The 72089-nt window shown below is 49.1% G+C and overlaps 1 long non-coding RNA gene across 2 annotated transcripts; it reads left to right on the top strand.

Moving 5' to 3' along the window:
- Positions 1-27364: 27364 nt before the first annotated feature.
- LOC140393503 (uncharacterized) lies at positions 27365-47491 on the top strand. Of its 2 annotated transcripts, XR_011935630.1 has the most exons (6): positions 27365-27531; positions 30677-31009; positions 37233-37359; positions 44426-44520; positions 46025-46067; positions 46949-47491. It is a non-coding gene; the product is annotated as an uncharacterized lncRNA (long non-coding RNA). The 2 variants fall into 2 exon arrangements; XR_011935631.1 differs by lacking the exon at positions 44426-44520.
- Positions 47492-72089: the final 24598 nt, after the last annotated feature.

Genomic DNA, 72089 nt, shown 5'->3' with positions numbered 1-72089 from the left:
GCTCCCTGAATTCCTGCCTTACATCCCTATCCCTTTTCCTACCTATGTCGTTGGTACCTATGTGGACCACGACTTGGGGCTGCTCCCCCTCCCCCTTAAGGATCCCAAAAACACGATCCGAGACATCACGCACCCTGGCACCTGGGAGGCAACACACCAACCGTGAGTCGCTCTCATTCCCACAGAATCTCCTATCTATCCCCCTAACTATGGAGTCTCCAATGACTAATGCTCTACTCCTCTCACCCCTTCCCTTCTGAGCAACAGGGACAGACTCTGTGCCAGAAACCTGTATCCCATGGCTTACCCCTGGTAAGCCCCCCCCCCAACAGTATCAAAAGATGGGGGGGGGGGGAGAGAGATGGGGAGGGGGAGAGAGATGGGGGGAGGGGGAGAGAGTGATGGGGGAGAGAGATATGGGGGGGGGGGAAAGATGGGGGGAGAGAGATGGGGGTTAGAGAGAGATGGGGGAGAGAGATGGGGGGAGAGAAAGATGGGGGAGAGAGGATGGGGGAGAGAGGATGGGGGAAGAGAGATGATGGAGAGAGAGAGATGGGGGGCTGGGAGAGAGATGGGGGAGAAATGGGGGAGACAGCGAGATGGGGGAGAGCGAGATGGGGAGGGAGAGCGAGATGGGGGAGAGATGGGGGTGGGGAGAGAGATGGGGGTGGGGAGAGAGAGATGGGGAGAGAGAGCGAGATGGGGGGAGAGAGCGAGATGGGGTGGAGAGAGATGGGGGGAAGAGATGGGGGGTGGGGAGAGAGTTGGGGGTGGGGAGAGAGAGATGGGGGGAGAGAGATGGGGGTGGGGAGAGAGAGATGGGGTGGGGCAAGAGAGATGGGGGAGAGAGTGAGATGGGGTCGGGAGAGCGAGATGGGGGGGAGAGAGAGATGGGGGGTGGGGGGAGGGAGATGAGGTGGGGCGGTGGAGATGAGGGGGTGGAGATGAGGTGGGGTGGAGATGAGGTGGGGGGTTGGAGATGGGGGGGTGAAGAAGGTGTGGCAGGAGGGAGATGGTTGGGGGGTGAGGGGTTGGGGTGGGAAGATTGTTGGGGTTGGGGTGTAGATGGGGGGTTGGCAGGAGGGAGATGGTTGGGGTGATGATAGTGGGGTGGGGGAGGGAGATGGTTGGGGTGGGTGTAGGTGGGCAGGGTTGGGGGGGTGAGGGGCTGGAGATGGTTGGGGGTGGGGAGATGATTGGGGGGTGAGGGATTGGGGTGGGAAGATTGTTGGGGGTGGGGTGTAGATGGGGGTGTGGGTGTGGCGGGAGGGAAATGGTTGGGGGTGGGTGTAGGGCGAGGTTGGGGGATGAGGGGTTGGAGATGGTTGGGGAGTGAGGGGTTGGAGATGGTTGGGGGTGAGGGGTTGGAGATGGTTGGGGGGTGAGGGGTTGGAGATGGTTGGGGGGTGAGGGGTTGGAGATGGTTGGGAGTGGGGAGATGATTGGGGGGTTGGAGATGGTTGGGGTGGGGAGATGGTTGGGGGGTTGGAGATGGTTGGGGGGTGGGGAGATGGTTGGGGGGTTGAAGATGGTTGGGGGGTGGGGAGATGGTTGGGGGGTTGGAGATGGTTGGGGTGGGGAGATGGTTGGAGGGTTGGAGATGGTTGGGGTGGGGAGATTGGGGGGTTGAAGATGGTTGGGGTGGGGAGATGGTTGGGGGTTGGAGATGGTTGGGGTGGGGAGATGGTTGGGGGGTTGGAGATGGTTGGGGTGGGGAGATGATTGGGGGGTTGGAGATGGTTGGGGTGGGGAGATGGTTGGAGGGTTGGAGATGGTTGGGGTGGGGAAATTGGGGGGTTGAAGATGGTTGGGGTGGGGAGATGGTTGGGGGGTTGGAGATGGTTGGGGTGGGGAGATGATTGGGGGGTTGGAGATGGTTGGGGTGGGGAGATGGTTGGAGGGTTGGAGATGGTTGGGGTGGGGAGATTGGGGGGTTGAAGATGGTTGGGGTGGGGAGATGGTTGGGGGGTTGGAGATGGTTGGGGTGGGGAGATGGTTGGAGGGTTGGAGATGGTTGGGGTGGGGAGATTGGGGGGTTGAAGATGGTTGGGATGGGGAGATGGTTGGGGGGGTTGGAGATGGTTGGGGTGGGGAGATGGTTGGGGGGTTGGAGATGGTTGGGGTGGGGAGATGGTTGGGGGGTTGGAGATGGTTGGGGTGGGGAGATGGTTGGGGGGTTGGAGATGGTTGGGGTGGGGAGATGGTTGGGGGGTTGAAGATAGTTGGGGTGGGGAGATAGTTGGGGGGTGAGGGGCTGGAGATGGTTGGGGTGTGAGTGGTTGGGGGGTTGGAAGATTATTATGGGTGGGGTGTGGATGGTGGGGGGGGGGGGGGTGGGGGGGTGGCGGGAGAGAGATGGTTGGGGGATGGAGTGACCCGGTGAACTTTGTGTAAAATCCACACATTGTGACACGCTGGGAACTGCTCTTTTTAGGAGCGATAGGAAGCAAAAGGATGCATTGTGCGCCGCTTGGTGTAATTTCTCAAGAATAGACAGAGGATTTTAAATTCATGAAGCGCTTGATCTTTTCTTTGTTCTTTGATGATCGCATGGCCATAGAGGAACTGTTTCAATTTATTGGTATGTCCAGAACAAAGGGACATAAATGTATCAGATCAAAAATATGTCAGGAGGAATTTATGTATCCCGACAGCGGTGATAGTTTGGGACTGTAAGAGTTCCCATTTATTTTATTGCTTTGGTCCGTGGATAAATAATTGGGATGTGCCTTTGAGTAGAGAGAGACAAAAGCAGAAGACTCAAAGTTCAAATCAGCCGGCTTGCCAGGATCCTGTATTCTCAGACTGTGTGTTTGGGAGAAGGAGAAGCCAGACTCTTTGGCACCAAGTAGATGGGAGCAACCTGTTTTGGAGGGAATCAGTTTCATTGGTTAGCCGGCAATCAATGGGTTGACTAGGGACAGTGTTCTGCCTGACAACAGTCAGTGATTGGTTCCTGTTGGGTGATGTTTCTGAAGGGAGTCGTTTTCTCTCTTTGCTGCCTGCTGTCTGCAGGTGGAAGCTGAAGATGTTTTAAGCGTATCAAAACCAGCAGCTTGTTGGGCTTTAGGGGCTAAACTAAAAGAACTGATCTATTGTTTTGAAAGCAGTTGAGTTTCTAGCATAACATTTGCTGTGAACCTGAAATGATGCTGAGTCTGCAGGGAAGGTAGACAACCTTGTCTGATAAGATCTCAAGCCTGGAAGAGAGGAAGCACCAAACTGAATGCCTGAACTTCAGAAAGACATTGGCTGGAAGTCATCCCTGTGAATCAAAGATCCCTATCCTTTTAGTTTATTAATATTTTCTTTCCCTTTCCAGCACCCTTTCCCCTTTATGTTGTTGTCTGTGTGTGTGTAAAGAATGGGGTGAGTTATTGGTGGTGGGGGGGGGGGGTGGGGGTGGGGGGGGGGGGGGGTAGTTAGGAAATGGGTAGTGGATTGCCAGCTGCATTTTATGTCTGAATTAAAGATGCTGTAATTGATAAAGGTTCCTTGTGTTTTGAAGTTACAAACTTGGTGACTGTAGTTTATTGGACTCAACCAAGGGCCTCGGGTATTTAAATAAATCTAATTTCACTGGCGTTGCGACTCATGATCAAGTGGGGCTGGAAATGACCGCTCACTTGCCCAGTGTGTGGTGACAGAACTCCATGATACATGGAGTGGTTGAAACAGAGAGGAGTGATGAATTTAAGAAGAAACATGATGCATACACGAGGAGAAGAAAAGAGAGGAAAATAGGGGCAAGAGGTAATTATGGTGGGAGGAGATTCAAACACCAGTGTGAAGCAGTTGGGTTGAATGGCCTGTGGGTGCGTCTTGAATTCTACATAATTGTATATGGGTGAGGTACTAATATCTTCAACCCACCAAAACAGGCAGTACAATCAGTTTTAGTATGTCTGAAAACATCTGGGAAAAACGAGAGTGGTCGGTGTGTCACAAAATCTCAACAAGGAAGGAAATCCTGTTAACTCTACCCACTGTAACCTCTCATATAATATTCTCATGTAGTTGACTGATAATGCTTTCTGAAGTGGCCTAGCAAGCCACTCTGTTGTCAGAGTAACTCTGGGCAATAAGTACAACCTTGCCAGCTTCACCAATGGCCTAGGAATATGTTATTTTTAAATTCCCACTGGGAGACAGTAAAAGGTTTATATGACCTTGACTACCACTGATATGAATAAACATATTTTTGGCTATTGTCCTTGTTTCTATTGTTGCCATCATGGAGTTCACCTGACATACAACTGTTTATCGATTTTGGTTACGATGAGCACAAGGGCCTGCCTTTCATGTGTGATTCAACAGAGGCCTTAAGCAAGCTTTATTCTACGAATTTAGTTAACATTTTTATAAACGCACACAGTAAGCATTTTTATCAACCACAAACATAAATACACATAAATAAACACAGGTACAGTAATCTATGTATCACCCTTTAATACATTCCCCCCTTTAACTGTTCCAATTTAATAATAAGATCCCATAAACCAGAAACCCCTTTTCAATGGCGTGGCACAACACACGGCACTCTTTCTATCTTTAAGACTTGGTATGGATATACCTTTTACCTTTCCAAAACAGCAGGTTTGAATTCCTTCCAGAAAACTGTTATCACTTTTAAGTTATCAACTAATCTGGAAACAGCTTTTAAACTGAAGATAGAGAGACAGGACAAGGTACTTCTCTTTCTGAGTACAGCAGCCAACTGTGAAAACAAAAGCAAAAACTCAGAGCCACAACCAGCCCCAAACCAAAGCGAAAGTAAAACCAACTCCCAGAGCCACAGCCCAGCTCCACCCACACAATGACATCATTGAAGCCATGTGATCAGACAGAAACATTTCTTAAAGGGACGCTCCCATGACAACGGTACGTGTTCTTTTTAATACTGTTAGATGGTCTTTGCCAATGTGATGCAGAGCTTGTCACGTTGCAATAAGTTAGCTAAGACTGATTCTCCGATTTGAACTATTGGAATTGAGTGCATACTATAGGAGCAACATCTTTGCCAACTACGGTTTGTGTTGGGGTTAGACCAGACATATATCTACGTCCTGATTTCCTCTCCTCTCTGTACTAATGTAGCATTGTAAGATGTTTGAAGAAGTCAGTAAGATATTAGCACAATGGTAATTTCACTGATCTAGTAATACAGAGGCCCAGGCTAATGCTAGTGAAATTTGAATTCAATCAATTAATGAAAACCTGAAACAAGACAGAGGATGCTGGAAAAATGCAACAGATCTGGAAGAATCTGTAGGGAGAGAAAATAGAGTTAATGTTTTGAGTCTATTTGACTCTTCATCAGAACTAAAGAGGGGAAATATGTTGAATATGTGACGAATGGAGGATTTTAGGAATATTGGTGTCTAAATATTGGGACAATGTAAGGGTTAAACATCTGGCGGTATAGTGTGTTTGATTGCAGTGGTCTTGTTTTGAAAATAATTTTGGTTTGTAAAGGCGTGGGAGCGTCTAGGAAATAGCAGATGAAATTGACCAGAGAAATGTGATTTGGCTGGGGAAATTCCTGGGGAGTTATTATGCTATTGCAGCCTGCAGAGATCATTTGTTTTTCAGCTTGGGGAGATGAGGCCATTGCTGGGTGGAGCCCAGGAATACAGAGAGGCAGTTAGGTTTTGGAAAAGCTTTGGGAGAGAGAAGAGATGAATTCTGATCTGCCTGAAACTGCGTCCGCAATTCTCTCACAGTAGGATAGTTCTAAAAGAGTAATAATCTAAAGCAGAGCAGTCTTGCCTGGGGACAAGGAAGAAGCTGAAACATGGTGTTATAACCTGCCTACTTACCATTGGCTGGGGACTAATGACTATCCCACAATCCTGTGGGAGTATGAGCTTCCCCAATGAGGGGGGTGGAGAAACCACTAGTACACTCCTAGTATAAATAAAGCTGGCCAGTTCAGGAACCAGCAGGAAGGAGTATGTAGCAAGGGAAGTTACTGCTACTGTTATGTATATATGTTATAAGTAAATAAATGTTATTACTTTGTATCCTTAAAACTCGTGCTGGATTCTTCGTGGCCCTTACAAAACTGGCGACGAAGGTTAAAGTGAATAGCTGTCTACACTGCTGAAGCCACCTCCCTGGATTTTTGTTGGATACAGGTTGGAAGTTGTTTTCTATTATACCATGCCTCTGTACGGATGTTTGGATGTTTTTGATGCTGCGCTGGAAAGCTGGAACCAGTACACACAACGGATGCGTTAACTATTTCTGGGCAAACAATATCACCGAAAACGAGCGCCAGGTGGTCATATTGCTCACCGCATGCGGCCCGCATACGTTTGGGGTGATTAGGAGCCTTACGTACCCAGCTGCGCCGGACACCAAAACGTTTGATGAACTTGTGAATATAGTGGGACAACATTTTAACCCAACCCCATCCACGATAGTCCAGCGTTACCAGTTTAATACCGCTGAGAGGACCCCTGGAGAATCCCTTGCCGATTTTCTATCCAGGCTACGCAGGATTGCGGAGTACTGTGACTATGGTGAGACCTTGTCAGAAATGTTACGCGACCGTTTGGTTTGCGGTATTAACAATGCGGCCACCCAGAGAAAGTTGTTAGCGGAGCCAACATTGACATTCAAATAGTATTGTCCCGAGAGAACGCAGAGCGAGGAGTACAGGAGCTACAGGGAATGGAAGTGCATGCCTTGGGGCGCAACCCCTTCCGTCCGAAAACGTCCCCCCGCACTCCTGCGGTACATTGGGCGAGGCAACGTCCGGACCGACGCCAGTGGCCGTCGGACATTCCTCCCCGAAGGGAGCCTTCTCCAGAGCCAATGGATGTGGAGCCATGTCCGTGTCAGACTTGTAGGCGCCGACCCCGTCGCGGACGGCGGTCCTGGGGGCGCCAGAGGCGCCGTCGTTCCGACCTAAACTGGGACCAGCCCAGGGGCCATAACTGGGACCAGCCCAGAGGCCGTACTTTCCATGTGGATGAACCTGCAGCGACTACTCCTGAGGACGTAGAGACGGAGGACGACTGCCTGCAGCTGCATTGTGTGGCAGCTCCCCGTGTGGCCCTCGTTAAGGTGACAGTACGGGTCAATGGCCACCCGCTTGAGATGGAGTTGGATACTGGCGCAGCGGTCTCCGTGACCGCCCAGAGGACATTCGACCGCATCAAGCAGGGTATACAGACCCTTACATTAACCGACTCACAGGCCAGGTTGGCCACCTGCACAGGGGAACCACTGGACATTGCAGGAACTACAATGACCCCTGTTGTCTATGGACGCCAGGAGGGGCGCTTCCCACTTATCGTGGTGCGCGGCCATGGGCCCAGCCTGTTGGGTCGGGACTGGTTGCGCCATTTGCAGTTGCAATGGCAGCACATCCTCCAGACAGTTTCTGAAGGGTTGACTGAGGTGCTAGGACGATACCCAGATGTATTCCAGCCTGGTTTGGGGAAAATAAAAGGGGCCGTAGCCCATATCCAAGTTGAACCAGGAGCCACGCCGCGCTATTTCCGGGCGCGCCCAGTCCCTTACGCCGTGCTCGAGAAGGTAGAAGGGGAGCTCACTCGGTTGGAGAGTTTGGGTATTATCAGGCCCGTCCGTTTAGCTGACTGGGCAGCACCAATTGTACCTGTAATGAAGCCAGATGCCACAGTTCGCTTGTGTGGCGACTATAAACATACAGTGAATACGGTTTCCCGACTCGACCGATATCCAATGCCTCGCATAGAGGATCTCTACGCGAAACTTGCAGGTGGACTCTCATTCACAAAATTAGATATGAGTCACGCCTACCTGCAGTTGGAGCTGGACCCTGCCTCCCGACCATATGTAATGATTAATACACACCGGGGCCTGTATACACACGGTTGCCCTTTGGAGTATCCTCTGCCTGCAATTTTTCAATGTGTTATGGAGGGCATTTTGAGAGGTTTACCATGTGTGGCTGTCTACCTAGATGACGTTTTGATTACAGGGACATCGGAGCAGGAACATTTGGAAAATCTGGAGGCTGTCCTTAGACGCCTTTCGGAGGGTGGAGTCCGTTTACGTCGCACAAAGTGCGTGTTTCAGGCAAAGGAAGTAGTCTACCTAGGTTATCGGGTGGATCGCGAAGGTCTGCACCCCGTCGCAGAGAAGGTGCGTGCAATTCAACATGCCCCCGCCCCGACTGACACTTCGCATCTTCGTTCTTTTCTCGGTCTCGTAAACTATTTACGGGAAGTTCCTCCTCAATCTGGCAACTACGCTGGCCCCTTTGCATCTTCTGCTCAAGAAAAATCACACCTGGGTTTGGGGTCAGCCGCAAGAAACCGCTTTCCGGCGGGTAAAGCAACAATTGTCGTCGTCTGGGTTACTAACCCACTATGATCCTGGAAAGCCTTTGCTCGTCACATGTGATGCATCCCCGTATGGTATTGGGGCCATCCTGTCCCACAAGATGGAGAACGGGGCCGAACGACCGATAGCGTTCGCCTCCCGCACATTGACTGCAGCGGAGAAAAAGTACGCGCAGATCGAGAAGGAGGGCCTGGCAGTGGTTTTTGCAGTGAAACGCTTCCACCAGTACGTGTACGGCCGCCATTTCACTATCGTGACTGATCATAAGCCCCTGCTGGGACTTTTCAGAGAGGATAAGCCAATACCGCCCATTGCTTCTGCACGGATCCAGCGCTGGGCTTTGTTGCTTGCTGCATACGAGTATTCTCTGGAGCACAAACCAGGTACGCAGATAGCAAATGCCGACGCACTGAGCCGATTGCCTTTATCGACCGGCCCCATGTCGACCCCCACGACCGGTGAGGTGGTTGCAACCCTAAATTTTATGGACACCTTGCCTGTCATGGCATCACAGATCCGCGAGTGGACCCAGACGGAGCCAGTCCTGTCAAAGGTTCGGCACATAGTCCTGTATGGTGGCCAGCATAGACAGCTCCCAGGCGAGTTGCGGGCATTTTCCTCCAAGCTGTCAGAATTCAGCGTGGAAGACGGCATCCTCTTGTGGGGGACGCGTGTGATTGTCCCGGAAAAAGGCCAGGAGCTGATACTATCAGACTTGCACAATGGGCATCCAGGCGTGACCAAAATGAAAATGTTGGCCCGGAGTTATGTCTGGTGGCCAGGCCTCGACACCGACATTGAGAAGGTGGCCCAAAACTGCTCCATTTGCCAGGAGCATCAGAAGCTTCCGCCGGCCGCGCCCCTACATCACTGGGAATGGCCAGGGCGGCCTTGGGCACGCTTGCATGCAGATTTCGCAGGCCCTTTTCAGGGATCCATGTTCCTTCTTCTAATTGACGCCCAGTCCAAATGGCTGGAGGTGCATAAGATGCAGGGGACAACGTCCTACGCAACAATTGAAAAGATGCGTTTATCATTTAGTACGCATGGCCTCCCCGAGGTGCTGGTCACGGATAATGGCACTCCATTTACGGGTGAGGAGTTTGCAAGGTTCACAAAGATGAACGGCATCCGCCATATCTGCACTGCCCCTTACCACCCGGCATCAAATGGGTTGGCAGAGCGCGTAGTGCAGACATTCAAAAGAGGCCTAAAGAAGCAGTCTTCCGGATCAATGGACACGAGACTGGCTCGCTTTTTGTTTACGTACCGGACCACCCCCCATGCAGTGACTGGGGTAGCTCCCGCAGAACTCCTAATGGGCCGGAGACTTCGCACCCGCCTTAGTATGGTTGTCCCGGACATTGGCGCAAAAGTACGCCCCACACAAGAACGGCAGGGACAGGGATTTTCTCGCCATCGGCCGATTCGGCAGTTTGCGCCCGGTGACCCAGTGTTCGTTCGGAATTTTGCTGGTGGTTACCAATGGGTTCCTGGTGTAATCATTCGCCAAACGGGCCCTATATCTTACCAAGTCCAAGCCCAGGGTCGTCTCCAGCAAAAACATGTAGACCACGTTCGGTCCAGAAGACCATCCTCTCAAAAGATTCCCCGCCCCCGGAGCTCATTTCAACAGCCGCAGAGACCAGAGACAAGGGAAGGTAGTCCTCACAATCTTCCACTGGTGCCTCACTCGAAGCCTGCGCAGGTCGTTACGGGACCGAATGGAGATAGAGACGCTGACATGACAGAGGCAGCAGACTCTGACTCCGAGATGGAGACACAGGATGCATCAGAGGGGGAATCCTCGGGTCCACGGGCCGTGGATGTACAACCGTTGCGCCGTTCATCACGGGAGCGCCGGTCTCCGTCTCGTTACACGCCGCATGATCCAGCGCCGCGTGCAAATGGTGTCCGGCCTGCGGCCAAACGAGTCCGACGCCCTCCTTCACCAGGGTCTTCGGTGGATTCCTTGGACTTTGGGAGGGAGGGATGTTATAACCTGCCTACTTACCATTGGCTGGGGACTAATGACTATCCCACAATCCTGTGGGAGTATGAGCGTCCCCAATGAGGGGGGCGGAGAAACCACTAGTAAACTCCTAGTATAAATAAAGCTGGCCAGTTCAGGAACCAGCAGGAAGGAGTATGTAGCAAGGGAAGTTACTGCTACTGTTATGTATATATGTTATAAGTAAATAAATGTTATTACTTTGTATCCTTAAAACTCGTGCTGGATTCTTCGTGTCCCTTACAAAACACGGCAAGTGAACTAGCTTTTTGAAGATATTCAGCCGGAGTCTGAAGGGATTCTAACAGCAGCCAAAGCTGATTTACAAAGCAAGTATTACTCTAGGCCTTGCTAATTAAAAAAAATAATTTAGTGTACCCAATTTTTTTTCCAATTAAGGGGCAATTTAGCGTGGCCAATCCACCTACCCTGCACATCTTTGGGTTGTGGGGGTGAAACCCACGCAGACACGGGGAGAATTTGCAAACTCCACAAGGACAGTGACCCAGGGCCAGGATTCAAACCCGGGTCCTCAGCGCCGCAGTCCCAGTGCTATCCACTGCGCCACCGTGCTGTCCTGGCCCGGTTAATTTTAAGATGGATTGAGAGCTGTATATTTATTTTCTTGTTGTTTAATGGGGAATTGAGTAGTAGTGTTAAAGGGTAAGTATAAGCAGTTCTTTTTGGATGTGACATTAAAAAGTTTGATATTGATTTCATATAGAAGTTTTATTTTAGAAATACAAACACCCTGGGCGGGATTCTCCACCCCCACGCCGAAGTGGCCGCGCCGTCGTGAATGCCGTCGAGGTTCACGACGGCGCGGAATGGCCCCGGTCCCGACCGATTCAGGCCCTGACAATGGGCCAGTATCGGGGCCGCGTCATCTACCCGCGCCAGGCTTTGTTGCCCGCGTAAAAGCGGCGCCGAATAGATAACGCGTCCGGCGCCGCATAACGGACGTCATCCGCGCATGCGTGGTTGCCGTCCTGTCCAAATCCGCCCCGCAAGAAGATGGGGGACGGATCTTGCGGGGCCGCGGAAGGAAGGAGGTCCTCCTTCAGAGAGGACGGCCCAACGATCGGTGGGCACCAATCGCGGGCCACCCCACATTCAAGGTGAAGCCCGGTACAGGATCCCCCCTCGCCCCCCCACAGGCCGCCCCCCCAGCGTTCACGCACCGCCCACGACTATAGCGACCAGGTGTGGACGGCGCTGGGGGGACCCTGCCGTTTTGGCCTGGCCGCTCGGCCCATCCTGGCCTCAGAATAGCGGGGGTGCCGGAGAATCGCCATTTTAGGTATCTCTGGCGATTCTCCGGTCTGCGGCCCGCGAAACTCGACCGGCCCGTTCCCGCCGCTTGGGAGAATCGCGGGAGGGCGTCGGACCGGCGTCCCCGGAAATTTTGGCGGCCCAGGCGATTCTCCCAACCGGCGTGGGAGTGGAGAATCGCGCCCCCTATCTTTTCATTCAATCACCCCTGGAGCGAATCAATCTTTCCGCACGGACTTACAAATAAACTGAAATATTGGAGGTCTCGGTCCAGTATCCTAGCCACTGTTGGGATCTGGTCTGGGACTGTAATACATATACTGCAGCTTATTTTAATGAAAATTGGAGCTGGACACTAATCTCAGTAATGGTGACACGGGACTATCATTTATTGTTGTAAATATCTAGCTGGTTCACTAATGTCCTTTAGGAAACCAAATCATGGTCACTTATGGCTCTATTGCACTGCCTGTGGAAGTAGTTGAGTCGGAAGCATTGGGGACCTTCAAGCGGCTATTGGATAGGTACATGGATTACGGTAGAATGATGGGGTGTAGATTAATTTGTTCTCAATCTAGGCCAAAGGTTCGGCACAACATCGTGGGCCGAAGGGCCTGTTCTGTGCTGTATTTTTCTATGTTCTATGTTCTAAACACATGGCAATGAAACTGCTCACCACTAACCGCAACTAGGGATGGGCAATAAATGCTGGCCTTGCGAGCAACTCCCATCTCGCATGAAAGAATAGAATAAAAATGGGCTGAGAAGCTCTTCCTCTTTTTTTATTAACCCCAGAACCTTGAACCAGAATGTCCAAGCGTGGATGGGATGCACCTGAGAACTGCTGGTCCTAACACACAAAAATGAATTGAGGATGGCTGGGTGCTATAAGTGTGGAGGAAAACCAAGGCAAGAGTAACCATAACACAACGACTGAAATGTGGTACTTACTTGCATAAAGGCAATGAAATAAGGCAGCCCGGTAGCACAGTGGTTAACAGTGTCGCTTCACAGTGCCAAGGTCCCAGGTTCGATTCCCAGCTTGGCTCACTGTCTGTGCGGAGTCTGCATGTTCTCCCCGTGTCTGCGTGGGTTTCCTCCCACAAGTCCCGAAAGACGTATTTGTTAGGTCAATTGGACACTCTGAATTCTCCCTCAGTGTACCCAAACAGGTGCTGGAATGTGGCGACTAGGGGATTTTCACAGGAGCTTCATTGCAGTGTTAATGCAAGCCTACGTGTGACAATAAAGATTATTATTATTATAAGAAAGGAGCGAGCCCAGATAAATTGGAAAAAATGGCAGACAAGATGCAGCATAAATATTCAGAATTTTTAAGGGAAAACTGGTAAGGGAAAACAAAGACAAAGAACAAAGAAAAGTACAGCACAGGAATAGGCCCTTCGGCCCTCCAAGCCAGTGCCGACCATGCTGCCCGACTAAACTAAAATCTTCTACACTTCCTGGGCCCGTATCCCTCTATTCCCATCCTATTCATGTATTTGTCAAAATGCCCCTTAAATGTCACTATCGTCCCTGCTTCCACCACCTCCTCTGGCAGCGAGTTCCAGGCACCCACTACCCTCTGTGTAAAAAACTTGCCTCGTACATCTACTCTAAACCTTGCCCCTCTCACCTTAAACCTATGCCCCCTAGTAATTGACCCCTCTACCCTGGGGAAAAGCCTCTGACTATCCACTCTGTCTATGCCCCTCATAATTTTGTAGACCTCTATCAGGTAGGCCCTCAACCTCCGTCGTTCCAGTGAGAACAAACCGAGTTTATTCAACCGCTCCTCATAGCTAATGCCCTCCATACCAGGCAACATCCTGGTAAAACTGTTCTGCACCCTCTCTAAAGCCTCTACATCCTTCTGGTAGTGTGGCGACCAGAATTGAACAGTATACTCCAAGTGTGGCCTAACTAAGGTTCTATACAGCTGCAACATGACTTGCCAATTCTTATACTCAATGCCCCGGCCAATGAAGGCAAGCATGCCGTATGCCTTCTTGACTACCTTCTCCACCTGTGTTGCCCCTTTCAGTGACCTGTGGACTTGTACAACTAGATCTCGCTGACTTTCAATACACTTGAGGGTTCTACCATTCACTGTATATTCCGTACCTGCATTAGACCTTCCAAAATGCATGTTGTAGGGAAAAAAGAACTAAATTTGACGAGTAGAGCTTTTCAAATTGAAAAGGTGTATTTGACATATTCAGTGCTAATCCAACAAAATAAAATCAAGTAAAATATCAAAAAATGACAAACGGGGAGCCAGCAGAGGAGACAAGACAGACTGCAAATAAATTTTAAAATAATTTCAAGCGGGGAACATAAAGGATGGCAGTTAGGGATTTAATGAACTCATAAAAAATAAAATAATTGTTAAAGAAAGGGCAGACTTATGAGAGATGAACAACAACATTTATTCGAGGAGTGAGAATGGCAAAGATATTAAATGAGTCAATTCTTTCAGTTTTCACAGAATGAGAGGTTACATGAGGTCAATTGGATAATTGTAGATAAAGGAGTTCGACTGAAAAGTGTTTGTTGGTAAAATGTTAGGGCCGAGGGGTGGCGTTTATGGTGAAAAGCATCTGAGACAGCGGATGGAATTCAGAGAAGATTTAGCAGAGAGTCTGAGTGGAGTTTTTAAAACATAATTGAAGATGGAATCTGCAGGCGAGTACTTCTCCCCAATAGGTTTCCAATGCAATATCAAAAGTGAGCAAAGGATAAAATGGGGTAACAATACATTAGTCAGCACAATATCAGAGGTAGGCAAGCTGCTGGAAGCTGTGATTATGTAATGACATTGACGTCCACTTAGAAAGATGAGTTAATTCAGCCAGAGGGGGGTAAATCTGTGGAACTCTTTGCCGGAGAAGGCTGTGGAGGCCAAATCACTGAGTGCCTTTCAGACAGAGATAGATAGGTTCTTGATTAATAAGGGGACCAGGGGTTATTTGGATTTGGATTTGTTTATTGTCATGTGTACCGAGGTAGAGTGAAAACTATTTTTCTGCGAGCAGCTCAACAGATCATTAAGTGCATGAAAAGAAAATACATAATAGGGCAACACAAGGTACACAATGTAACTATATAGACACCGGCATCAGTTGAAGCATACAGGGGTGTAGTGTTAATCAGGTCAGTCCATAAGAGGGTCATTTAGGAATCTGGTAACAGCGGGGAAGAAGCTGTTTTTGAGTCTGTTCGTGCATGTCCTCAGAATTTCGTATCTCCTTTTTAAAAATAAATTTAGAGTAGCCAATTATTTTAGTTTTCCAATTAAGGGGCAATTTAGCGTGGCCAATCCACCTAACCTGCACATTTTTGGGTTGTGGGGGTGAAACCCTTGCAGACATGGGGAGGATGTGCAAACTCCAAACGGACTGTGACCCAAGGCCGAGATTCGAACCCGGGTCCTCAGTGCCACAGACCCAGTGCTAATCACTGCTCCACATGCCGCCCAACTTTTGTATCTCCTGCCCAATGGAAGCAGTTGGAAGAGTGAGTAAGCCGGGTGGGAGGGGTCTTTGATTATGATGCCCGCTTTCCCCAGGCAGCCGGAGGTGTAGATGGAGTCCATGGATGGGAGGCAGGTTTGTGTGATGGACTGGGCTGTGTTCACAACTCTCTGAAGGGAGACTCTATGGGGAGGAGAGTGGGGATGAGAAAAATATCAGCCATTATTGAATGGCGGAGAAGACCCGATGGGCCGAGTGGCCTAATTCTGCTCCCATGTCTTATGGTCTTAATTATGGGCAGTTGACATTTTTTTATAAATGAAACAAGTATTGCCTGAAAATGTTAATATTCTTTTAGGAAATATTGGGATCCTCTGCTAAAGTGCCATGTAGATGGCTGTTAATAAAATTGTCTTTGTGGTATTCTAGCTTTGTGGGGCAGCATGGTAACGCAGTGGTTAGCACTGTTGCTTCACAGCTCCAGGCTCCTAGGGTCGATTCCCGGCTTGGGTCACTGTCTGTGCGGAGTCTGCATGTCCTCCCTCCGTCTGCGTGGGTTTCCTACTGGTGCTCCGGTTTCCTCCCACAAGTCCCGAAAGACATGCTTATTAGGTGAATTGGACATTCTGAATTCTCCCTCTGTGTATCCAAAGAGGCGCGGAGTGTGGCAACTGGGAAATTTTCACAGTAACTTCATTGCAGTGGTAATGTAAGCCTACTTGTGACAATAAAGGTTATTATTATAGTGATTATGAAATCGTGTGTCTCGTGATGCGCTAGTAATGCCTCTGTCTGCGAGTTGCGCTCCAAGACAAGATGGTTGTATAAGGTACATGTTGATTACCAAACTGCAAATCCTTCAAATAGGCCTATGGCAGATGGAATGAGCGGAAGAGTCTCCTAGCCAGCAACAATCTGCGGAAGGCAACAGCAAATCAGTGCAATACCTTGCCACGCATAAGCATAGACCAACACATGGAATTTCATGTTTGCCAACGCCTTCTTCGGACACGGTACCTGAAGAGAGAGTAAGTATGTGAAGTTGGCTAGAGACAAAAGACAGAACACTTATTATAGGTTATTGTTAAGAAAGCAAAGGTAGTTTCAAGTGATATATGGGTCTCGGCCAGCGCCTGCACAGACTTCCCCAGGCCGAGGACATGCTGCTCCATAGCTAAAACTGTCGCCCAATGCCTCCACTGCGGACGCCACCTGTGCGGTGCCGGCCTGGGTGGCATGCATTGCCGGCACCACCTTCTGCTGCTGCACAAGTTGGACTCCTCCACCTGCACCTGTAGGTACTGGATGCCCGCCGACAACCCCTCATGTAGCCTCTGGCTCTGCGACGGCATCTCCACGACTGATGGGACTGTCCATTCCAGAAGCCCAAAACCCATCTAGACGGCAGCTAGACCCTGGCTTCAGTCTCATCACCAGCAGGTCCTGTAAGACACAAGACAAGACACATGATTAGACTGCGGGCCAGGTGGGAGATTGGGGGTGGGCGTGTTGGTGGGTAGTGGAGGGGTGGGGGTGGAGTAGGATGAGGGTAGTGTGGGGGTGAGGGTGATGTGGCGGTGGTACGGGGTGAGCCCCTCAGCAGCAGCGGAAGCGGTCCAGGTGTGGCGCCAGTTTTGCTGCCGTTAAAAGTCCACGAATCCTGTCCCGGCGTCAACACTTAGTCTCAGAAACGGAGAATTCCACCAATGAATCTTAAAACAAGTTTTCAAAAAATAGATTGAGATATCTACTTCGCATTTTTTTTGAAGCATATGAAGAAAAAGAATTGGATCCTACAAAAGAACGCTTTACAGCAATGACTGCATGAGTCCAGCAATGCTTAGATTTCATTAACAAGTTATTTAATGGGGGCCCCGAGTGTGGTACAAGCATCTGTCATCCAGGAAGTCCTATCTGGCAGGGCGATTTGCCGACGCACGGACATGACTCAAAGAAACTAAGAAATAGGGCTTCTCAAATATCCAAACTTACTTGTCTTAGATTATTATGTTTGTCTCAAAGTTATCAGTCTTACTAAGAATGCTAGCATGATAATCTGAGGCGGGTGCGGGGAGGTTAAGAGTGGCTATTTAGTGGCTTGGTTGTATCCTCCCACATTGTTCTGCAGTCAGGACCCGCCATACATAATTGAAATAAAAACGGCTGCTTTGCTTTCAGATGCCAAACGGCGCTTGGCAACCTATCCAAAGTTTCCATCTTCACACAAAGCAAAATATTTATGCTGGCTCATGATTCACTCATTACAATTTGGTGCCTCATAAATTGATGATATTGGGAAACTTGATGCCTGAGTTTCAAAATGGTACGATTCGCTGCAGACGATGGAGCTAAAGCTGCCTGTATTCTTGCAGCGGCTCCTATTAAAAGTAAAGTGAATTTTAATAACATATTATTATCTGTGCACACAAACAGGTCTGGGAGGAGGAGGAGGCACTTGATGGCAGGCATTGCAGCTCACTGCCACCCTTCTCAATAGCAAGTACGGATGGGCAGCGTATGCTGGCCTCACTAATAAATAATACTCACATTCCAGGAACAAATACAAATAAGGAGGGGGAATGTTTGCAGATTTTCCCTTTTCCTAACGTAGATTAATGTCGAGACAAAATATTGTGCCATACCCTTTGTCAAGAGGTCTGCAAATTCCACATAGATCAAGGATTGAACCTGAGAATTTTGCAAGCTTGTATTGGTCCACACTACATACCAAGGCACATTTATACACTGATCCACTTGGTTGGGGGCTGTTTGGAGATCTAGAAACATTCGGCTGGATTTTATTGGGGTGAAGGTGGCCCCGGCGCCAGGTCTGACAGCCAAGGGCGACTTCCCTGCAGTTAGCACTGTTGCTTCACCAGGGATCCTGGTTCGGTTCCTGCTTGGGTCACTGTCTGTGAGGAGTCTGCACGTTCTCCCCGTGTCTGCAAGGGTTTCCTCCGGGTGCTCCGGTTTCCTCCCACAAATCCCGAAAGACATGCTTGTTAGGTGAATTTGACATCCTGAATTCTCCCTCAGTGTACCCGAACAGACGCTGGAGTGTGGCAACTAGGGGCTTTTCACAGTAACTTCATTGCAGTGTTAATGTAAGCCTAATCGTGACACTAATAAAGATTGTTATTAATATTTCATGACAAGTTTGTAGCTGATAAGCTGTTGTCAGGACGAAAGACAGCCCCAAGGATTGTCAGCAGTTCTTTAGACCTGTTGGTGCCACCGGGAGTTGTGGTCACTGCTGGTACTGCAACCTGCCAAGAGATGCAGCGATGGATGCTGGTCTCACAACATGGTAAGTGGGGCGGGGGTCACCAGGATCAGTCAAGCATGCCTTGACAAGGGAGGCATTAGACTGATAAAGGGAATGGAGTGGGTGGTTGTTGCCACAGGAACAGCCGCTCTTGACGGGGACTGTTCTGTGAATTTCAGAGGGCCCAATTAGGCGAGTCACCCCCCACTGAGCCCACGGGGAGTCCAACAGGGTTCACCTGGGGGTCCCTTCACTATGTGGAGGGGCCAACTGCTCTTGGCAAAATGTCAGCAGGAATGGGATAAGGGCCTTAATTGGCCAATTAAGAGACACAATTGACTTCTTGTCAAGAGGGCTGTCCTCCACCTTCTGCACCAGTAAATGACATGGTGGTGGACTTCCCCATCCTCACCTTCCATCCCCATTTTGAAAGCCCCCCTCGCACCTCCCAGCCTGCTCCTGCAGGCCCCATAAAATTCAGCCCACTTTTAAACAGATCCATTAAATACATAATTTATTTCACGTCAGGAGAAGGTTTATTACTTCATTGTGTTTCTTGTTATCTGCAAAAAGAGCATACAATTTGGAATGTCAGAGATGAGGACAAGACTGGAAGTGCACATGAATATTTGTAATCAATTTGCTTCTAAAGAATTTCAGAAGTGTCATCATCAGATAAAACTTTCTAATTGGTGAACACACTCACAAATCTCTTCAGAAACCAATTTCCCAGCAAGCTTACCTTTGTACTAGTCTTGCTATTTTACCAGGGAAACAGTTTTGGAATTTCCTTCCTACAATCGCTCATGGCACTTCCACGGATACTGCTTCTGCCCCAGTTGGATCATAGCTATTCCTGAACAAAGACATCCTGCTCTCTGGCTGGACCAGCATTTATTACCCATCCCTGGTTGCCCTTGAACTGAGTGACTTGCTAGGCCATTTCAGAGGGCATTTAAGAGACAATCACATATCTGCGGGCCTGAAATCTCATGTAGGGCAGGCCAGGTAAGGATGGCAGATTTCCTTCCCTCAAGGACAATCGTGAACCAGATGGGTTTTTATGATAATTGGCAATGGTTTCATGGTCATCGTTAGACTTTTAATTCCGGATGTTTAATGAGTTCAGATATGAAAAAAAATTAATGGTTAAAAGATCAATCCTCTTTGCCTAATAGGCTCCAAGGACTAAAGCAGCAAGGTGAAAAATGAGTATAGCTAACTCCTGTTAAGTGGATGCTTGATCAGGAGTATCCTTTTTATCTGAAATTCACAATGAACATTTTTGTGCGCTCCGTCCCTTGGATACAAATTGCAATAACATTTTTTCTGAATCATTAATGAGTTGTTGTACCAATGACACCCTGGACTAGTGCACGGTCAATTCCAGTCCCACAGACCCAGGAGTCCCAACACAAGTGAAATAACCAATAATTTGTGTAAAGTTTCTGAGATTTCTGACCCTTGACTGCTCCAATGATTTACAGGCACCAGATTTGTAAGGGAAACACAACAGCTGTTTATTTATAACAAAAAAATAGAGTTAAAACATGCAGTCATTTTAATAGAATAATGGGTAGCTAATCTATTATTCCCCCCATCTTTACCGTCCCATCTTCTACCCAAAACCGCTCAAGACAGACACACACAGCGAGGGGAAAAGGGTAATCATAAGAGAGATTATAATGAAATGGAAGATGTTGTTGCTTTAGATGTTGAAATCATTTCAGTGGCTGACCCCCCAGGATGCAGAGTAATTGAAACCATGGGTTGGATTGCTAACAAGGGGGTGGCATAGTGGCGTAGTGGTTAGCACTTCTGTCTCACTGCGCTGAGGACCTGGGTTCGATCCCGGCTCCTGGTCACTGTCCGTGTGGAGTTTGTACATCCTCTCCATGTCTGCGTGGGTCTCACCCCCACAACCTAAAGATGGGTAGGTTAGGTGGATTGGCCACAGCAAATTGTCCCTTAATTGGAAAAAAGTGGGTACTTTAAATTTTAAAAATGGATTGCTAACGAGGATCTTCTGGCAACAGCTTTCAGTCAGAACTCCCAGGCTGTAGAATTCCCTCCAGAGAGTTACTTTAACTTTTATGAACCTGGGGCTTCACTGAAAAGATCAGCCTCAGACCTTTTTAATTCCTACTGGTTTCCAACTTCACCAGAATGACTAACACCTTTACTGAGCTAAGGACAGAGTTCCCCAACAAGATTTTAAAAAGGGGTTTTACACAACTGACCCTGCTTTAAGCTGGTGGCTTGTCTGGATTTCCTTAAGGTTTTCTTTGTCTCCCCTCAAACCCAATTCTCAGCCTGAGTTTCACTCTTACTTGGTTTCCAGACTCACCAGAATGTCCTCCAGCTTTACAGAGGAGAAAACAGATTCTCCAACTGGGTGCTTGAGAGAGGTTTACCTTTTCAGGGGATGTAGCCACCGGGTTGGCCACTTCCCGACTTAAAATGAAGGTCCGCAAAGAATGAAGGGAAATTCAGCCAAGCCAGGAAAAACTAGCAAGTGCAAAGTCTCCTGTGTATTAGAACCTGCAGAAGCCCAGACAGCACTGAAACTCACAGCCATCTGCATACTAATGAGCGATCCCCGGGTACAATTGAAACATTTAAGGTGAATTAGGCCAAGCCAGACTCCTCGGCGCCAGCAGGAGCCAAGACAAAGGAAGGCCAACGGACATTTAGGAACCGCCCAGCGATCAGGGAACAGCTCCAGTATTGGAGAAATCGATCCAAGTGATCATAACGCAGTCCAATCACTCGGAATCAGATACGGGATCCGCCCCGAATGGCGGGAAGCCCCTGGGGACTATAAAATAGAGTCCCCAAGTTCAATTCGTCCTTCTTGGCAGGGTCACTCAGCAACGCGAACCAACCCTTGACAGTGAACTGCCTAGCTGCTGCATCAACCAAGTAAGTCTCCAGTCAACGCACGCTACGAGATAGGCGCTCCTAGCTACCAGTCCATACCAGCTTTGAATCTTACAGACTCAGAACCTGAACGAAAGGCCATTTGTTCCCCTGACCTGGTGGGCCAGTTCCAAGCTAAGTATAGGCCTATAGTGTTAGAGATAGTCCAGCAAGTAGAGTTTTATGCATGAGTAGTTATTGACTGTGTATAATAAATGTGCATTGATTTGAATCTTACTAACTGGTGTATTGAGTTATTGATCAGCACTTGAACTTGAACCTCGTGAGACTCTAGAGCAAAGGTTATTGAAACAGAGCAAATTAAGTAAAGACACAACGGGCAACGAATTAAGAGCCAACCAAAGTTAGCAACAGGGAAGAGAAACTCAAAATACCTCCTTCAACTCTGAGTTCAAAACAAAACTAAACTGGAAACACCATGTCACATAGGAAGGAACATTCTGGAGGAAAACCTGACCAATCAGCATGATCCATTGTTAAGGCCCGGCAATTCAAAATAGTCTGTCCGACAGCCAAGTCCATCAAGCCAACTCCCTTGAATCTGCTGCCTTCAAATGTAAATAGCTCCTGCGGCCCGCCTGTCCTAGAGGTCACAAGTCAGTCTTTAGTTTACCAGTTACCCAAATTAAAGGTGCAGTCTTTCTTAAAGGCACAGGCACATTAAATGGTCCATTTGCAACAATTATAAAAGCCAAAAGAAACAAAAATGAAGGAAATAAACAAGAAACAAACAAGGATTAATGTGAGGATCCTTACACTAACAAAAGTAACAGAGAACATGGGAAAGATTCCCTTTGTGCTATATGTACTGAAGTGTAACCCCATTTATAAAGATTGTATGTCTAATTCTGTTATACATAAGGCAGAGAATCGTTCATATAGGACTGGTCCATATAATTTTAGCTAAACGTTCACTTAGCAGAAGTGTAAGAGCTGGAATTAAATAGGCAATTTGAAAAAGTAAGTACAAGTACAGAATGGTTTGTGAATTTCAACTTCTATTCACTTCACACAAATATGCACTAATCTGCCACATGCTTCAATGAAGTTGACTAGTTCGGAAAATTCAGCTGTGTCATTCAGTGAGGCCACTCTGATTTGACGTTTATTTCGCATCAGCCACCGAGATATAAACATCCCTTCATCACATCTTCCATTTTCACAGCAGCAAGTCATGGCAGGATTTTCCACCGCATTGATTTTCCATTGCCACCACATTGTAGATATTTATTGGTTTCCAGCCAAACATAACTCCACTAAAACATTAAAATGGACTGCTTGTGCAGCCTGATGTTTTCTTGATTTGAATTTTGTGGCTCCCAAGTGATTCAATAGTTACAGATTCTTAAGGTCCCCCCCCCCCCCCCCCAACCCCATCCTTCAAATTATAAATGCGAATCAGTTGAGGTTACTTTCCATTAACAACATTCAAAGATCATTAAGAAAAAACATCAATCAAAGCTTAGATTTGTAATTAATACATTTAGCTAGGTACTACTAAATTATCATAAAGCTGAACACACAGGGGAAATGCAATAGTGAAAATTAAGAAAGTTCACATCACCTAGAGTTGGAGATTTACTAGAGCCCAAAGGACGAACTAAACTCTGCCGAGGTAGGCTTTACAATATTTAGCTAGACTAAGACAGATGAAGTTCAATGAAGACAAGGTAAATTATTTCACACTGAAATAAAGAATGGCGATGAATTGGATTGGATTGGATTTGTTTCTTGTCACGTGTACCGAGGTACAGTGAAAAGTATTTTTCTGCGAGCAGCTCAACAGATCGTTAAGTACATGAGAAGAAAAGGGAATAAAAGAAAATACATAATAGGGCAACACAAGGTACACAATGTAACTACATAAGCACTGGCATCGGATGAAGCATACAGGGTGTAGTGTTAATGAGGTCAGTCCATAAGAGGGTCATTTAGGAGTCTGCTAACAGTGGGGAAGAAGCTGTTTTTGAATCTGTTTGTGCGTGTTCTCAGACTTCTGTATCTCCTGCCCGATGGAAGAAGTTGGAAGAGTGAGTAAGCCGGGTGGGAGGGATCTTTGATTATGCTGCCCGCTTTCCCCAGGCAGCGGGAGGTGTAGATGGAGTCAATGGATGGGAGGCAGGTTCGTGTGATGGACTGGGCTGTGTTCACGATTCTCTGAAGTTTCTTGCGGTCTTGCTCCAAGCAGTTGCCATACCAGGCTGTGATGCAGCCCGATAGGATGCTTTCTCTGGTGCATCTGTAAAAGTTGGTAAGGGTTAATGTGGACATGCCGAATTTCCTTAGTTTCCTGAGGAAGTATAGGCGCTGTTGTGCTTTCTTCGTGGTAGCATCGACGTGGGTGGACCAGGACAGATTTTTGGAGATGTGCACTCCTAGGAATTTGAAACTGCTAACCATCTCCACCTCGGCCCCGTTGATGCTGACAGGGGTGTGTACAGTACTTTGCTTCCAGAAGTCAATGACCAGCTCTTTAGTTTTGCTTGCATTGAGGGAGAGATTGTTGTCACTGCACCACTCCACTAGGTTCTCTATCTCCCTCCTGTATTCTGACTCGTCGTTATTCGAGATCCGATCCACTATGGTCGTATCGTCAGCAAACCTGTAGATGGAGTTGGAACCAAAGTTTGCCACGCAGTCGTGTGTGTACAGGGAGTAGAGTAGGGGGCTAAGTATGCAGCCTTGTGGGGCGCCGGTGTTGAGGACTATTGTGGAGGAGGTGTTGTTGTTCATTCTTACTGATTGTGGTCTATTGGTCAGAAAATTGAGGATCCAGTTGCAGAGTGGGGAGCCAAGTCCTAGGTTTTGGTGCTTTGATATGAGCTTGGCTGGGACTATGGTGTTGAAGGCGGAGCTGTAGTCAATAAATAGGAGTCTGATGTAGGAGTCCTTGTTGTCGAGATGCTCTGGGGATGAGTGAAGGGCCAGGGAAATGGAGTCTGCTGTGGACCGGTTGCGACGGGATGTGAATTGCAGTGGATCAAGGTGTTCTGGGAGTATGGAGGTGATGCGCTTCATGATCAATTTCTCGAAGCACTTCATGACGACTGAATAATAGGGAAGAGCTGACTGAAAGAGCCCTGGGGATGATCGCAGACAAACACTGAGCATCTCCAAGCTGTGTAGGACAGCAATCAATAAAGCCAACTAATTCTGAGCCACACTGTCACCCAACAGCGGGCATGTTAACCCTGATCGTAACTGGTTTTGCAGGATGTTACATTGAAACTGAGTAGGACTTTGTTCAAGCCACATCTTGAGGTTCCGACCCTTGGAAACATTAATGCAGGAGCAAGCGTAAAGAAAGGGCCCACAGTTAACCCTGAAGGCTGTTTCTTTTCAGGACTGGGAAAAAACTCCACCGCGCTTTAAAAATGTCCGGCTGTGTCCAGATGTGGAAGCTCCGCCCACGTCTTTCTTCCAGGGGGAAGGAGGCAGGGCTTTACTCACACAAGTCGGCAGAGTCAGTTCAACTTATGACTGAGTTCAAAAATACCCCATTTAGACCATAAGACCATAAGACATAAGAGCGGAAGTAAGGCCATTCGGCCCATCGAGTCCACTCCACCATTCAATCATGGCTGATTTCAACTCCATTTACCCGCTCTTCCTCCATAGCCCTTAATTCCTTGAGAAATCAAGAATTTATCAACTTCTGTCTTAAAGACACTCAATGTCACGGCCTCCACCGCCCTCTGTGGCAATGAATTCCACAGACCCACCACTCTCTGGCTGAAGAACGTTCTCCTCATCTCTGTTCTAAAGTGACTCCCTTTTATTCTAAGGCTGTGCCCCCGGGTCCTAGTCTCCCCTGCTAATTTGTCTGCTCTAAGGGCCTAACCTGCAGTGTGAGAGTCACAAATTGATGAAGTAGACATAAACACTCTTTAAGGATGGATCAGTCTGTTTACGTGTCACGATATGAAGGTTTTTCAAAATCCTGCCCCTTAAACTTGAGAAAAACAGGCTTAAGTTGTTAGTGAGAGTTTAAAAAAAAGTACCATTTTCTGGACTGCTTTGATAAGCCAACGAGTGCAGGTTAGAAAAACATATGGCCATCTATTCCAGAGCTCTTTGTTGGCATTTCCCAAGGGATGTTCTTACTTAAATACAAATGCTTGGCTGAACTTCAAGAGATACGATGATGTCAGCAGAATGCTCAGAGTTCACAGTTTGATGGGCAGTTTAAAAGGGCCATGAAAGGATTAAGCTCTCTCTGTTGTGGCTACTGAATGGCTACTGAATGGTTACTGAACAGATTAACCACTCGGGGAGATTTACAAGGTTTGAATAGGGTTCATGAATGGTGGTGTTACACTACCAAGTGGGTATGAGTAAAAGTTGTATTAGATTGTTAGAAATATATTTTACTTTTTCATCTCCACACGGCTCCTGAGGTCTGCCCATCGTGAATACCGGTAAGTGGCTATAGAGATGATATGGGGGAGCATGGATTAGTATGGAGGTGGAATGGAGGTATGAGGTGGTGTGGGGATTGATGGAGGATGAATTGGTGGAGGTGATATGGGGGTATGAAGGAGTTTAGGGTCTTGACCGGGTGTGACGGCTGAGGGCTAGTGGACTCTAAAACAATTTCCAGAGAACTGAGGTGGGCCATCTAACCAGCTCACCTTAACATTTGTCTGCTCCTATGGCCACCTACGATCTGCTTCCAGGGTGGGTGGGCCTAACTCTTTCCCACCACCACCTCCCTGGGCATATATTGGATCTAAGAAGGCCCTTAAATCAGAAATGGGGTTTCCAAGTCAGGAAACTTTGCAAATTGAGCTACCCATCTTGGACTTCAGTGTCAGTGGATGGAGCTAAAATGGTTGCCAAGAAACCTGAAAAGGAAGTGAATGAATAGTAACTGTGTACATAAAATATTGAGTAGAAGGGAAAGATAATCTAAAGAACAGTTTTATAAAAATTTTAAATAAATATAAATAAAATAAATGCTTGCATTTATATCGCTCCTGACCATATCATCTAAACCTCTCAAAGTGTCCCACATCATCTACTATTTTTTGAAATGAGTTGAGCTTTGCTATGATCATGACTGCAGTACAAGGGGTAACAAGCACCCATAATAAGTAAAAGGCCAAGAGATCGACCTTCCTCTTTGTTATTCCTAACTTTCCACCTGTGGTGTTCTTTGTGTTGCTAAATTCAGGATGGTTGGCGTAGTGTTCACAAAGACCACAAAAATACCTTTAACTTGAACAAAGCTATAAATTTATTAACACTGCTAATTTGGATTCGACATGTACTCCTAAATAATACACAATTGATAATTAACATACAATCTACACTCATCTACAGCTAATCTCTCCACTATTATAAACTATGATCTGCTCTCACTCACACTATCTTTCCTTCAGTCTGTACTCCAGCTAACTCCTTCACTTCTCTCCCCCACAAGGCTTAGCATCAATGTCTTATATACTTGTAACTCCCGCTCCCTCTAGTGGTTGATCTGGACATTTCATTAACCCTTGCAGTTCTTACAATTATGATAATACCACACTATCCACAGCAAAGCAGGAGTGCGGTTGAGAGCCACTGTAGCATATCTCAACCTCCACAACACCGCAGTGAGATTTTCCCAAATTGTTATAAAGGGACCTGTGCCAACAAGGACGCTGTTGAGGTGTGAAAGCCATTTTCAACCCTCCCACCCTAAGATTCCCCAAACAGGCATCACAAAGAAAGATCTGCGAGTCGTGCCTACACTGGGATCCATCGAAGGCTGAAGTTTGAGAATGTGTGAAGGTTAGTTAATTTTTTTCCTTCTTTATATTGAAGCTAGTTCGAAAGTTAGAAAGACTAACAGTCCATTAACCTTTCTGATTATGTATTGTCAAATACTTAACAGGTCAGGCATCTTCTGTGGAGACGGAAACAGAGTTAACCTTTCAGGTTGCTGATCTTTCATCGGAATGTGTTTTTCTGCTTCAGACCACATCAGAAAACTCTGCAGTCTCTGAATGTCGCTGCCAATTTATCGCCATTCCTAAGCTCGTTTGTGCTCTGGACTCAAGGTCACTCGGAACTAAGTTCAGAGAGGTGCACAGAGTAGGAGATAGTGGACGTTGCCCAAACCTTTTCCACGGTCACCGGACAGGTGTTTCCCTTCAGTCTGGGTTAACTTGAAAGAAGAATAATTCCAAAGTTAAAACGAACAGTATTTCGCCCGCCGTGTTAAAAAGAAAGCCACTTCATGATTCAATAAGGTGGGATGCTATTAAAACCAGCATTTTCATTGGCTATTTTACCGCTGAATCCGTAAACATTATGCCACGTCCGCCTGATAAAAATGATCAGCTGTAATTTCTGAATGGTCCCTCCCACTGTAACAAAAGTATTGGGGCAACAATAGCCATTTGTCAGGTTTCTCCAGGTTTTCTGCTGATGTTGTTGCAGGAGGATCAGGAAACAAGCAGCACAGGAACTCCAGGCAGCTACTTTCTATTGGCCAGCACAAGTGGATCATTTATTTGATCAACTGTGCTGTTTTTAAAGAATACCGACAAGACAAAACCAGCAGAAAAGTCTTGTTTGTATACATAATCCCCAGCTTTGAAGATTTGTATGATTTATTTGCTTAAAAGCCTGTGGTTTAATTAATTTGGGAGCTGCGTTGATGGACCGAGAGCTTTGCGTTCTCGTCATTTCCCAGTATTCAGTTCGATGGCTGGACTTCATGTTGATGGGGAGTTCCAACAAAGTGTCCGGGTGCGATTCAACCACCGCGATGCACCGGCGGGGATCTGGGCGCGCCGGTTAAAAAACGGGAAAGGTCAAAATAGAGATTCACGCAGGGTGCAAATCAATTTGTTATCTAACCGGGCCGCTCCCCGGATCCCGCTTCAACACGGCGAGGATACAATTAATCCCAAACTGCATTCATTTCGATCTCATTCGCGAGATTGAAGTCGAATATTACAACGTCCCAGGAATTAACCAACCTCCCAACGAGAAATCACGCAGGCGTCGTTTAGTGCTCCTTTTTAAAAACGTGAGGCTGGCGCAATGTCTGCTGGGGGGAACCGAGGAAGTGAATAACCATTTCCATTATCCCGCATGCAACACAAGGGCTTGGGGTGGGGGGGGGGGGGGGTTGCTGTTGGGAGAACCCCTCAGGGGGTTGGGCTTGTTGGAGGGTCTGAAGTATTCCAGGTCAGGCGTTGCCCCATGGGCCGAGGGCTGGGGGGCGGGGGGGCGGGTGGGGGGTTGCGTTGAGGGGCTTTTTGTCTGTCAGGCCTCTAAGTCATCTTTAAATATTGTGGATAACCATAACAGAAGTGACAACAGCTGCTGCCTATCTGTGCTACCAAACACTTCCAGGACAGAGCCCTGTTCATGGTTAAATGCTGAAGGTCACCAGTTTTTCTTTGGATGGTGTTCTCTTACTTTTTCTTTTAGTTTGGATTCTGAGCATCTGTGCTTTATTTTTTTTTAGGCCCAGGAAGACTTGGGGCGCAATCCAATGGCCACACTGCCCCCGAAAAGCAGCTCACCTTGGCGCAGTGTGACTGATAGAAGCCGGGAGACCCCGCTTGCGGGATATACCCAGCTCACACCTCGCGAGAGCCAGCGTGATCTCACAAGGCGTTGTGATGTAAATCCCGCCCATTGTGGTCAGGATCACTTTTGGCAAATCTGCATATTAGAGTGAGACCATGGGCGTCATTCTCCGACCCCCCGCCGGGTCGGAGAATGGCCATTGGCCGCCGTGAATCCCGCCCCCGCCCCCGCCGAAGTCTCCGGTACCGGAGATTGGGCGGGGGCGGGAATCGGGCCGCGCCGGTTGGCGGGACCCCCCGTTCAATTCTCCGGCCCGGTTGGGCCGAAGTCCCGCCCAGAAATTGCCTGTCCCGCCGGAGTAAATCAAACCTGGTATTTACCGGCGGGACCAGGCGGCGTGGGCGGGCTCCGGGGTCCTGGGGGGGGGGGCGCGGGGCGATCTGACCCCGGGGGGTGCCCCCACGGTGGCCTGGCCCGCGATCGGGGCCCACCGATCCGCGGGCGGGCCTGTGCCGTGGGGGCACTCTTTCCCTTCCGCCTCCGCTACGACCTCCACCATGGCGGAGGCGGAAGAGACTCTCCCCACTGCGCATGCGCGGGAAACTTTCAGCGGCCGCTGACGCTCCCGCGCATGCGCCGGGAAACTGTCAGCGGCCACTGACGCTCCCGCGCATGCGCCGCATTTCTGCGCCAGCTGGCGGGGCAACAAACGCCATTTCCGCCAGCTGGCGGGGCGGAAATCCCTCCGGCGTCGGCCTAGCCCCTCAATGTTGGGGCTCGGCCCCCAAAGATGCGGAGCATTCCGCACCTTTGGGCCGGCGCGATGCCCGTCTGATTGGCGCCGTCTTTAGCGCCAGTCGGCGGACATCGCGCCGTTGGGGGAGAATTTCGCCCCATAAGTCTCAGTTTAATGTGCAGATTCCCAAGATTCATCCCCTTCGCCGCGTGAACCTCGGGCGAGCGCTGTTCAGCACAAACGGGAACCAGACAGAACGGCACTCGTGCGGCCTCCCAGGGGATCGGAGGCCCCCAGCTGCATGCCCTGCGGGTACCACCTGGGTGCCAGCCTGGCACTGCCAAGGTGCCAAGCTGGCATATTTTGTGCACACAATTGGTCTGAGGGTGCCCTGCCTGGGTGTTGGAGGGGAGCGGGTGCGGGGACCCTCCCATAGTGTGTTCGGGCTGTGGGGGAAGGGAGGTCGGGGATCATTTTGGGGGTCTCGGAGATCGGGATGCCAATTAAAAATGCATTTATTTTGTCCATGTTGGTACACCCATGGTACTGTGAGTAGAGTTCTCGGATATTGACCCAGTGATAATGAAAGAACGGTGATATAGTCTCAGGTCAGGTGTGTGACCTGGAAGGGAACTTGAAGGCAATAGTGTTCCGCTGTATCTGCTGCCTTGTCCTTTTTGTTGACAGAGCAATTCTGACTTCAGCAGGTAGATTGTGGAATGGTGTGGGTGGGCGGGGGGGGGGGGGGGGCTGGGCGAGGAGCGGGATTTAGGGCAGGAAAAGGGGAAGAAGAGGGGAATGTGTCGGCATCATTTTGGTTGAGCCAAGACGAATTTGAAGCACTGAATGGATCCTGTTACTCAACAAATGCATTTCTAAAGCACCTCTCATGTCCTTGGGCTATCTGGCAGCACTTCACAGCCGGTGAATTGCTTTTGAAGTGTAATCTCTGCTATTGTGACGTCAAATGCAGCAACTAATTTGCACACAGCAGGGTGTCATCTACAGTCAGATGATAAATGACCAATTAAGCTGTTTGTTGTGGCGGTTGTTGACAGATATTTCTGGCTTGGGGCGAGAGGCCAATTCACTGTTTTTCTATTTCCCCATAACAGGCAGATGAGCCCTCGGTGTAATTTCACATCTGCAGCATTCCACCAACACAGAATTTCCACAGCACCAGGGTCAGCCTAGGCTCCTTCATCCAGCCCTGCCCTGGGGCTTGTACTTATCGGGCCTGATTGTCCACGCAACCAGCCATGCGCTTCGCGATGGGGGCACACCATTGGCCGGTGGGGGATTACCAGCCCCGCCATTGTCAACGGGGTTGCAGGCTGACTGAGCCCTTCGCCGCCGCAAAACCCTTGGTAGAGGCGTGCCGTCGGCGGGATCGGAAGTTCCCATCTGTAGGAACGTCCAGAAAATCCCAGCCCCAGCTTGTAACTCAGGTAATGGTGCGACTGACTGAACCAAACTGACACTAAAAGAAAGGAAGGCAAGGAGAGCAGGAGAGTCGAGTGTGTGATGTGAGGGTAAACAATAACAAATTGGGGATGACCTGAAAAATTATGGGCGGGATTCTCCACAGCCCGCCGCTGGATTTGGTGGAGGCGGCGGTTTGACGCTGGTTGGCAATGCTCCGCCCCCTCCAAGTCGGCGTCATTGGTCCGCGCGCTGCCCACAGTTGGCGCGCCATCAGCCAGCCTGCCCGCAATGCTCCACCTCGATGGGCCGAGTTCCCGATGGCGCGGGCCACGTGTGATCCCAGCGGTCGGGAACCTGGCGTGCCGGCTGCAGACAGCATCCAGCGCCGCCACATTCGACCGGGATCCTTGCCGCTGGTCAAGGGGTCTTTGTCAGGGCCGGGGGGAGTGGTGGGGGGTGGCCAGGGGGTGGGCCATGGTGTCAGGGTGGGTGGGTACACGGTCCAGCATGGCCAGCGCCATGTTTCCCTGCGTGACTGGTGGAGCAGTTTATATGCATGCGCGGCCCGGGACCCGGCGATTCTCTGGCCATTCTGCCCGCGATCCGTGGGTGTTCCACGTGGCTCCGGTGCTAGCCCCTCACCGGTTCCGGAATTGGTGAGGGATTTGCGCCAATTTTCCCATCGTGGAGCACCACGGATTGTCTGTGGGTGAGATCCAATTATGTCTTCCACATTGATGGAAGGTATCCTGTTCTTATGTTTTCACATCAGTGAGAGGTGAAACAACATCAACACTTATTTGCATAACTGTGCTTGTATCATAAAACATTCTCAAAGTATTTCACAAAGATGGACAATAAACGGGAATCGAGAAAGATTCGGAGGCACTGACTGGATTCAAAAGTAAAGTGGTAGGTTCGGAATGGGGTTTTAGAGCATTGCGCCCTTTGGTAGAATGTTCCAGGGTGCAGGGTCAAAACTCCTGACGGCATTCCAGCTTGAATGAATTGAAGAGGAGGAGCTCAGAATCGGAAGAGCACAGCATGGAAAAGTTGATCTGAATGAGGTCGCACTGGGCTGGCGTGCAGAGACTAGAAAGGAGAAGGCAAAATCCTTCTCGATGTGAGCTTCTACACCATTGAAAACAAGTCCAGTTATCGATCTTTCACATCAATGCTTTGCACAAATATGTTGTCAGGAAGAGATTCAATATCACCTTTCCATCTTGCTTTGTTACGAATGTAGGAACAGGAGTAGGCCATTTAGATTCTCGAGCTTGTTCCAGCATACAAAGAGATCATGGCTAATTTGTGAATCTAACTCCATAACCGTTGGCCCGTCTCCCCTAATAAGTTTGGTTAAAAGAAAGCTCAATCTCAGTTGCAAAATTAATGATTCAGCTCGAATCAATACCTTTTGTAGAAAAGAGTTCCAAACATCTACCATCCTTTGCGTGTAAAAGTGTTTCAATTTCATTCCTGAACGACCCAGATCTATTTTTTTACGCTATGCTCCCCAGTTCAAATCTCCCCAACCAGCAGAAATAATCTCTTCCAATCTCTCTCAGAGGCAAGGTGGTGGTGTGGTGGTATTACATACAAACATAGAAACATACAAAGAAAGTAGAAGCAGGAGGAGGCCATTCGGCCCTTCGAGCCTGCTCCGCCATTCATTCTGATCATGGCTGATCATCAAATCCAATACCTTGATCCTGCCTTTCCCCCCCCCCTCCCCCCATATCCCTTGGTTCCTTTAGCTCCAAGAGCTGTATCTAATTCCTTCTTGAAATTACACAACGTTTTGGCCTCAACTACTTTCTGTGGGAGTGAATTCCACAGATTCACCGCTCTCTGGGTGAAGAAATTTCTCCTCACCTCTGTCCTAAAAGTTTTACCCCTTATCCTCAAACTCTGTCCCCTAGGTCTGGATTTGGATTTGGGTTTACTGTTACGTGTACCAAGGTACAGCGAAAAGTATTGTTCGGTGCACAGTCCAGACAGATCATTCCATACATGAAAAAACATAGGACATGCATTAATACACAATGTAAATACATAGACACAGGCATTGGGTGAAGCACACGCAGTGTAGTACTGCTCAGTAGAGAAGATGTGTGGAGAGATCAGTTCAGTCCATAAGAGGGTCATCCTGGTAACAGCAGGGAAAAAGCTGTTTTTGAATCACCATCGGGAACATTCTTTCTGAATCTACCCTGTCTAATCCTGTTAGAATTTTATAAGTTTCTATGAGTCCCCCCCTCACTCTTCTAAACGCCAATGAATATAGTCCTAACTGACTTAGTCTCTCCTCATATGGCAGTCCCACCATCATAGAATCCCGACCAGTTAGCCCATTGTGTCTGCACCGACCCTCTGTAGAAGCACTCTACCTGGGCCCACTATTCCTCTCCCTATTCCTTGAACGCCACCTAACCTATAAATCCTTGGACACTAAGGGGAATTTAGCATGGCCACTCCACCTCACATGCACATCTTTGCACTGTGGGAGGAAATACACGCAGACACGGGGATAAAGTGCAAATTCCTCACCGTCACCTGAGGTCGGAATTGAACCCGGATCTCTGGTGCTGTGAGACAGCAGTGCTAACCACTGTGCCCCCGTGGCACCCAGGAATCAGTCTGGTAAACCGTCGCTGTACTCCCTTCATAGCAAGAACATTCTTTTTCAGATAAGGATACCAAAACTGCCCACAATACTCCAGGTGTGCCCTCATCAATGCCCTATTGCAGTAAAATATCCCGATCCTACACTCATATCCTCTCTCAATGAAGGGCAACATATCATTTGCCTTCTTTACTGCCTGCTGTACCTGCACGCTTGCTTATAGCGACTGATGCACGAGGGCACCAAGGTCTCGCTGAGTATCCACCTCTCTCAATTTACACCCATTCAAATAATAATCTGCCTTCCTATTTTTGCTACCGAAGTGGATAGCCTCACATTTATCCACATTATACTGCACCTGCCATGCATATGCCCACTCACTGAGCCTAGTCAAATCCCGCTGAAACCTCTACATCCTCCTCACAGCTCACCCTCCCACCCAACCTTGTATCATCTGAAAATTTGGAAATAATACATTTGGTCCCCTCATCCAAACCATTAATGTATAATGTGAACCGTTGGAGTCTTAGCATAGATTCCCGAGGGCAGCACGGTGGCGCAGTGGTTAGCACTACAGCCTCACGGCGCCGAGGTCCCAGGTTCGGTCCCGGCTCTGGGTCACTGTTCATGTGGAGTTTGCACAGTCTCCCCATGTTTGCGTGGATTTCGCCCCCACAACCCAAAGATGTGCAGGGTAGGTGGATTGGCCACGCTAAACTGCCCCTTAATTGGAAAAATGAATTGGGTACTCTGAATTTATTTTTTAAAAAGCACAGATTCCTGTGGTATCTCACTAGTCAATCGGAAAAAGATCCATTTATTCCAACCTTTTTCCTCCTGTTTGCTAACCAGCTTCTATCCATTTCAAGACACTACCCACAATTCCATGCGCTTTACTTTTAAATAGTAATCTGCTATGTGAGACCTTGTGAAAGCCTTCTGAAAATCTAAATAAACCACATCACCCTGGTTAACTCTACTAATTACTTTTCAAAGAATTCTAGTAGATTTGTCAAGCATGATTTCTTTTTCATAAATCCATGCTCAACTTTGTCTGATTATGCCCAAATGCTGTGCTATGAAATCCTTGATAATGGATGCTGGCAACTTCCCTACTACCGACGTTAAGCTCACTGGTCTATAGTTCTCTATTTTCTCTCTACCTCCCTTTCTGAATAGCAGGGTTACATTTGCTAGCTTCCAACCTGTAGGAACCATTCGAGTCCAAAGAATTTTGGAAAATGATCACCAATGGATCTACTATTTTTAGCCATGAGGTGGAGATCCTGGCTTTGGACTGGGTGAGCACAGTAAGAAGTCTTACAACAACAGCTTAAAGTCCAACAGGTTTGTTTCGAATCACTAGCTTTCGGAGCGCAGCTCCTCTGTTGGACTTTAACCTGTTATTGTCCTAGGAAGGAGCTGTGCTCCAAAAGCTAGTGATTCGAAACAAACCTGTTGGACTTTAACCTGTTGTTGTAAGACTTCTTACTGTACTATTTTTAGGGCCACTTTTTTAAGTACTCAGGGATGAAGATTATCAGGCCCTGAAGCTTTATCCGCCTTCAATCCCATCAATTTCCCCAAAACCATTTCTCTACCAGCACTGATTTCCTTTAGCTCCTCACTGGAACTTGTGTTTCTCAAAACTTCCGGTATATTATTCAAGTCTTCCTTTGTGAAGACAGAAGGAAAGTAGAAATTTAGTTCCTCAGCCATTTCTTTGTTCCCCATTATGAATTCTCCCCTTTCTGACTGTAAGGACTACATTAGTTTTTGTCAATCTTTTTTTCGCTAAATACCTATATAAACTTTTACAGTCAGTTTTTATGTTCCCTGCTAGCTTACTTTCATATTCAACAATCCCCTTTTTAATCAATCCGCCTTTGCTGAATTGTAAACTGTTCCCAATCCTCAGGTCTATTGCTTTTTCTTGCAAATTTGTATGCTTTTTCTTTGAAGTTAATACTATCTCTAATTTCCCTTGTAAGCCATGGTTTGGCCACAGTTCCCTTTCCTTTTGTGCCAAATAGGAATAAACAACTTTTGGAGTTCACCGATTCATTCCTTGAATACTGCCATTGCCTGTCCATTGTCCTTCCTTTCAGTAATGTTTCCCAGTCCATCATAGTCAATTCATGCCTCATACCTTTATTGAGATTCAGGACCCTGGTCTCAGAATCAACTACCTCACTATCCACCTTGATAAAGAATTCTACCATATTATGGTCACTCATCCCCAAGGGTTCTCTCACAACTAGATTACCAACTAATCCTTTCTCATTGCACAATACCCAGTCCAAGATGGCCTGTTCCTATATTGGTCCTCAATGTATTGGTCCAGAACACCATCCCATATCCACTCCATAAATTCCTCCTCTATTGTACTGTGACTAATTTGACTCAATCTATATGCAGATTAAAGTCACCCATAATCACAGGTGTTCCTTTATCATCTCTGATTTTCTGACTAATGCTATTCCCAACATTACCACTGAAGTTTTGTGGTCTCTATCCCACTCCCACAAATGTTTTTTGCCCTTTGGTGTCTCTTTACATGACCCATACAGATTCTACATCGTCTGTGCTAATATCTTTCTTCAATATTGTATGAATATCTTCTTTAATCAACAATGCAACTCCACCACCTTTTCCTTTCTGTCTGTCCTTCCTAAACACTGAATAGCCTCAATGTTTAGTTCCCATCCTTGGTGACCTTGGAGCCACGTCTCTGTAATCCCAACTATATCATACCCGTTTACATCTATCTGCGTAACTAATTCTTCCATTTTATTTCTAATGCTCCAAGCGTTCAGGTACAAAACCTTAAGATTAGTCCTTTTAACATTTCTTCTTCGGTCCCTACTATTTTGTATTGGTCCTACTATTTGTATTGTCACAAAAATCACGAAATGCATCTTTGTAACAGTCATGAACCCCAGTAGTCATTAAACAAAACATAACGATTAGGGGCAGCACGGTAGCCTTGTGGATAGCACAATTGCTTCACAGCTCCAGGGTTCCAGGTTCGATTCCGGCTTGGGTCACTGTCTGTGCGGAGTCTGCACGTCCTCCCCGTGTGTGCGTGGGTTTCCTCCGGGTGCTCCGGTTTCCTCCCACAGTCCAAAGATGTGCAGGTTAGGTGGATTGGCCATGATAAATTGCCCTTAGTGTCCAAAATTGCCCTTAGTGTTGGGTGGGGTTACTGGGTTATGGGGATAGGGTGGAGGTGTTGACTTTGGGTAGGGTGCTCTTTCCAAGAGCCGGTGCAGACTCGATGGGCCGAATGGCCTCCTTCTGCACTGTAAATTCTATGATAATCTATGATAAAAATAATGCTGCTACCATGTAGGATATAACAACAAATTATGGAATTATCACACCAGCAAGAACAATTATGACTTTCTTGATATTCAATATTGCTTACCTCTTGGGATAAGCTCAACGATTCACAATAAAACTGTGCATTTTGTGCCATTGAGCACGAAAAAACAATATTTTAGTGCACACTGCTGTGAGGCTTGCGACTTCCAACACAATACATCCAACGGAAGGTTTTAAGTTATTGTAAATTGATTGTTCTCAATATAATCAATAGTTCATTAATGATCTCTATTCAGGCGAATACAAACAGCATTGCCAAACACATGGATGGAAGATTCACTAAATGCCTGTTGTCATTCTGGAGGCATTTTCCTCAATACCAACCCACAAACAATTGGCTATAAGACAGTTGCATAAAACACTGTAAGTATTGTGAAGCGCTGGACTCTCAGGTGTGCTGAAGATCTGATTTGCCTTTGTTGTAGATTTGCCTTTTTTACTCTGCAGGAATATGAAGGAGGCTGTTCAGAGGCATCCAGTTTCTGGTTGAGACTATTGATACTCATTTAAAAAAGAGCACCTACGCTCAATGGGCTGTTGCTCAACAGTAGATAAGCAAATTTACTCTGCCTACAGTCCATCCATGAATTTAATAAGATTCCATGTGAGATTAAATAGTCCCAAAGTGGTTAACATAGAAAAGCAATTCCATTAAAAAAATAAATTGTCCTTCAGTGCAAGAAAATACAGATCCATATGAGGGAATATTACAATTATCTCACTAACTGAGCCATAACTTTGACCTTGCTTCTGATAAATTATTCGGCACTATTCGCTTGTGAGATAAATTTTAAATTCAACTACAATGTAACTACTGGTGTTCCGCAGAGATCGGTAGTGTGTGCTCTGCTGTTTATAGGATATATAAATGACTTGGAAGAAAACGTAGCTGGTCTAATTAGCAAGTTTGTGGATGATACTAAGATTGCAGGAGTTGGGGATGGTGATGAAGATTGTCAGAGAATACAGCAGGATATAGATAGGCAGCAAAATTGGGCAGAGAAATGGCAGATGGAATTTAACCGGGACAAATGCGAGGTGATGCATTTTGGTAGATCCAATTCAGGTGGGAGCGATAAAATAAATGGCAGAACCATCGGGAAGGTAGACAGAGAGAGAGAGCTGGGCGTGCAGATCCACAGATCCTTAAAAGTGGCAGCACAGGTGGAAATGGTGGTAAAGAAAGCATATGGCATACTTGCCTTCATCGGACGGGGCATCAAATATAAAAGTTCGCAAATTATGTTACAGTTATATAGAACGTTGATTAGGCCACATTTGGAATACTGTGTCCAATTCTGGTCACTACACGACCAGAAGGATGTGGAGGCTTTGGAGAGAGTACAGAAAAGGTTTACCAGCATGTTGCCTAGTATGGAGGGTATTAGCTATGAGGAGAGATTGAATAAACTGGGATTGTTCTCCCTAGAGAGACGGACTCTGAGGGGGCGACCTTATAGAAGTTTATAAAATTATGAGGGGTATAGATAGGGTGAACAGTTGAAGGCTTTTTCCCAGGGCAGAAATTACAATTACAAGGAGACACAAGTTCAAGGTGAGGGGGAAAAGATTCAGTGGAGATGTGCGGGGGAAGGTTTTTACACAGAGGGTGGTGGTGGCCTGGAAAGCACTGCCAAGTGAGGTGGTTGAGGCAGGTACATTAGCGACCTATAAGATTTATCGAGATAGACACATGAACAGACGAGCTATAGAAGGACGCAGGTGGTTGGTCTAGAGAGGACACATGATTGACGCAGGCTTAGAGGGCCGAATGGTTTTTGATGCTCTTGACATACAGTATACTGCTTCACCACCTTTCAATGTCATCATTGGGCCCCAGCCACTACACTTAACTTCCGGAGAGCATCTTTATTTTGGACCCCAATGGGTGTCCATTGTGCATGTCCTGCAGGATGTAATTCCTGCCTGGCCTTGGGACCAGACACAGGCTCCCCGCAGGAGAATGCCATCTTCAACACTAAGCTCCTATTGCTTAGGTGTGAATATCTGCAGTTCTTCAGGCAGTTTTCCTTATAGTTCCCCATGTAGGACAACGTGGTTCACTTTGCCAATGTTGGTTCCTTTTGCATCCACACACAAATTTGCGAGGCTGTAACCAGAAAGGCGTCCATATGATTTAGCGCCAACACGACTTTGCCCACCACTGGCATGGACCGCGTGCACGTTGGCAATGGGAGTCGGCTCAGGGCATCTGCATTCGCAATCTGCGAGCCCAGGCGATTCTCCTCCACCAGTTGTAAACCATCCTTGTCTACCTGCTGCCCCAGGTATGTGACCTCCTTCCACCAGGAGGTGCACTTGCCCCCTTTTAGGGAGACACCTGCCTCGGAGAGGTGGTGGAGAACTTCCTCTAAATTATCTAGGTGTTCCTTCTGAGTGGCTTCGGTAATCAAGGCATTGTCTCGGTAGACTGCCACCCTTGGGAGACCTTGAAGGATGCTCTCCATAACCGCTAGAAAATTACGCACACGGATGACGCTCACAATGAACGCCTGGTGCATTCATCTAGTCCCAGGTGGGTGTCGATGGTCACAAATGTCCTGGATGCTGCATCCATCTCCAGCTGGAGGTATGCGTTGCTCATGTCCAACTTGGAGAAAGAATGACCCCCCCAACCAACTTTGCATAGAAGTCCTCCACGCACGGCATTGGGTACCTGTCCAACCGGGAGGCCTTGTTCACCGTCATTTTATAATCGCCAAACGGGCGGACGATCTTATCTGGCTTCAGCAGCAGGATTACTGGTGCTGCCCACCCCGTAATCTGAACTGGGTGAATAACTCACTTTGTTAGGAGTTTTCTATAGGCCCCCAAACAGTAACAGAGATGTGGAGGAAAAGATTGCAATGCAGATTTTGGATAGGTGCGGTAGTCACAGGGTAGTTGCCATGGGTGACTTTAACTTTCCAAATATTGATTGGAACCACGATAATTCGAATAGTTTGGATGGGGCTGTTTTTATCCAGTGTGTACAGGAGGGTTTCCTCACACAATATGTGGATAGACCGACAAAAGGCGGGGCCACATTGGATTTGGTACTGGGTAATGAACCGGGCCAAGTGTTAGATTTGGTTGTGGGAGAGCACTTTGGAGATAGTGACCACAATTCGGTGACTTTCACTATAGCAATGGAGAGGGATAGGAACATACGGCAGGGCAAGGTTTGTAACTGGGGGAAGGGTAATTACGATGTGATTAGGCAAGAATTGGGGAGCATAAGATGGACACAGGAACTGTCAGGGATAGGCACAATTGAGATGTGGAGCTTGTTCAAGGAGCAAATACTGTGTGTCCTTGATATGTATGTCCCTGTCAGGCAGGGAGGAAATGGTCGAGTGAGGGAACCATGGTTTACAAAAGATGTCTTGTCAAGAGGAAGAAGGGGGCTTATGTAAGGATGAGAAAGGAAGGTTCAGTTAGGGCACTTGAGGGATACAAGATAGCTAGGAAGGAGCTCAAGAAAGGGCTTAAGAGAGCTAGGAGGGGGCATGAGAAGTCTTTGGCGGGTAGGATCAAGGAAAACCCCAAGGCTTTTTATACTTATGTGAGGAATAAAAGAATGACCAAGGTGAAGTTAGGGCCAGTCAAGGACAGTAGTGGGAACGTGTTCATGGAGTCTGAAGGTATAGGAGAGGCCCTAAATAAATACTTTTCTTCAGTGTTCACAAAGGAGAGGGGCCATGTTGTTGAGGAGGATGGTGCGATACAGGCTGGTAGGCTGGAGGAGGTGGATATTCGGAAGTAAGATGTGTTAGAAATTTTGAGAAGCCTGAGGATAGATAAGTCCCCTGGGCCTGATGGGATATATCCTAGGATTCTTTGGGAGGCGAGGGATGAGATTGTAGAGCCTTTGGTTTTGATCGTTATGTCCTCACTGTCTACAGGAATAGTACCAGAAGACTGGAGAGAGGCGAATGTTGTCCTTTTGTTCAAGAAAGGGAATAGGTATAACCCTGAGAATTATAAGCCGGTTAGTCTCACTTCGGTCATCGGTAAATTATTGGAAAGTGTCCGGAGGGATAGGATTTATGATCATTTGGAAAGATACAGCTTAATCCAGGATAGTCAGCACGGATTTGTAAGGGGTAAGTCTTGCCTCACAAGTTTGATTGTATTCTTTGAGGAGGTAACTAAGTACATAGATGAAGGTAGAGCAATTGATGTCATATATATGGATTTTAGTAAGGCGTTTGATAAGCCCCATGGTCGGCTCATGCAGAAAGTAAGCAGGCAGGCATAGAGGAAAATTTGGCCGATTGGATCAGTAACTGGCTATCACATAGAAGACAGAGGGTGGTGGTAGATGGAAAATTTTCATCCTGGAGCCCAGTCACCAGCGGTGTACCACAGGGATCAGTGCTGGGTCCTCTGCTATTTGTGATTTTTATCAATGACTTGGATGATGGAGTTGAAGGTTGGGTTAGTAAATTTGCTGATGTCACCAAGATTGGTGGAGTAGTGGATGAGGTGGAGGGCTGTTGTAGGCTGCAAAGAGACATTGATAGGATGCAGAGCTGGGCTGAAAATTGGCAGATGAAGTTTAACCCTGGTAAGTGTGAGGGGATTCATTTTGGTCGGACAAATTTGAATGCGGATTACAAGGCTAACGGCAGGTTTCTGAAGAATGTGGAGGAGCAGAGAGATCTCGGAGTTCATGTCCACAGATCTCTGACAGTTGCCACCCAAGTGCATAGAGCCGCGAAGAAAGCCTATAGTGTGTTCGCATTTATTAACAGGGGGCTTGAGTTTAAGAGCCGCGGGGTTATGCTGCAACTGTACAAGACCTTGGTTAGACCACATTTGGAGTATTGTGTGCAGTTCTGGTCACCTCAATATAGGAAAGATGTGGAAGCATTGGAAAGGGTGCAACGGAGATTTACCAGGATGATGCCTGGATTGGAGGGTAGGTCTTATGAGGAAAGGTTGAGGGAGCGAGGGCTTTTCTCATTGGAGCGAAGGAGGATGAGAGGTGACTTAATTGAGGTGTATAAGATGATGAGAGGGATAGATAGAGTGGACGTTCAGCGACTTTTTCCTCGGGTGGATGTAGCTGTTACAAGGGGGCATAACTATAAGGTTCATGGTGGAAGATATAGGAGGGATGTCCGAGGTAGGTTCTTTACTCAGAGAATGGTTAGGGTGTGGAATGGACTGCCTGCTGTGATAGTGGAGTCGGACACTTTAGGAACTTTCAAGCGGTTATTGGATAGGCACATGGAGTGCACTAGAATGATTGGGAGTAGGTTGATTTGATCTTAGTTTCAGACTAGTTCGGCACAACATCGTGGGCCGAAGGGCCTGTACTGTGCTATACAGTCCTATGTTCTATGTAATAATCCCCAAGTTTTCCAGCCGGCTGAGCTCGTCGTCCTCTTTTGACAGCAGGGCACGTGGAACCGGGCAGGCACTAACTTACTTGGGCTGGGATTCTGGGTCTATGTTAAAAGCAGGCCGGCTTTTAAGTACCTGGTTCATGGGTCCCAGCTACTCGCCCACCACCCCTCAATGGGGGAGCTCGTATTTCCTGAGCCCCACGGGGAGATCAATTGGGTCATTCCTGTAGATCTCGTTATTACACACAACAATTTACATGGTGAAATTGCTGCGGTTAAGTGGGTAAATAAAGGCCTTGCTTCACAAATCTATGGGACGTCGCACGGTGTAATGATCCCACCATTTTAGATGGCAGGATTTCACCAAGTTCTTCATAGTCAGAGGAAGCTTCTGCAGTTTGCACAGGAATGATGGAATATGAGCTAGCGGTACATCTGCTCCCCATCCCCAAGGCAACCAAGAAGTTGAAATGAGGTAAGGTTGGGAGACTGAATTTTTTTTAACTGTTTACTTACCAAGAGTGCATCCTCAATCTTTCAGGAAACAAACTTCAACCCACAAAGATCTTTAGCTGTCTATATCACTACCTTGGACGACCAGGTGGGCAATGTGTCCCGACCTTATGCTGTGTCTCTGAGAAGGCCTGGTATATGGGAACTTTGATGTTCAGAGTCCTGACTTTGTCCACATAAGGCACAGGTAGAGGTTCTCCTTGCACAAGAGCATCATGGAAACTTTGGCACAAGCTCAGGACATGGCCTGATCAGTCCATTCCAGTAGACTCTGTCTTGGTTCAACAGATAGTCCCAAATAACTGAGATCAGGGTGTTCAGAGTAAGCTACATTCTCAACCTCATTATGTTGCTTTTCCATTAGCCCTCCCTGGAAACCTTTATATTATTGTGGGCCAAACTGCTCACTGTAAAATAAAGACACAAGTGCAAAAGGGAAATTGCTGATAACTCATTCCATGGCAATATAGTCATGTAAGTTACCCTCTTTGCAATCTCAACATATATTTTGAAAACGCAGGGCGAATCTCTAATAATGATCAACGCATCCTTTCAGGTTTGCATGGTGCGCAGTAGTGTTTGTATTAGATTTCCCTGGCAGTGGTTTTCAGCATTCATCCCTCCTTCTGCATTGTCATATTTGATTCATTGTGTGGATGATGCTTTGTGAGATTTGCTTCCTTTCTGCCTCCTTACTCAAGTAAACAGTGGCACAATCCTTGTTGCTGTCTGGCAGTGATAGCACCCCAGAATACCTGGAGTTGTCTGCATTGTTGAAATACAAATATCAATGGTAATATGCCATACTTATTTCCTCGAGTGCCATGAACCACATTGCTGTTATCTGCAAGGGTATATCAACTTGGAACACTGGTTTGTGGGCGGTGTAGAGTATTGTTTTTGGAATGGTGTGAGGAGTCAAGTGAAATCCCAGTGAGAATAAGCAGCCAATCATCGTGCAACAATTATTGAACAACTATTTATTAAATTAAATAAAAGATAAATACACACAAACAGGACTACACTACTCTAAGACAATTAACTATGTGAATTACTGACCACACACACAGTTTATGTAGAACGTACGTCTTGTTCCAAAATATATCTACCTTCCCTGAGCTACTTAAGACTTCCCCTTTCCCCAAACAACATCCAAATTAAGTCAATCTATAAGTCAAATTTAGTTTATAATTACCACACAGTACAGGGTTGATGACCAAGTCTGAGAAACGTCTTTTCCTGGTCCAGCAACGATATTTAAACTCCCTTTACACAACTTTCTTTAATGCTTTGGCTCTATGACTTAGAGGCTTGAGACATAAAACTGGCCCCCTCGTCTGTTAGCTGTAAAATCCGGCCTCCAGGCTGCCAGGTGTAAACTGGCCTGATTGCTTCTGAAGGTGCTGGCAGTTATACTATCTCTCCCCTTTGATTCTGCATACTGTGTGTTTGGCTGACTGCCTCTATCAAATTCCTTGACTCTGTAAATTAGATCATTGATATCCCAACCATTTCGGTAAGCGGTTTCTACTAATATGCGATCCACACCTGATTCTATCTAGATGCCTATTAATTTTGTTACTGGGAAAGACGCACCTCATCCAGCCTTTTGAATAGTGGCTACTGCTGTTGCTAGGCAGATTTCTACCTGTAGCTGGTGAGTTCACATCTTGTTAGGTCTTATTCAATTTATTTTATTGCTGTTACTAGGTAAATCCATGATGGGACACTCGATTCAATATAGCTCCTCTGCATGACATCATTCATTTGACCTGTTGCTCTGGCTGAACAAGATTGTTTGCAACTGTGAGGTCAAAGTTGAACCGAAGATGTGTCCCAGATTGCATAACTGCTACATCCTCAAGACCCCCCTTTTTTTTATCTGTGTGACATTGGCACTGCCTCAGTTTATCTGCTGAAACCCTCCTGCATGATCTTGTTACGTCGAAACTTGACCATTCTGATTTTCTCTTGACTGGTCTTCCATCTTCCGCCTAAGCCCCTCCAAAAGGGCAGCACGGTAGTACACGTGGCTAGCACTGTGGTTGCACAGTGCCAGGGTCCCAGGTTCGATTCCCTGCTGGGTCACTGGCTGTGTGGAGTCTGCATGGTCTCCCCGTGTCTCCGTAGGTTTCTTCCGGCTGCTCCGGTTTCCTCCCACAGTCCAAAGACGTGCAGGTTAGGTGGATTGGGCATGACAAATTGCCTTTAGTGACCAAAAAAGGGTTGAGGGGTTATTGGATTATGGGGATAGGGTGGAAGTGAGGGTTTAAGTGGGTCGGTGCAGACTCGATGGGCTGAATGGCCTCCTTCTGCATTGTATGTTCTATGTTCTAAATGAAAACTCTGTTGCCGGTATTTATCACCACTATGCCCATTGCCCTACAGTGGCTCCTGATTTTACAATGCCTCAATTTTAAAATTCTCATTTTCGATCTCACCTCCATCCATGGCCTTATCCCTCCCTATCTCTGTAAACTTCCTCCAGCCCCACAACCCTCAGGGTCCCTACACCCCATCAGTTTTGCAGTCTTGTGTATCAATGGTTTGAATTACTCCACGATTAGTCGCCATGCTTTCAACCGCCTGGAGTTTAAGCTTTGGAATTTCCTCCCCAAACATGTTTGTCTCTCTACCTTTCGCTGTTCCTGTGAGACTTTCCTTGAAACCTGCCTCTTTGGCCAAGCTTGGTCCTCTCTTCTAATATCTCCTTACATGACTCAATGCCATATTTTATTTGCTAATGGTCCTGTGATGTTAAAGGCACTCTAAAAATGCAAGTTGTTGTTCCTTCCTCTAATCAGCTAACTTCATATCGACCTTTTACCTGATGCCCATTGCTGTAAAGTATGTGTCTGTCTTTTTAGTTAGAAATTTATTGAAAATAAAGTTGAGGTGCACTATATCATATAGGCCCGTAACTTCCTGTCGGCTGCACATGCGACGATCTGATGTGTGGACGCACGGGACTGCGCGCTGGGAGCGCGCGGTTTTCAAATTCCTGGACAGCATTTTACTGACAGATTGGGTGAAGTGCTGAGCTGGACCTGCTGAGTGCAAATGAAAGGGACAGCGCTAAGTTGATGGATCTGCCCCCATGTTAGATAAGTTTTTATTCAGTTTTTACACCTTTTTATTTGCACTTTTATTTCTCGGTCCAGGATCATCGAGCAGAGGCAGGAGACATTGGGAGACATTTGTCTGGTAGGTTAAGGTTTTATATTATTAGTAATTAGCTTTCATAAATATGTTTAAAATGCAAGTAAAGTGAAAGGAAGATATATATATATATTTTTTAAATGTTGGTATGTCATGAGGCTGTTGATTCCATTAAAGGAACTATAATGGATAGAATGTGGTGATCATTCGCTAACGAGTGTAATGGTCCACCGAAGATACTCCATGTTAATGGTCACAGATTCTGTGGGCCCTTGCGCGGTTGATGAGCCGGATCCTACAGCCACATATTCAATCACTCACTTGGCAGGAGTTTCCAAAAGGTGGGATCGATCTTTGGATCTTAGGTCACGGGCATTCCTTTCTCAGATGCCTTCTCCGGCCTCCTCTTGCCATCGAGTGTCCTCGAGGAACTGTCTCCCTCCAATCAGGAAGTTCCTCCAAGTCAGTCTCTTTTGAGCAAAGATCGCCCAGGCATTTGATGCCAATGTTCAATTTCTTAAGGTAAGACTTCAAGGTGTCTTTGAAGAGCTTCCTTTGTCCTCCTCTTGTTCAGGATCCTTCCTTGAACTGGGTGAAGAAGATTTTCTTTGGCAGTCGGGACTCTGACATCCTGAGCATATTGGCGGCCCAGCAGAGTAGGTTTCAGGTGACAATGGCCTTGATACTGGCGCTATTGACTCCTTCAAGTACACTAATGTTAGCATGCATATCCTCACAGCTGATTCACAGCTCAAATACAATTTGATGTTGCACTGTATTTTAAGCTGTGTTGTTTAAGAGCCATCTTGATGTAATGTTCATCCTTACAAGCCTCAGTGATTACTTTAAATGCATGAACAAAGTTTAATGCCTTGGTTAACGTATGCAAGCTTCATGTAAGCTAATGTGAACTATCTCTCTGACAGGTATTGCAGAATCCAGTGAAGATTCAAAATCTGCAGTCTTGCTTCACTTCCGCTGGGGGTTATTTGGCTTTTTAAAATCCTTGAACTTCTTTTGAGGCTTCGATGTAGGTACAGAGATGTTGAGAGAAGAGCCAGGCCACATCTCCACCTGGCAAAGAAGCAAATCAATTGCCCACCCCTAAAAGTGTACAGATAAAGGACATCCCGAAATGATGTCAGAGAAGATGTGTGCCGGGACACTGCACTTCAGTAGCTGCTGCTTTCAGACTTTGGGCTTGTAAAATTAACACTGAATATGTCTGAACCCTTTCTTCCTCCTCATCTCACTCCCTTCCTCTCTCCCCTGCCCACCCCTCCCCTTTACAAATGGACTGAACCGTGGTGTTAATGTGGAAAAATATATTGTATTGACCATTGTGTTTAAGTGGGAAAATATATTGCATTGCAAGAAGTTTGTACAAAAATTGACACAAAATGTCATTGATCAGCTGATTAAGTTAAACGTTAAGTTAAATGTTAACTGGTTTCAAAGTTCGGTATATATAAAATTATTTTTGTTAATAAATGTTTTCTATTAAACTTTACAAGCTTCTACAAATGTTTCACTGAAACATCAAAACACAACATTTAGTTATGAGATAATTAGAAATGAATAACATAATTGAAGTAAATAAGGCAGAAATATAATAACACATGTAACAGGGTGGCACATTGGTTAGCACTGCTGTCTCACAACACCGGGGACCCGGGTTCAATTCAGACCTTGGCTGACTGTGTGGTGTTTGCACATTTTCCCTGTGTCTGCGTGGATTTCCCAGAACCGTAGAATAGAACCACAGAATTCCTACAGGGCAGAAGGAGGTCATTTAGCCCAACGAGCCTGCACCGACCCTCTGAAGAGCATCCTACCCAGGCCCACTCCCCCACCCTATACATGGAACATAACCTGTACGTCCCAGGACACTAAGGGCAATTTAGCACGGCCAATCCACCTAACCTACACATCTTTGGATTGTGGGAGGAAACCGGAGCACCCGGAGCAAACCCACGCAGACACGGGGAGAAGGTGCAGATTCATCCGAGGCGGGGAATTGAACCTGGGTCTCTGGCGTTGTGAGGTAGCAGTGTTAACCACTATGCCACCATTCTGCCACCATTTCCTCTCGATGCTTTTGATTCCTCCCACAGTCCAAAAATGTGCAAGTTTGGTGGATTGGCCATGATAAATTGCCCTTAGTGTCCAAACGGGTGGGGTTACAGAGATAGGGTGGGGGCATGGGCCTGGGTCGGGTGCTCTTTCAGAGGGTCGGCCCATTTTACGATGGGCTGAATGGCTTTCTTCTGCACTGCAGTGATTCTTTGATTCTATAAACACAAATGAAAAACTATCAGTTGTTACAAGGAAGTGACAGCAAAAATACCCTGGGCTGCTTTTAAAATTTGATAGAATCCCTACAGAGCAGAAGGAGGCCATTCGGTCCATCGAATCTGCACCGACCCTCTGAAAGAGCACGCTACTCCTGACCCTATCTCCGTAACCCTTTCGGACACTAAAGGGCAATTTATCATGGCCAATCTACCTAACCTGCACATCTTTGGACGGTGGAAGGAAACCGGAGGAAACCCACGCAGACACGGGGAGAACATGCAGACTCCACACAGACAGTGACCCAAGCCGGGAATCAAACCTGGGACCCTGGAGCTGTGAGGTAGCAGCGCTAACCACTGTGCCACCGTGCCGCCCATTTAACCACATTCGAAATTAAAACATACAAACACTTTTAAGCATGCCACATGTAAAGTATATGATAATATAGTGCAAATTTAAATAGTTTCACAGATTTAAAACCTATGTTCACTTTATTTAAAAATTACTTTGAGGGAACCAATAACAACAGCAATACCCGTAGAAAATAAAGAGCAAAAAAAACCTGTGCCCTCAATGGGCGTTCCCAACCTGGACCCGTCATAAGAGGGCAGGGCTGCACTCCTCCTGCGCCGCGCTGGACCCTGCGCAGTCTGGGGCGCTGGAGGCCCGAGGCTGATGAAGCGAGCGGAAGGTTCGCCGCGATATCCGAGCGCGGGTAACTGTGCATTTTTCCTTTTCAGAATCGGCGGCTTTCCGCTGCGAGCTCGACGTTACGGGCCTTGGTGTTCTGAGGTCCGCTTAAGATGTAATTTCCTGGCTTGCACCTCTTCCAAATTGCGTGTGTTACCATTTGCTCAATTGGTTTCAACATTTTCACAAATGGTCTATTTTCTTTCTGCTGATAATATACAAATTGATCTCCTCATTCTTATGATACTTTGAGGCACCCGGGGTTATTGAGCAAAGAAATTGTTTCAATGTTGGTACAGTCATGTTTAATTTAGTTCAGCACTATAGTTTGAATAATGAAATTTGAAATATGTTTTTGCCTCTTTTTCAAAATATTGCGGATGCTGGGAACCTGAAATCAAAAGAGAAAATGCTGGAAGTGTAAAGCATATCGGGTAGGAAATACAGAAGAATCAGAGTTAACAGGTGCGATTCAGTGGCCTTGTCGCACCCTACTTGGTGTCGCGCCGAGGCCGTTGAATCTCACAAGATTCCGGTTAGACATATTCCCGGAGGTTTCGCAGAAGCATAGGAACAGGAGTAGGCCATTCAGTCTCTCGAGCCTGTCCCGCCATTTAATGGGCCGCACGGTAGCACAGTGGTTAGCACCGTTGCTTCACAGCTCCAGGGTCCCAGGTTTGATTCCCGGCTTGGGTCACTGTCTGTACGGAGTCTGCACGTTCTCCCCGTGTCTGCGTGGGTTTCCTCCGGGTGCTCCTGTTTCCTCCCACAAGTCGAAAGATGTGCAGGTTAGGTGGATTGGCCATGATAGATTGTGCCTCAGTGTCCAAAAAGGTTGGGTGGGGTTACTGGGTTATGGAGATAGGGTGGAGATGTGGGGCTTAAGTAGGGTGCTCTTTCCAAGGGCCGGTGCAGACTCGATGAGCCAAATGGCCTCCTTCTGCATGTAAATTCTATGATTCTATGATCATGGCAGATCTGTGACCTAACTCCATATAGCTGCCTTTGGCCCATAGCCCCTATTATCTTTGATTAACAAACACCTATCTATCTCAGATTTAAAATTAACAACTGTTTTGGTTTGAACTATTGTGTGTGGGAGAGAGTTCCAAACCTCTACCGCACTTTGTGTGAAGAAGTTTTTCCTACCATCTCTCCTGAACGGTCTGGCCCTAATTTTTAGACGATGCCCCTGATTTTAAAATCTCTGACCAATGGAAATAGTTTATCTTTAGCTACCCGCTGGATTCCAACAACGCCCCTTCTTGCTTGAGTGATTTTGAAGTACTGAGGTAGAAATTGACAGCACTTAACCCTCTTTGATGTTTCAATGCCCTTACTCATCCACGAAGAAGATGAATGAAGCAAGGCTCACAGCTGGTTTGTGGAAGCTGTCAATCACAGCCCGCCAGGAGAAATGAATGAATGGCTTGCAGCTAAAGAATCTGAGGGGGTTAAACACAGGACTCAGCTGTTCGCTTTCCAGGAATGGACACGTGGTGCCTCCAGATGAGTGTTACAACTATTATTTCTTTCACAGCCCCAGTCTGGACTGCTCTCTAGCTTTCAGACCGGGGTCTCTTTTCTGGGGACGGGGTCTGTGGGGAGTCCCTTTAGTTAGAGGGTCTTTGGGGGGTCCTTTTGATTCGGGGGTCCCAGTGGGGGTCGCTTTAGTTAGAGAATCTCTGAGGGGGATCCCATTAGGTAGGGGGTCACTGTGGGTGCCTCCTATTTAGGGGGTCTCCCTATTTAAGGTTGTCTGTGGGGACTATTTTAGTTAGGGGGCCCCTGGAGGGGGGGGGAATTCTCATTCTAGGGGATCCTTGGAGGGATCTCCCTATTTTTGGGGTGCCTGTGGGAGGTCTCACTATTTAGGGGGTACCTATGGGGGGAGTCTCACTATATAGGAGGTCCCTGGGGTTGTCTCCCTATTTAGGTATGAGGGGGGCAGCCAGCCACGGTATGTCTCTATCAGGCCTCTTGCTCAAAATAATGGCCCAATAGTGTGATTCCATCTCAAATGTCTTGTAATACTTGCCATGCATAAATTTGCATGGCGAGGGATACTGAAGTCCTTCAAATCAGTAACAGTTCTACTCCGGCGGGAGAACATATTCTCCCAAATGGAGAATCCTGGCCCCTGTCTTTCCCTGTTAATATCTTCCATACTTTGACCAGATCACCTTCTAATAACTAGCGAAAGCAGATCTAATTTGTATAATCATTCCCCATAACTTAACCCCTGTAGTCCAGGGGTCATAGACCTACGTTGCTCTCCCTCCAAGGCAAAAATATCCTTCCTAAGGTGTGGTGCCCAGAACTGCTCCCAGTGACTCCAAGTGGGGTCTAACCAGGGTTTTGTAAAGCTGCAGCATAACCCCTGTGTCTTTATATTCCAATCCTCCAGATATAAAGGCTAGCCTTCCATTAGCTATTTTTAATAAATTTAGAGTACCCAATTATTTTTTTTCCAATTAAGGGCAATTTAGCGTGGCCAATCCACCTAACCTGCACATTTTTGGGTTGTGGGGGTGAAACCCACGCAAACACAGGGAGAATGTGCAAAGTCCACACGGACAGTGACCCAGGGCCAGGATTCGAACCAGGATCCTCAGCGCCGCAGTCCCAGTGCTATCCACTGCGCCACATGCCGCCCTTCCATTAGCTTTTTGATTATTTTTTGGCACTCGTTGATGGCATTTTAAGGATCTATGTACCTGAACCCCCAAGTCTCTCTGGACACCCACTGTACCTAACCTCTTTCCATTTAGAAAGTGCTCTGCTCTATTCTTTTTTTGTTCCAAAATGGATAACCTCACACTTGTGTACATTGAATTCCATCTGCCGCAATTTATCCATTCACCGAGTCTATTAATATCTCTTCGCAATTTTATGTTATCATCTCGGCTGTCTACAATGCCACCTAACTTTGTGTCATCAGCAAATTTTAATAAATGACTTTCGCTGCCATCAGCCAAGTCATTAATTAATAATATGAATAATTGAGGTCCCAACGCAGATTCCTGTGGTACACCACTAGTCACCTCCTGTCAATTAGAGTAATTACCAATTATCCCCACTCGCTGTCGCCTGCCACTCAACCAATTTCCTAAACATGCAAATTATTCTCCGGTCCCCCAGCCGTGCGTTCTTGGTGGCACGCCTCTCGCTGGCAGCAGGATTCCATATTCCCGCCACTTGTCAATCGGATTTCCCATTGAATCCACCCCGCGCTGCTGGGAAACCCGTAGGCGGGAGTGCGCTGCCAACGGGAAATATTGAATCGCAATAGCCGGAGAATTCCACCCCATGTTAATAATTTGCCCTCAACTCCGTGCGTTTCCACCTTACTTAAGTCTTTTATTTGCGGCTTTATCAAATGTCTTCTAGAAGCTTCATCACACGATCGCTTGCATTCAACTGCCTGCTCAATTGAACAGCAAATTTTCCCTCCAATTTTAAAATGCTTAGAAATATACTGCATTAATCATGGGTGACTTTAAACTACACGTATGCTGGGCAAATCAGATTGGCAAAGGTAGGCTTGAAAATGAATTCATAGAATGTATTCGGGACAATTTCCTGGAGCAGGACTTCCAACGTCAACCAGGTAACAAGATTAATCAATAACCTCATGGGAAAGGAATCTCTAGGCGACCGCAATCATAACATGATAACATTTCAAGTTCAGCTTGAAGGTGAGTAGTGTGGGTCTAAGACTAGTGACTTAAATCTTAATAGAAGTAATGATAAGGATTTGAAGGCAGCGCTAACTAAAGTTAACTGGGAAACTAGGTTAAAAAGTAAGACAGTACAGATACAGTAGCAGACTTTTAAGATTAATTTTTAAAAAATTAGAAAAATAAAATTAGGCCTTGGTGGGGTATACATGACCGAGCCAAAAAACCCAGCAGAGTCCCGTCAGATAGTGGGACTGTGGCACCGAGAAACACTCCGCTATATGCGCCTATAAGACCCGGAGGGGATTTAATAGGGTATAAAACAGGAGGACGTTGCCACTTGTGGGGGAGACTAGAACTAGGGGACACAGTTTAAATATAAAAGGTTTACCATTTAGAACGGAGATGAGGAGACATTTTGTTCTATCAGATTTTGGTTAGTCTGTGGAATTCACTTCCCCAGAAAGCAACAGGCTATGTCATTTAAGGCTGAGTTAGATAGATTTTTGATAGACAAGGGCTATGGGCGGCAGACAGAAAAGTGAAAGGGAGACCATACCCAGATCAAGCATGATCTCATTGAACGGCGGAGCAGACTCGAGGGGCCGAATGGCCTCCTCCTGCTCCTAAGTCCTCTGTTCCCGATAAATAAAAGGATGCAAAGAAGCTGAAAAGAAATACACGCAATCTCTGTCAACACGGAGCTGGAAGCGAAGTATGGGCTGGAGCAGGGGAAATGTTTAGATACACGTAGGTTCGAGATTTTGCCAGAAAGGAGATACAGAGCTTCCCGGTGGAGCCGGCCTCCACATTGCTGGAGAAGGTGCTGACTACAGGGGGACTTGAGAAGGGGGTAGTGTCAGCAGTTTACAGAGCTATTTTGGAAGAGGAGAAGGCACCACTGGAAGGGATCAAAGCAAAGTGGGAGGAAGATTTGGGAGGGGATATGGAGGAGGGGTTCTGGTGTGAGGTGTTCCGGAGAGTGAATGCCTCCACCTCATGCACGAGGTTGGGGCTGATACAGCTGGAGGTGATACACAGAGCACACCTCACGAGGGCGAGGATGAGACGATTCTTTGAAAGAGTAGAAGATGTGTGTGAACGTTGCAGGGGGAGGGGGTGGGCGTGGGGCGCTAATCACTTTCAGATGTTTTGGTCCTGTCCAAAGCTAGAGGATTACAGGAAGGAGGTTTTTAGGGTAATTTCTAAAGTGGTGCACGTGAAACTGGACCCGGGCCCCCGGGAGGCCATATTCGGGGTGTCGGACCAGCCAGGGTTCGAACCGGTGGGGAGGTAGATGTTGTAGCCTTCGCCTCGTTGATCGCCCGAAGGCGGATCCTGATGGGATGGAGAGCAACCTCTCCACCCTGTGCCCTGGCGTGGTGGGCAGGGGGACCTGTTGGAATTCTTGACTCTTGAGAAGGTTAAGTTTGAACTGAGGGGAAGGATGGAGGGGTTCTACAATTCATGGGTGTTATTCATGTTGCACTTTCAAGAACTGGATAACATCGAACATTAGTTGGGGGGGGTGGGGAGGGGGGGTTGGGAGGAGAGGGACTGTGTGTATTGATGGTGACTATGGGTGATTCCTGATTCCTTTTTGTCATTTGTTTATGTGAACATGCGGGCGAATGTTTGGGGTTTGGTGGGAGGATGGGATCGTTGTTATTGATATGGGGATTGACATATTTGTTACTAATTATTGTTTATTGTTGGTGGGTGTAAATTGGGGAAAAAAAGTGAAAAAGGAGGAGAACCAAAAATATTTTTCAAAAAAAAATCTGTCAACACCTCCGTGATTCTTCCCATGGGTTGCTTGTGGCAATGTCCAGAAGATTCATCCTTATTTCCTGAAGATTGTGAGTGAATTGATGGGCTGACAACATGTGGAGCAGTGGGCGAGAGGCTCAATTTGTACAGGGTTAAGGAAGGTGTCATTGCAAGTTGGCTGCCACCCATTTTTGGTAATACAAACTGAGAAAAGGCTGGTTAATTATAAACCATTTACTTTAGGTTAAATGTGACTGGCATGTTTTATAAGCAGGGGTTTACAGATAAGTGTAATGGAAACTGCATTATGGAAATAACATGATGGAAAAATTGTGTTAGGAACCTGTTAGAGGAAGTGACTGCGATATTTATAGCCTCCACATTAATATGCAAGAATTTTGGCTGAATACTTTAGGGGCTAAACGGCCTTGAATCAAGCCGAGGTGGGGTCCTTAATCTGCAATGCCGATTTAGCATTCCATTCAGCATCTAGCACGGCATCTTGGTGAACTAGCTGACGTGTACCAGGGAAAGCCATTCAGAGGATTGTTAAGTGACTGACAATTAATCTGCCTGCGAGCACTCACTGAGGCGCTACACTATTTTTGTGGTAATGCTCCATTTAACGATCCCTCCTAACAACGACCAAGTGAACAGGAATAAACAGGTCTTTGCGGAGGATTTCATGCAAGCACTGAAGCTATGCTCAACTTTGATTGTTCACTTGCTGACTGACCACATTGAGTTTGAAAACGACGGTAAGAGGCAATTGGAGATTTTCTGGTCTTTATCAATAAGCCATCATTATATCCCTGGATATTCTCTCAGGGCCTCACCTGAAAAGTGTGGGGGGGGGGGCGGGTTGTTGTGCTATTTTACCTTATTCAGAAGGAGAAAGGGACTTTTTGGTCACAGGCACCATGTTAGGTGATCCCCGGATGACTTGTAGGAGGTGAGGCTGGGCAGAGCAGTATTAGCTGCGACAGGAGAGAGGGACAAACAGTTCTCAGCAGAAGGCACCAAGAGGCACACACAGCAGAGGCTTCAGCCATCTCTACTTTTTTCACATAACCCAGTGCCAGTGCACGAGGAGGCAACACTTTACTAAGGAGATCATTACAGACGTCATGTGGATATGTGGAATGAAGACCCAGGTGTCACAGGTGAACTGTATTATCTGGGGGAGTTGAGGTTCTTGTGTTATGCTGCTTCGGATAACACAGGCTGCTACTTGATACAGTCTTAACTAAAGGATGCTCCAGACTCTGAAATGAGTTCAACGTGTTTGTTGAACTATTAACACAGTTACATAGAACATAGAACATAGAACAATACAGCGCAGTACAGGCCCTTCGGCCCACGATGTTGCACCAAAACAAAAGCCATCTAACCTACACTATGCCATTATCATCCATATGTTTATCCAATAAACTTTTAAATGCCCTCAATGTTGGCGAGTTCACTACTGTAGCAGGTAGGGCATTCCACGGCCTCACTACTCTTTGCGTAAAGAACCTACCTCTGACCTCTGTCCTATATCTATTACCCCTCAGTTTAAAGTTATGTCCCCTCGTGCCAGCCATATCCATCCGCGGGAGAAGGCTCTCACTGTCCACCCTATCCAACCCCCTGATCATTTTGTATGACTCTATTAAGTCTCCTCTTAACCTTCTTCTCTCCAACGAAAACAACCTCAAGTCCATCAGCCTTTCCTCATAAGATTTTCCCTCAATACCAGGCAACATCCTGGTAAATCTCCTCTGCACCCGCTCCAAAGCCTCCACGTCCTTCCTATAATGCGGTGACCAGAACTGTACGCAATACTCCAAATGCGGCCGTACCAGAGTTCTGTACAGCTGCAACATGACCTCCCGACTCCGGAACTCAATCCCTCTACCAATAAAGGCCAACACTCCATAGGCCTTCTTCACAACCCTATCAACCTGGGTGGCAACTTTCAGGGATCTATGTACATGGACACCTAGATCCCTTTGCTCATCCACACTTTCAAGAACTTTACCATTAGCCAAATATTCCGCATTCCTGTTATTCCTTCCAAAGTGAATCACCTCACACTTCTCTACATTAAACTCCATTTGCCACCTCTCAGCCCAGCTCTGCAGCTTATCTATATCCCTCTGTAACCTGCTACATCCTTCCACACTATCGACAACACCACCGACTTTAGTATCGTCTGCAAATTTACTCACCCCCCCTTCTGCGCCTTCCTCTAGGTCATTGATAAAAGTGACAAACAGCAACGGCCCCAGAACAGATCCTTGTGGTACTCCACTTGTGTCTGTACTCCATTCTGAACATTTCCCATCAACCACCACCCTCTGTCTTCTTTCAGCTAGCCAATTTCTGATCCACATCTCTAAATCACCCTCAATCCCCAGCCTCCGTATTTTTTGCAATAGCCTACCATGGGGAACCTTATCAAACGCTTTGCTGAAATCCATATACACCACATCAACTGCTCTACCCTTGTCTACCTGTTCAGTCACCTTCTCAAAGAACTCAATAAGGTTTGTGAGGCATGACCTACCCTTCACAAAGCCATGCTGACTATCCCTGATCATATTATTCCTATCTAGATGATTATAAATGTTCTCAAATGAGTTCGACTCTCTGCTAATCTAACTGTAGTAACTCCGTCTAACTGTAGCATCTTGCTCTAAGCCACGTGCTGGGGTGTGATGCTGCTGATCAACCCTGTCTAACTCTCTAAATGTCTGTCTGTGGAAAGAGGCAGGGTGTGAGTGCCTCATCCTTTTTATAGTGTTTATGTCATGCCCCCTTGTGGTGATGCCACCTCTGAGTGTCCTGACTGCCCATTGGTTGTGTCCTATTCTGAGTGTTCATTGGTTGCATGTTTGCATACCATGACAGAGGTTATGCCGATGCAGCATGTGACAGACAGAGCTAAGTGATCCCTCAACGAACGGATCGCTTCCAAGTTCTGCCGTGCTGCCACACCCGGTCGCGAATGGTGGTGGACAAGTAAACAATTCACCGGAGGCGGAGGCTCCACAAATATCCTCATCCTCAATGGTGGGAGAGCCCAGTGCGTCCATGCAAAAGATAAAGCTGAAGCATTTGCAACCATCCTCAGCCAGAAATGTCGAGTGGATGATAATGTAAAGTCCTACCATTCTGCGGTCTAGTGACTCTGCCACTCCCGGCACCGACACACGAGAGTGATAGTAGATAATTGCTGAAGGAGACCGAGATTTAGCAAAGCATAATCATAGAAATAAATCATAGAATTTACAGTGCAGAAAGAAGCCGTTCGGCCCATCGAGTCTGCACCGGCCCTTGGAAAGAGCACCCTACTTAAGCCCACGCCTCCACCCTATCTCCGTAACCCCACCTCACCTTTTATGGACACTTAGGTCAATTTAGCATGGCCAATCCACCTAACCTGCACATCTTTGGTCTGTGGGAGGAAACCGGAGCACCCGGAGGAAACCCACGCAGACTCGGGGAGAACGTGCAGACTCCGCACAGACAGTGACCATGGAGCTGTGAAGCAACTGTGCTAAGCAGTGTGTTACTGTGCTGCCCACTAAGGACACCATACAAATGAAGGAGTTCAACAGTCCGAATTTCAGTATCCATCTGCAGATAGCATAAAATAGTGTGATGGGGCAGATTTAGGCTGAACAATACCGAGGGAGAGTCTAATACAGGCATTAAATCCTGCGCCAGGGCTGAACCATGAGAGGACATTGCAGTGATTCCTTCTGCAGCTGAGGTAGTGAGGCATGAGTAGATTTCAAATTCCCGCTCAGGCACAAATTTGGTGCTGCCAAATTGATCCAGACTATAAAACTCCTTGATTCATACAGTATCCTTCGTGGGCAGCACAGCAGTTAGCACAGTTAGGTGCTCCAGTTGACCTCTGTCTGCAGACTGTGACTGATTTTCAAAGACGGCCCAGGGGATTATCCTGATGTCCTGCCGAAATCGATTCCTCAGGCATAACAGACTATCTCGTCATTTACCTCATTGTCGATTGTGGGACTTTGCAAAACTGTCTGCTGTGCTTACCTCCATAACATCAGCAACCATACTTCCAAGTGTTCCAAGAGTTGTTCCATTTCCTCCAGTAAGATCTTTAATCATTGCACAACACGCATGCGGCAATGCCATCAGTGTGGCCCTCAATTTATAGGCGTGGGCCACTTACAAGCTACCACTGGTGACATTTGAAGTATCAACCAGTTTGCTGTCCACATCTGTATCAGGGAGGATATAGGAGCATCATTGAGCACGGCCAACAACGTAACCATTTTCCCCACTGATCATCACCAGCAGAATCAATTCTGTATGTTCCTGATTCCAGTGGGTCATTAATTGCATTAGTCAGCTCACTATTCACAATCCTGTACCCTCCATCACATTTCAGGCTACTTCTCAATACCTTTACCCACCCAAAACCAAAGTCCCTCATTTCAAGCTTGTACTTTCCACGTGTCGAACTGCAGCCTTGTGTGAGAAATGCCAGGATTCACTTGGGCGGGAGGGAATGTATCAGAACTAATGTGAGTTGTCTATTGTCTGTCTGAATCAATGGAAAATATGCTCACAGACTTTGCAACTGAGGCCAAATACTAAGTTGTACTTATTAAAGAGTAACGTTACACAGAAGCTCGAATAATCAGATTAAAAAGATCAAACTGTGAGAACTAGAAATGGAAACCCAATTAACTACTTTTTGAAGCATTTTTAATGTAAATACACGCCATACTGCTGCTGATGGGATGTCTCACTATAATGATCTGTGTATGTAATGAAACAGATCAAAGAAACGGGAAAAGTTTACCATAGTTCTCCCAAGTTAAAGGCAATTTCTAACTATCAATGAAGAATCAAATGTCTAATGCAGGTGATAGCTCATGTAACATTTTGTCAACAGGTACACCTGTATCTGCCGTAATCCAGAGATATTAATTGTGCTACAATGTGCGGCTAGCTAACTTTAAAGTTGCTTTTCTCGATCTCGCCTCACAATGCCAGCACAATGAAACACAAACTTGAGGCGGGTCACTAACTAATCAGATAAAGAACTGTTTGCAGACATGGATGTAAACAAAAGGCAGGCAGTCAGCCCCCACATTCTGCTGCTGTGTGTCAAAGTCAACGTTTGTATATCCATTTGCTCACAAAGATAAAATCAAATTTCCCAGAAACGAGCCACCAGTCTTTTTTAATTGTTAAATGTAGCTACAAATTAGACTGTAAAATGTACAATGCAGGCAATCTTACCATCTGGAATAAAAAGAGATCTTCATTCTGTGTGAAATAAATGTGTCTTTTTACTGTCAATATGGACTTGGCATGTGACCATCAGCACAGATTTCTTCAAGTGAAATGAATGAATGAATATGAAATTCGCTTATTGTCAGAAATGAAGTTACTGTGAAAAGCCCCTAGTAGCCACATTCCGGCGCCTGTTCGGGGAGGCTGGTACGGGAATTGAACCGTGCTGCTGGCCTGTCTTGGTCCGCTTTAACCTCTGTGCCTTCCTTATATAACGGAGAATGTAAAAGTGGATTAATTGAAATACAGACTGAGAACCATAGCAAGTACAGATCAGGAGTCACTCATGCACTCTTTGTTCTGTGCTAATCAATCCTAGTACGATAAGCTGCCTCAAAATATAGGGTCGTGACTGCGCTCTGGGAAGCAAGTCTTTGTTTTCACTGTCTGTCACTGTGTATGCATTCCTTCAACTTGCAACAGGCCAAAGCAACTTGTTTCCTTGCACGAAAGACGGCACATAATGCAAGATCTAAACCGGGGAGAGCCTCGAAATGAGAAATCCTGGACTTTCTTCGAAATCATATCGGAGGGTGGAGAAGCAGGAGAAGAAAATTCCAATGACTCCCCCCTATCCCCCACCCCAGCTTTCATCTAATTATTACCTCTGGTTCTGCCTCTCAATCCCACATTTAATAATAACAATAATTTACACACAAATATCACACATGAATTATCTTGTAATTCAAGCACTATTTGAAGATTTTCCTTGGAGCCAACACTTCAATATTGTCATTAATAATAATCGCTTATTGTCACGAGTAGGCTTCAATGAAGTTACTGTGAAAAGCCCCTAGTCGCCACATTCCGGCGCCTGTTCGGGGAGGCTGGTATGTGAATTGAACCGTGCTGCTGGCCTTGTGCTGCATTACAAGCCAGCTGTTTAGCCCGCTGTGCTAAACCAGCCCATTGAAGGCTAAGAAGAAATATTTCAGCAACCCATAGTAAGGCAACAAACTCTCGGTGTCCCTCTCACCAACAGTTGCAAAATCAGCAAATCTACACAGATCCTGAAGTAAGTAATTATTGAACTTGAAATGTCAGCACTGAGTGAAGATAGGGTAAGTCGTGCTATCCAAGGTATTTTGGGGTGGAATTCTCCATTTGGGAGACTTAAGGGCGGGGGTTTCCGGTTCCCGGCCGCTTGTTACTCGGCCCCACGCCATTCTGCTCGTCAGTGGGATTTCCCAGTGGAACCACTCCACGCTGTTGGGAAACCCACGGGAGGGGGTGCGCTGCGGGTCAGAAAAGTCATTCGTAACAACCGAAGAATTCTGGTCAAGTGTTGACGCCAAGACTAAATTGTGTGTGGTTTGCGTTCCCGTTGGGGCGCTATATCTGGAGCAATGGGCCAGTGCTCTGCCCATGTGAATCTAGAGCAATTCTCATTTCCTCTGGCATTGGATTCGTTGGGGCCAGAATTGGCGCTGGAGATCTTGAAAAACTGAGCTTCTTATAACTACTCCACTCCCCACACACTCTCATTCCAGCTGGGAGAATGGCTCAGAGAAGAGCTCCCCTTGACTTGCTGATGCAGAGCTGGACATAATGTTGGTTGCGGTGGAGGAGAGATGGGACATCCTCTTCCCCAGGGTGGGCAAGAGGCAGTGAGTGCCATGAGCCTCACCTGGTTGACTGGCAGTGCCACAAGAAGATGGACGACCTCCTCAGGGCAGCTCGGGTGACTCACGATCTCTGTTTCCCTGGCATCACTCCCGCCCCTCACTCCTCACATCACCTCCCACTCCCATAGTGGTCAATCTAAACCCATCTGCCTACAACTCCCTCACATCCCACCCTGCACCAAACCCCAACACTTGTACTGCCCTCTCTGGTCAGGTGCCTTGCACACACATGACACCAGTTCCAGACCTCCCTCCCCATGTAACTCGCCTCCATGCGTCTCACCGTCCTTTAAGTTCCCTCTTGGAAAAATACGTTCCACAGCAGAAGAGAGTGGGAGAAGACCAGATGGGGTGTACCGGACGTCCAGTTCTCACTCCCGGAGACTGGTGGAGTTAGCTGGGGAGGTGCAGAAGAGGCTATCTCTGAGGCGGAGGTCAGCATGTGGCTACCAAGTGAGCCCCTAATGCAAAGTGATGCCCCAATAGCAAGTGAGTCACCCCCCTCCCCAGACCACTCCTTCCCAAGATCTCACCATGTCTCGTGTCTTTTGTCTTGCAGGAACACCATCAGCCCATCTGGGGTTCCTCACCCCCACCCACAACCCCAGCACACTCCGGAAGACCAATCCAGAGATGACACCGAGTTCTCGGCACTCTCGAGGGAGCGGACAGTCGGAGGGCAGTTTGACCCCAGGAAACAGCTACAGTCCGGGCAGGTATCGCACTTCTAGAAATAATGATCCCGTCGCTGGTGGAAACGCAGACACAGATCCAGGGTCTACAGGAGGGGGTGTCAGCAACTTTCCAGTGCCAGTTGGAGGAGTCTTCAGGCACTGGAGACGGTGACGATAATGCGCGTTACCCACGCCAACACTGAATGGGTGGTGTCTGCTGGGTAATTATCTGCAGTGTGATGTGGGTCTCGGGCGTGACACACAGGTTGTGTCAATCTGACCAGGAACAGGATGGGTCAGAGCAGGGGTGCGGTGGGCAGGCAGAGCTTGGAGATAGCTAGCTGAGAGTGTCAATGGTGAGGTCTCTGCCCTGAGAGGGGCAGTATGCCAGGGCGGGTGCCAAAGACCATGGTGCAGGTGTCCTGTGTTTGGGGTGCTATTCCCCTGCTTCCTCTGCAGTGGGGCTGAGCTGCTGATGAGTGAGCTGAGGAGTGGCAGCACCTGGTGGGCCACTGATTGAGCTTGGCCACGCCCATCCCGGTGATGGGTCAGCCGGGGGTCTGAGGGTTTCCAGAGGGACGGCCTGGGTGGGCTCCCAAATGACCAGAGGCTCTGTGAACATTTACAGGACGGAGTGAGCAGTCAGCAGAGTGAGCAGCCAGGAGCCTGGAACTTGTACCCAATGGGTGCGTTTAGAATAAATCCTGCAGCAATGGCGGTCCGAGCCAGGTCACCCCGATCCCGAGGGGGTCACCCCGGATCTGCGGAGCTGTCAGAAGTCGCTCTACCGCTACTCCCCCGGCCCCGGCAGCCACCCCCCAGTAAGCGGTACAATTTTAACTGCTCTCTCCCTCAGCAGCTATGGCGCCCAGTCCCCATTTGTAAATACGTGTAGTAAACGGCGCCTGCGTGACCTCCACCTGAGATGGATGGAGAATTGTGGAGGTCTAGAGCAGAATGGGCCAAACACAATAATGACATTTAAATGAATGCAAATACCGGTTTGACACGGGGTGCAAACTTCGTTATCGCCAGCAGCGAGGGACCGGAGCACGCCACCTGAATCAGCTGCGGGAGCGGACCTCAATTTTGGCCAGATGCTTGATTCTCTGGCCAAATGCAGTTCGCGTTTGCAGTGTTTCTCCCTTGATGTTTTATGAATATAGCACTAATGAAATCACATTTCATCAGTTTATCATCCGATCAACGTTTCTTTAAGTCCCTCATGGAACTGGAAATTGAAGCATGTCTACATTCTCCACATTGGTTTTGTGTGCGGCATGGTGGCACAGTGGGTTAGCACTGCTGCCTCACAGCGCCAGGGACCTGGGTTCAATTCTGGCCTGGGGTGACTGCCTGTTTGGAATTTGTATGTTCTCCCCATGTCTCCGTGGAGTTTGTACTTTCTCCCCGTGTCTGCGTGGGTTTCCTCCGGGTGCTCCGGTTTCCTCCCACAGTCCAAAGATGTGCAGGTTAGGTGGATTGGCCATGATAAATTGCCCTTAGTGTCCAAAATTGCCCTTAGTGTTGGGTGGGGTTACTGGGTTATGGGGGTAGGGTGGAGGTGTTGACCGTGGGTAGGGTGCTCTTTCCAAGAGCTGGTGCAGACTCGATGGGCTGAATGGGCTCCTTCTGCACTGTAAATTCTATGATAATCTATGAAATAACAAGGATGCTGAACCCTGCCAGTACACCTGTCACAGTAATCATTGTTTTAATAGATGTCGCAGATGGAATATTGGACAAGACTAGCATCCAGGGCACAGGTGGTTGACTGGCAGTTGGTACATCATTACAGATGGCATTGTTGACACATTTGGCGAAGTTAGTGCGGTTGACCCAGCTGGCACATTTAAATTTTCACCCTTCACAGAAATATTGCAAGCAGTATCCTGGATAAGCTGGACCAATGACTATGGGTGAGAGAGCCATGACAAACAGAGAACAAAATTGCTTGAGAATAACCTAATACTCACTTTACGAATCAGATTTGATGGAAGTTTAAAGTGATAATGGGGCGGTGATGGCAATGGTACATACTGGACCTTAATGAGACCAGAAGTGTACCTCGTTAACCAATCAGATTTAAGGATTGAGGAAGAACTGGAGGAATAATGGAGATGGAGTGTGACTTCGAGTCAAATCAGGCCTGGGAAGGACCAATAAAGAGAGGGAAAGAAAGAAGGGATTAAGAAAGAGAGAGAAAAGAGTCAGAAGGGAAAAGAAAGCTAACTTAAGACTTGACATTTGGCAGCACGGTGGCGCAGTGGTAGCACTGCAGTCTCACGGTGCCGAGGTCCCAGGTTCGATCCTGGCTCTGGGTCACTGTCCATGTGGAGTTTGCACATTCTCCCCGTGTTTGCATGGGTTTCGCCCCCACAACCCAAAGATGTGCAGGGTAGGTGGATTGAACGCGCTAAATTGCCCTTTGATTGGAAAAAATGAATTGGGTACTCTAAATTTAAAACAAAACAAAAAAAAGACATGACATTTTAACTGTCTCTAACAATTGAGATGGAACAGGTTAAATTGTACCCTTTTTGAACACACCATTAAAAAGGTATTTAAATTGTTAGGTTGCAGCCCTAACTTTCTGTGCCAGTTTTAATGAGGAATTAATATGCCAATCCAGCAACTTCTTCAAAAGAGCATGGAAACTTGGGGCAAGATGTTCTTTGTCCAAAGCAAATGATGAAGTGATAGAAATTACATAGTAAATTTTGAAGATTAATAATTTATGGGGCGAAATTCTCCGTTATCGGCGGAAAGTCCGCCGATCGGCGCAAAAAACGGCGCAAATCCCACTTGCGTCACGTCATAAAAATGGGCCGATAGTCTCCGGCCCGAAATGGGCTAGCAGCGACGTGACGGGATCCGCGCTTGCGCAATGGTTCACGCCGTGCAGCGTCATACGCGCTGCACGGCGTGACGGCTCATAAGGCCGCGCAGCTCCCCCCCACCCGACCAGAACACCCGACCGCAACACCCGACTGGATGGCTAGCCGTCGCTCAGCCCCGAGGTTCGAGTCACGCGATGTGGAGGCGCTCCTGGACACGGTGGAGCAGAGGAGGAACGCCCTGTATCCCGGGCACGGCCGCAGAGTTGCCCCACGCCACAGCCGGCGTCTGTGGAGGGAAGTGGCAGAGGCCGTCACCGCTGTGGCCCTAACACCACGGACAGGCACCCAGTGCCACAAGAAGGTGAACGACCTCGTCAGAGCAGGCAGGGTGAGCCTCCCCATATCCCCCCCTCCCCATATCCCCCCTCCCCCATATCCCCCATATCCCCCCTCCCCCATATCTCCCCTCCCCCATATCCCCCATATCTCCCCCTCCCCATATCCCCCCTCCCCATATCCCCCCCTCCCCCATATCCCCCATATCCCCCCTCCCCCATATCCCCCCTCCCCCATATCCCCCCTCCCCCATATCCCCGCCTCCCCCATATCCCCCATATCCCCCCTCCCCATATACCCCCTCCCCCATATCCCCCATATCCCCCCTCCCCCATATCCCCATATCCCCCTCCCCCATATCCCCCCTCCCCCATACCCCCCTCCCCCATATCCCCCATATCCCACCTCCCCATATCGCCCCTCACCCATATCCCCCCTCCCCCATATCCCCCCTCCCCCATATCCCCCCCCCATATCCCCCATATCCCCCCTCCCCCATATCCCCCCTCCCCCATATCCCGCATATCCCCCCTCCCCCATATCCCCCCTCCCCCATACCCCCCTCCCCCATACCCCCCTCCCCCATATCCCCCTTCCCCCATATCCCACCTCCCCCATACCCCCTCCCCCATATCCCCCTCCCCATATCCCCCCTCCCCCATATCCCCCCTCCCCATAACCCCCCTCCCCCATATCCCCCCTCCCCCATATCCCCCATATCCCCCCTCCCCCATATCCCCCCTCCCCATATCCCCCTCTCCCATATCCCCCATATCCCCCCTCCCCCATATCCCCCCTCCCCCATATCCCCCATATCCCCCCTCCCCCATATCCCCATATCCCCCCTCCCCCATATCCCCCCTCCCCCATACCCCCCTCCCCCATATCCCCCATATCCCACCTCCCCATATCGCCCCTCACCCATATCCCCCCTCCCCCATATCCCCCCTCCCCCATATCCCCCCCCCATATCCCCCATATCCCCCCTCCCCCATATCCCCCCTCCCCCATATCCCGCATATCCCCCCTCCCCCATATCCCCCCTCCCCCATACCCCCCTCCCCCATACCCCCCTCCCCCATATCCCCCTTCCCCCATATCCCACCTCCCCCATACCCCCTCCCCCATATCCCCCTCCCCATATCCCCCCTCCCCCATATCCCCCCTCCCCATAACCCCCCTCCCCCATATCCCCCCTCCCCCATATCCCCCATATCCCCCCTCCCCCATATCCCCCCTCCCCATATCCCCCTCTCCCATATCCCCCATATCCCCCCTCCCCCATATCCCCCCTCCCCCATATCCCCCCCCTATATCCCCCTCCCCCGTATCACCTGATCACTGCCTGATGTCTAACCATGCATGCTTCATTGTGTATCGCAGGACCAAACGTCCAGGCACCCATCCCCGCAGATGCACACCGCCCGCTGGATGCCCCTCGGAGACCACAGGAGACGGAGAGACCCGCACCCTCCAGCATGCAACGCCCGCAGGATGCCCCTCGCACACCACGGGAGACGGAGAGACCCGGACCCTCCAGCATGCGACGCCCGCAGGATGCCCCTCGCACACCACGGGAGACGGAGAGACCCGGACCCTCCAGCATGCGACGCCCGCAGGATGCCCCTCGGAGACCACGGGAGACGGAAAGACCAGGACCCTCCAGCATGCGACGCCCGCAGGATGCCCCTCGCACACCACGGGAGACGGAGAGACCTGGAGCAACAGGGAGACGACACCCCCGTCACGTGCGGGAGCGACCACCCAGCGATGAGGGGGGCAGCCACAGGCCCCCGTCACATCCGAGCCAGGACACCACTACCCGGGACACCACTACCCAGGACACCCCTACCCGGGACAGCACTACCCGGGACAGCACTACCCGGGACAGCACTACCCGGGACAGCACTACCCAGGACACCCCTACCCGGGAAGACGAAATACCGGACAGTGACTCAGAGTGGATGGGTGGAGACGAACCCCCACCCCAAAGTGCCATGGACTCAGAGTGGGACGAAGAGCACGACACAACGCCACTGCTGTCACCAACACCCTCCACCATCGCAGAAACACTCACCACGGTTGGGCACTTTAGTGATGAGGCGTCTGGTACACTCACTGGTGCGCACAACACAGCCGTCCCGGTACAGCAGGTGGAGGTAGGAGCAGCAGAGGGACCGGGCGGTCGGAGGGCAGCCCAGGCCAAGCGAACATCTGCCGCCCAGATGGATCCCGGGTTCCTGCAGTTACCACACCCACACATAGATCCGATGCAACCACCGACACGGAGACGAGCGAATAGGGTGACGGGTGGCTTGCGGCGGCTGCGGTCGCAGGTGGAGGAGTCCATCCGCGTCCAGGAGCTGGGAGTGGTCCCGGTCATGCGTGCCACCCAGGCTGACACCGCACGGGTGGCGTCCGCGGTGGAGGCAATGGGTGCGACGGTGTCAGACATGGGGAACGGTTTGCGAGGCCTGGGGCCTTCCGTGCAGGCGGCATCTGTGGCCCAGGAAATGGCTGCCCTCTCACAGGAGGCCATGAGCCAGTGCCAGCGCCAGATGGCAGAGGCGCTCAACGCCATAGCCCAGTCTCAGCAGGCCATGGCCCAGTCTCAGCAGGCCATGGCCCAGTCTCAGCAGGCCATAGCCCAGTCTCAGCAAGCCATAGCCCAGTCTCTGCAGGCCATGGCCCAGTCTCTGCAGGCCATGGCCCAGTCTCAGCAGGCCATCGCTGAGGGCATCGGCGCCAGTGGCCATGTGCGAGCCGGCGTCGCACTGTCACAGATAGGGTTCGACAACACCCTGGGCTCCATGGCTGCAAACCTGCAGACCCCTGTCGATACCAGCACGGGCCTCCAGGACTGGCAGCGCCAGATGTTGGGGGCGCGTCGGATGGCCAGTCCGTTCGCATCCCCCACCCATGTAGAGGCCTGGGGGCCATCGGGCACCCCGAGGGAGGAGGAGGTGGTGTGGTCTGTCCCGGCTCCCTCTGTAGGGGAGGTCCCGGTACACCGCGACACCTCGGACTCCCCCCCTTCCGTCCCAGGTGCATCGGGTGGGCAACGGGCAGGACAGGCTGGCAGCTCGCCATCCCAGTCGCCCGGGCCGCAGCCTGGCCCATCTAGGCCAGGACGCCCCAGGAAAAGGCCGCCAAAGGGATCCAGTGTCAGAGGGCAGGAATCACAGGAGTCCACCTCCAGTTCTGCTGTACCGTCTGGGGAACCACGTAGACGTAGTCAAAGGGCCCGTAAGGCCAAACAATTAGACACTGAGTAAGTTGGCACGGGTGCAGGGCACAGATGAGTTTTAGGGGCTAGGGCACGTGCATGAACTCCTTTGGTTATTAAAGTCAATGTTACACCTCCCGAAGCTGCCTTTGTGCTCTGTCCAAAGTGTGCGGGGGTGTCATGTACGTTGAGCGCAAGTGTGTGTGTGACGGGTGGTCTTACCTCAGCCCCAGGTGAGTCTGCCCCCTTCCCCCTGGGCCGCCATCAACATCCCCCGGGCAGAGGACGGGACCGTGCGCTGCAGTGTCACAGCCGCATGCAGGGATGGTCCGGGTGGATGGTGGTACTGTGGCCATGGGTCAGACATAGTCCAACGGTGTAGAGCCAGGAGCTCATCGGAGGCGGGTTGTCATCATCCTCCATGGCCTGCGATAGACACGCGTCCACCCGCAACTGGGTGAGCCCGGCCCGTTGTGCCGCCGGTGGATCGGCAATTGGGGGGGGGTGGTGTGCATGCGGGTGGGGTGTGTGGGGTTGGGGAGGTGGGTGAGGGTGCTGGGTGGGTGGTTGGCTGTTGTCATGGTGTGCGGTCTGTGGCCATACTACCCGATTCCCACGCCCATCTAGTCAGTGAAGCGGGCGTCTATCAGTCTGTCCCGTGCCCGCTGGGCCAGCCGGTAACGGTGGACAGCCACCCGCCTGTGTCTACCCCATCTGCCCTGACCATTGCCCCCATCCCCCTCATCTGGGGAGGACTGGGCCTCTTCCTGCTGCTCCTCCACTCCGCCCTCCTCTGCCTGCGGCACATCGCCCCTCTGCTGGGCTATGTTGTGCAGGACGCAGCACACCACAATGATGCGGCCGACCCTATCTGACCGATACTGGAGGGCGCCCCCAGAGAGGTCCAGGCACCTGAAACGCATCTTCAGCACGCCAAAGCACCTCTCGATCACTCCCCTTGTCGCTACATGGGCATCATTGTAGCGGTTCTCCGCCTCATTGCGTGGCCTCCGTATAGGCGTCATCAGCCACGATCGCAATGGGTAGCCCCTGTCGCCCAGCAACCAGCCCCTCAGCCGGGGATGGCGTCCCTCGTACATGCCGGGGATGGATGACCGCGACAACACGAATGAGTCGTGTACACTGCCTGGGTGACGGGCGCAGACGTGCAGGATCATCATGCGGTGGTCGCAGACCACCTGTATGTTCATTGAATAGGTCCCCTTCCTATTAGTGAACACGGCCCTGTTCTCTGTAGGTGGCCGCACGGCGACGTGCATCCCATCGATCGCGCCCTGGACCATGGGGAACCCGGCAACGGCAGAGAAGCCCACGGCCCGGGCATCTTGGCTGGCCCGGTCCACGGGGAAGCGGATGTAGCGGTGCGCCATGGCATAAAGGGCATCTGTCACTGCACGGATGCACCGATGCACCGATGTCTGCGATATGCCGGACAGGTCCCCACTCGGTGCCTGGAATGACCCCGTTGCATAAAAGTTCAGGGCCACCGTAACCTTGACGGACACGGGGAGAGGGTGTCCCCCGCCAGTGCCACGCGGTGACAGGTGTGCCAGCAGGTGGCAGATGTGTGCCACGGTTTCCCGGCTCATCTGGAGTCTCCTCCTGCATTCCCGGTCCGTGAGGACCTGGTATGACTGCCGGGGCCGGTACACACGGGGCGCCCTCGGGTGCCTCCGTTGTCGTGGGGCCGCGACGTTCTCCTCCCCCTCCTCGTCCTGTCGGTCAGGTGTCCCTCCAGCCTGGGCGGCTGCCGCCTGCCCCTCTGCGGCAGCCTGCGCCGCCTCTCTGGCACGCTCCTCCTCCTCCTCCTCATCCAGGGCAACATAGACATGAGCGGCTGCCACCACGGCGGCCAACATCGCTGGATGGTCTGAAAACATGACGGCCTGGTGGGGGGGAGGGGAACGACGACATGTCATCATTGCCCATATCCCCTCCTCCCCCCAGCCAGGTGGCATGGACCGCATGGGTCCAACTGTTGGAGGCTGGCACCTGGCCAGGTGGACCAACTCATTGGCCCTCCCATTACCCACCCCGGCACGGACCCCCTCCCCAACCTCCACCCCAGCACGGACCCCCCCCCAACCCCCAACCTCCACCCCGGCACGGACCCCCCCCCCAAACTCCACCCCGGCACGGACCCCCTCCCCAACCTCCACCCCAGCACGGACCCCCCCCAACCCCCAACCTCCACCCCAGCACGGACCCCCCCCCAGCCTCCACCCCGGCACGGACCCCCTCCCCAACCCCCAACCTCCAACCCGGCACGGACCCCCCCCCAACCTCCACCCCAGCACGGACCCCCTCCCCAACCCCCAACCTCCACCCCAGCACGGACCCCCCCCCAACCTCCACCCCAGCACGGACCCCCCCCCCCCAACCTCCACCCCGGCACGGACCCCCTCCCCAACCTCCACCCCAGCACGGACCCCCCCCAACCCCCAACCTCCACCCCAGCACGGACCCCCCCCCAACCTCCACCCCAGCACGGACCCCCTCCCCAACCTCCACCCCAGCACGGACCCCCTCCCCAACCTCCACCCCAGCACGGACCCCCCCCAACCTCCACCCTGGCACGGACCCCCTCGCCAACCCCCAACCTCCACCCCAGCACGGACCCCCCCCCAACCTCCACCCCAGCACGGACCCCCCCCCCCAACCTCCACCCCGGCACGGACCCCCTCCCCAACCTCCACCCCAGCACGGACCCCCCCCAACCTCCACCCCAGCACGGACCCCCCCCAACCCCCACCCCGGCACGGACCCCCTCCCCAACCCCCAACCTCCACCCCAGCACGGACCCCCTCCCCAACCTCCACCCCAGCACGGACCCCCCCAACCCCCAACCTCCACCCCAGCACGGACCCCCCCCAACCTCCACCCCGGCACGGACCCCCTCCCCAACCCCCAACCTCCACCCCAGCACGGACCCCCTCCCCAACCTCCACCCCAGCACGGACCCCCCCAACCCCCAACCTCCACCCCAGCACGGACCCCCCCCCCAACCTCCACCCCAGCACGGACCCCCTCCCCAACCTCCACCCCAGCACGGACCCCCTCCCCAACCCCCAACTCCACCCCAGCACGGACCCCCCCCCCCAACCTCCACCCCGGCACGGACCCCCTCCCCAACCCCCAACCTCCACCCCGGCACGGACCCCCCCACAACCTCCACCCCAGCACGGACCCCCTCCCGGCACTCCCCCGGAGCCCAGCCTACTCTAACCCCCCCCGCCGCACACACACACACACAAGCCGAGACACACCTCTCCTCACGCAATCAGTCTGCGGCCACGCCATTTCCTGCCCAGAGCCAACCCCCCAGGCCGTCACTCACCTCCTCGCTGGTCGGCGTGAGCCTGGAGCACCGGGTCACGCCGATGAAAAGGAGGTTTGATTCACGTCGACGTGAACGGCCATCACGTCGACGGGACTTCGGCCCATCCGGAAGGGAGAATATCGGCAGGCCGAAAATCGGCTGCCTTGCGCAGACCCGTGACATTCTCCGCGGCAGCGGCGCCATTAACGCCCCGCCGACTTTTCTCCCTTCGGAGACTTCGGCGGGGGCGGGGGCGGGATTCATGG

Source organism: Scyliorhinus torazame, chromosome 17 (assembly GCF_047496885.1).
Source record: "Scyliorhinus torazame isolate Kashiwa2021f chromosome 17, sScyTor2.1, whole genome shotgun sequence".
NCBI lineage: Eukaryota > Metazoa > Chordata > Chondrichthyes > Carcharhiniformes > Scyliorhinidae > Scyliorhinus > Scyliorhinus torazame.
Note: the sequence above shows the minus strand (reverse complement) of the source record. Positions and strands in the feature narration are given on the sequence as shown.